This window comes from Xenopus laevis, chromosome 2S (genome assembly GCF_017654675.1).
Source record: "Xenopus laevis strain J_2021 chromosome 2S, Xenopus_laevis_v10.1, whole genome shotgun sequence".
NCBI classification, from domain to species: Eukaryota; Metazoa; Chordata; class Amphibia; order Anura; family Pipidae; genus Xenopus; species Xenopus laevis.
In genome coordinates this window covers 67,393,708-67,461,697 of record NC_054374.1, presented here as the reverse complement: position 1 = coordinate 67,461,697, position 67,990 = coordinate 67,393,708, and the positions used below count along the sequence as shown (strand labels likewise).

Sequence of the window (67,990 nt, the reverse complement as noted above, 5' to 3'; positions counted from 1 at the left end):
CAAGGTATCTTAGAAGGATATATGGTTGCTTCCAGGGTGGTACAGCTTTTGTCATCTAAATAAGGAGTGAGAAGGACAAAATAGACAGTGCACTGCATAGATAAGGTGTATTAAGTTTTTTGGAAAATACAACCAAGTAAAAAGTTACTGGAACTGTTACATGCCATATTACAGCAGTCAGTGAGCATCCCTGGCAAATAGAAGAGAAAAAACGTCATGTCGGATGCGACGGAAACTAGGTAAGTAATGGCAGTGTCGGATCGTGTCGCATCAATGCTGCGTCACGATGTGACAATTCAATTACTTACCTTATTTCCGTCGCATCCGACGTGACGCCTGCGATTTTGCGCGGATCGGGGCTGAATTGGCCATGTAGTCCTGCCCTAAGTGTTTCTTTGGCTCTTCATCAGATGAAAGTAACCCACGTTTAATAGCCTTATATAGCTCAACATTAACTCCCTGTAGTGAAAGTTAGAAATTTGATAGAAAAAAGATAAAAACATTCAGAGAGCTCAATGCCTGGTTAATTACAGCATCGGTTATTTTTTACACAATATGTATATCTAGCAAGGAACAAATATTCAAAATATGGGTTAGAAATAAATATCACAACCAATTCAAAGGAAACAAGAGTCTTCCCATTAATTGTTAAATCCATTGGGATATGTGTTTTCAAGGTATAAATCCAAAATACCTTTCTTCCAGGTCATTTAAGGAAAGATTACAAATTTTGTACCAGTAGATATGAATATCATAGAGCTGTATCTGCATTGGAACACATCTGTAGGAAAAGAGTAGTCAGCACATCGATTCTCAGCTCTCTTTGGAGATGGTGCACGTTCTACAATGGCCACTTCCCATTGGCAAACTGTGTAGTAGAAGATTGAACCGCACCACCAACTCTTCAAGTAGTTAAAAAGCCTTTATTTATGCTTTTGTGGGCAGCATGCAACGTTTCAGGCCATGCGTCCTTTTATCAAGCTTACTGACCAATTCTGAGTACAACATTATATACTCTTTAACACCATCTAGTGGTCAATATTGTGTATAAATTTTTTTTACAAAAAACAAACAAGACCAACTGCAATAAATCATAATATAGTGTCAATTAACAATACATCAAACAAGTGATACTTATATATAGGTGAACAATGGCACGATGTAAATCACAAAAAACAAACAAGACCAACTGCAATAAATCATAATATAGTGTCAATTAACAATACATCAAACAAGTGATACTTATATATAGGTGAACGATGGCACGATGTAAATCACATAGTGCATCTGTAAAAGATAAAGACATGGATCATAATTAATTATGATCAATGTCTATCTTTTACAGATGCACTATGTGATTTAAATATTACATGTATCCCCTCCTCACCAACCTGACCACCACACTGAACCGTTGGACGAAGTTACCTTTATCTCTATGGGGTCGAGTCAATCTTATTAAAATGATTTATCTTCCCAAAATCCTCTATTTGCTCCATAATGCGCCCATATATCTCCCTAAACACTACTTCAAGCGCCTTAACCAGATCATAATCCCCTTCCTTTGGAATAATAAAACACCCAGAATTGCTTGGACCCGGTTATGTGCCCCGTGTGAGGAGGGTGGCCTGGCTCTCCCCAATTTCTATCTATATTATCTGGCTTCACAACTTTATTACCTACACTGGTGCTTTCACCCAGACCCGTACAACCCAAACTCGCAGTTACAGGCTCTCCTTGTAGCCTCATGGGAAGGTCTCCGACATTTTCCATACCGTTCCCTTAGGGATTACAGCCCCCTGCCAACTACTTTGACCACCCCTCACAAATCTTGACAGGTAGCCCTTAAGGTTTTGGGCCATGCTCCTCCGTTAGTGTCCCCAAACCTACCTTTGTGGGGAAACTCATGCCTTCCTCACTTCAGACACCTCCCAGATTTCATATTTTGGCCAAACAAGGACATTAAATGCCTAAAAGATCTTCTTGATCCCCAGGTGTTTCCCACGTATTGTGCTCTTCAGCGTAAGACCCACCCAACGCCACTTTTGTTATTTCAATAGCTTCAGCTTAGACATGCTTTTTACTCCCAATTTGGTACCCTTACCCCCCCAACAGTCCTCCCTTGCCATAGAAGAAACCCTCGGTGACCCTAGCCCTTCCAAATTGGTGTCCCATCCCAGCTATACCACCGGCTTCTACTATCTGGACCTAAACCCTTCCTGATTACTCAAGAATGGTGGACTAATAAAATTGCAGGTCTTACACAGGAGGACTGGGAGGAGGCGATAGATAATGTGTATGCCGGTCTTATCTCTCTTAAGGATAAATTGATACAGTATAAAATTTTACACCATGTGTATATAACCCCAGTACGTCTTAAGCAAATGGGCTGAATCCCCCTTGACACTTGTCCTAGGTGTCAGCAACCAGGCGCGGACTTCTTCCACCTTCTATGGGAATGTCGACTTATTTTAAACTTCTGGACGCGAGTGGTTAACTTTCTAGCTGATAACCTTGACTTCCCGAGGGTTATCACCCCGTCCGTTTGTCTGTTGGGGGTCTTAGAAGAACTGGTCCCGGCCAAATACCCCAGACTTGCCTTTCGTATCCTCCTTTTTTACGCAAAGAAAACCGTTGCAATGCACTGGATGGGCAACCTACCACCTTCTCTTAGAGCATGGGTGCAACTAGTTAATAATGTCTTACCCCTTTACAAACTTACCTATGAGTCCAGGGGCACGCCTACAAAATTTGACAACATATGGGGCTCATGGGCTGACATAGATCCGAACCTCCCTGACTGAACGGTAGTTGTGCAGACCGTCTGGGTCGTAATAGTGGTGGTTCCACTCATCCTGTATTGCCTGTAAGGTCACTCGGGTGTTCAGTTATCCCAGAAGTCCATTATTGTCTCATAGCGATGTTTATTTTATTGTGCTTGTAGTCGACTTGTGCGTTCAACCAATTTTTTTGTACCTATGTACAGTCTATATGAACCGGTCTGCTTGACTATCTGTTCTATGTGTATGTTTTGTGTTTAAAAAGAAATAAAACTTACCTTTTAAAAAAAAAAAATTACATGTATAATCATGGGAGTAAACTGGGCCCCAAGGTGTTGATTACCTCTGTCAACTGTACCAAATGAAGGTATTTGAATATAAATATGCTGAATCAATGCGGGACAGTGTATATGGCAGGAGGGTCATATGATCAGGCCAAGCTGGAGTGTTCATGTAAGCCCATTTATAAATCATACATAAAGAGTTGAATATACATAAAATTGGATATTTTACCTGTCCTAGAAAACATCAAAGCCATTTAGGGGAATCTACCATTCCACAGCCTCCCCATGTAGAACCATTTGCATTGCAACTTTGGTTCCTCAAGTCAAAAGGATGGCCCTTTATACTATTTTTTCTATTAATAATGACCCCCTTACAATTGCTTATTTTTCAACTAAAGCAAATCAACATTGATATTTCATTGGTCTGACTCTTTTTTACCAGCTTAGCTGCATGCTTTCCATCTTTGGATGGGCATGAAAATTGCACTGCCTTCTTTAGGTCTTACCAGGGTCCTTATAAAGGAAAATGATGCTTTCATCACCCACAAATAGCCTTTTTAATACAAAACCACACGTTAACTGATACTACCAAGCATTGCAATCCAGAGTAACCATGAAATCCTTCTCATTTAACAAGACAACACAAGTCATTTAAACATATATACTGTCCATTTAACTGCCAATTAGATGTCTGCTTTTCTGACTTAAATATGCATTGACAGGCATGGTACCCACTTGTCAGTGCCACACCGGTGGATCTGCCACCATAATGCATACTTTCACTGCAAAATTTGTACTGGGTGTGCACTGACAGTCAGAAGCAATGCTTGTCAGTACATATTAAAATTAAGGGGAAGGCAGCAGATTTGCAGTTCCATTGGCTAAAAACCCCTTGGGACAGTTGCCTAAAAATGGAAACATTTACACTGCTTTGCACAATTTATTATCATCAGCAGAGAGGCAGTTTACAATTTCAGTATCAGTTACAAGGCAGCATTTGAACATATTGAAGAGCAGTGGATTAAGGACAGAACCATAAAGTACTCCCTCATTTAATCAGGAAAGTTGTGTTGTACTGTAAGAAATGCTTTAGTAATATCTGTGCATGCCACCCCAAAGTGTAAGTTTCTCCTCAATTCCTCATAAAAGGCAACTGGCAACAGCCTTCTATACAAGACCATGCCAGAACAAACATTTTTTACCTTAATATCCCCTTTAAAAAAATTTCCCTACCATGCCAAACGAACACACCAATAGTTACAACACTGAGAATGGGATCTCTCTCTCTCTCTCTCTCTCTCTCTCTCTCTCTCTCTATCTGTTCCTCCAAAACGCCTTTAGAAACTTCCATCTTCTAAATTCAGTGCACATGTCCCATGCTGTTGTCACTTACCTGAGCTCAGGGATCAACACACAATGTACTGTATATAGAATATAAACATCACTAACCTGATCAATTGTTGTGTTTGGTAAGAATATTTGTACATGGCAAATAATTTACGAGGTGTAGTAGAGTAATAGAAAACCAACAGACCCAACTATCATGACATGCATGCTGCTGATTCTGTGTAACAATCATTAATTGAGGCTTGTTCCAAATAATAGCAGTGTTCAAAATAATAATAGCTTGTTCCAAATAATATCAGTGAGGTCATTCATTCTGTGAAAAAAACAGGTGTCAATTACGGCCCTTATTTAAGGAAGGAAGGCAGCAAATGTTGTGCGAGCTGATTGGTGCATTTCTCTGAAAATCTGAGTTAAATCGAAATCCAGTCATTGTTCAGAAGAACTTTGATTAAAATTTGATTGGAGGGGGCAGTGTCGGATTGACCCACAGGGATACCAGGAAAATTCCCGGTGGGCCCAAGTGTCTGTGAACCTCTTGCTTCTAAGCATTTGGCCTATTTCATCGTCAGTCCCTATTTCTTAATGGGAAAAAGAGGCTGAATAATGGAAGAGTATAGTAAGTTGATATGAAAGACTAGGAGAATAAAGAGGTTGAGTGACGAGAGGAATAATAGTTTGGAAAGTGGGCCCATGGTCTAAGGTTTACTGGTAGGCCCACAGCCTAAGGTTTTCTGCTGTGCCTATGATCTAAGGTTTTCTGGTTGGCCGACGGTCTAAGGTTTTCTGCTGTGATCAATAGGGGGACACAGGGACAGAGTTAAGCTCAATCCTCCAGGAGGCAGGACACTTAATACTAATTAGTGGGGCATGTTAAGCCTAACAGGCTTAACCCCGCACTCCATCGTTATACAATCAATTTGTCACAAAGAAGTGCTCAAACAGAAATAAAATTAGCAGCAACTATAATATGCAGAAGATAAACCAGGGAATTATCCCGTAGTGACCAAATGGTCAACATTTAACTTCAGGGCAGGAAGCCCCGTGTCCCCCTATTGATCACAGAGAAACAGATTTAATGGTGAGTATATAAAAAATCTTGTTTTCCTTTGTCATCATAGGGGGACACAAGAGATGCTTCGCTGAAGAAAACATATCCTGTAAAATTTTGTGAATGTATGCACGGAGGACCAGGTAGCCGCTCTGCAGATCTGGTCCATTGAGGCGGAGTTGTGCCACGTCCAGGAAGCTCCAGCTGCTTCGAGTGGGCTCGAACCCCTTCTGGTGGGGTACTTCCCTTGGATAGGTAGGCTTGACTGATTGTCTCCTTAATCCATCGTGCAATGGTAGCCTTCGACTTGGCTTGACCTTGTTGGAGGCCAGTTGGCAGCACAAGCAGTGATAGATCGTCTGAAGGACTTTGACTTTTCAAGATTCTATTGTAAAGCTCTAACTAAAAATATGTTGTATAGTCGGCGTTCTTTATCCTTCTTAGGGTCAGGACAGAGAGAAGGTACTACTCTTGGTTGATGTGAAAAGATGACAACACTTTGGTGGAGAAAGGATGAGAAAGTGCGTAGAACTGCCTTATCCTTGTGGCAGATCAGAAACTAAGGATCAGAGAGAACACTCAGTTTTGAAACCCTTCTGGTTGATGCTATTGCCACAAGAAATACCACTTTCCAGATGAGCCACGTGTCAGATCACGTAACAGATCCCAGTGGTTCAAATGGTGGGTCGAGTAGAGTTTAGAGTACTAAATTTAGATCCCAACCTGGTGTCGGAGGATGATATGGAGGCCTCACATGTGCTACTCCCTGCAGAAATGTGCGTACTGTGTCGTCAAGTGCTAGTCGGGACTGGAAGAGGAGTGACAGAGCTGATACCTGCACCTTGAGGGAGCCGAGCTTTAGTCCCAAGCAGATGCCTCGTGGGAACTCGTGGGATGTTGAGTTAAAAAAAAAAAAAAGACAGTTTGTATTCGTCACACCAACTTCGATAGGATTGCCAGACTATGTGATAGGATTTGGAGGCTTGAGCGCCTTCAGCATTGTTGGGATAACTTCTTCTGTCAGACCCTGTTTTCACCAGATGTCTGCTTCAACAGCCATCTCGTCAAGGCGAACAGACCTGGGTTGTGATGGGCAATGGGCCCCTGCAGTAGGGGGCCTGTAATAGAGACATATTGGGTATGCCACTGACATTTAATGAAGCTCGTAAAACCAGGTTCTTCAAGGCCAGTATGGGGCCACCACTATTACTTTTATGTTGGACTGTATGATCTTTTTGAAGACTCGTGGTAGCATGGGGTGTGGAGGAAATATGTAGGCCAGGTTAAACTGGCAATGCTGCATCATGGCATCCATTCTGCTGCTAACACATCCCGGTAGCAAGCGAAGAATCGAGGGACTTTTCAGTAGTACGTGGATGCCATTAGGTTGATCTGTGGCTGTCCCCATCAGTTTTCAAGTTCTGAGAATGCCTCCGGCTGAAGCTCCCATTTTCCCAGATCCAGGCGATTTCTGCTTAGGTAATCTGTCTTTGTGTTCAACACTCCCGGAATGTGGATGGTGGATAGCCTAACCCAGTTGGTTTCTGCCCAACTGAGTACCTCCTTAGCGGGTTATGTATGCTACTGCGGTGACATTGTCGCTCTGCACTCAAACTGGTTTTGTTTGTAGCAGTTCTGTCTAGGTAGCCAAGGCTAACTTTATTGCTCTCAGCTCTAGAATATTGCACTCCCCTGGAGACCACTGACCCTGGGCGGAGAGACCACTGACCCTGACGTCCGTGGAGATTACGTTCCAATTCGGTGTTGCTCAGGATTGACCACTGGCCAGATTGGTTGGACGAAGCCACCACTGGAGAGATGCCCTTGTAGACTGGGAAAGCTTGAGATTCCAAGTCAGGGCTCCCCCTTTCCATGATGCTAGAATATTCGCTTGCAGAGGTCGCAAGTGAATCTGTGCAAACGGGTTGGCTTCTATGGACAATACCATCAGCCCCAGTACTTGCATTCCCAAATATACTGTTGGTCTTCGGTCGCAAAGCAGCAGACGGATCTTGGTTTGCTTGTCTATGGGGAAGTGCACCATTTGAGTGATGGTGTTGAATTCGAGACCAAGAAAGGTCATCTGGTGACTGGAGTGCAGATTGGACTTCGACCAGTTTATGGTACAACCGAAGCTCTGAAGAAGAGAGATTGCCTGGTCTCAAACCTCCTTGGCCCTCTCCTCCTATTACACAGGGTTTTTTATTTGGCCTGTTAGGCTTCCAATGCATGCAATTCTTGTAATTTGTCTTTGGCTCGAAAGTGCGAGCACTGTGGTGAGTAGTTTCTTCGTGTTTAACACCCACTTGCGCCACGAAAAAATCTTCCCCGTCTGAAGGATGTGGTAGCTCTACTCTCGGCCTCGGGGAGAAACATGCTTTTTCCTCCTGTGGCCTGAGAAATCATCTTTTCAAGCTCTGCTCCGAATAGACGTTGTCCTTTGAAGGGAAGTGATGTTAAGGACTTTTTGGAGCTAAGGTCTGCTGACCAATTCTTAAAGGAGAAACAAACCATTAACCCTCATAGACCCCGTCACTCCCAGCCTAGTTGCTAACTGGGCAAATGCCCCTAAGTCTTTACTTACCCCTCTGTGCAGATTCTGTTAAGCAGAGTTTATGGGCGCCATCTTCAGACGATTTGGTAATCTTTGGAATAAGACCAACGCTTCGGCAATTTTCTCAAGTTTCGGCACGTGTGCAGTTGTTGCAAAACAGAAAATTGCTCCAACAGCGCATGCACCATTATGCCGGTCTCATTCCAAAGATAACTGAAGAAAAGAAGATGGCTGCGGTGAACTCCGCTGGACAGAATCTGCACGGCGGGGTAAGTAAAGACTTTTGCCTGGGGTAGCAGCTAGGCTGGGGGGGGAGGGAGGGGGTCTATGTAGGATAGGGGGTTTTTTAACTTCAGGGTTCTCCTTTAAGCCACAGAGTTCTGCATGCCGTAATGGAAAGTGCTGGAGTACGAACAGTGTTCTGTGATGTGTCTAATGTGGCATCGCCCTCTTGGATGTCCTTGATAAGGGACTCGGACCAAGCTTGGACCACTCTGGTCAAGTAAGACGTAGGTGTGCATTCCACCTGTGGCGCGTTGAAAAAGGTTGCTTCTGTCCGCTCGCCCTCCTCTCGCAAGTGCTAGTCGCCAATACACTTAGCGCCGAATGTGCCGACATCTAAGCCTCCTTCAGCGTGTAATGCGGCCAGGCAAGTAGGGCGGGTCAGTGGCACTTGTTAGAAGAGAGGAGTGTGTTCTGGGCGCCTGATAGTAATGAGGAGGAGGGCTGCCAAGCCAAAGATGTGAGGTGAGTAGAGTAAGCTTGGAGAGCCATTACTCACCTCATTCCCATACCGGCCAGACCATCTGCTCTATGACTGGGCAATGCAGGAAGGTGTCTGGGTGGTCATTATAGCTGTGAGGCTTGGAGGTGAACCGGTAGGCTGCTTCTAGTCGGGGGTTAACTAGTGGTAACAGTTATCTGTGCTCCTAGTAAAAACCCCAGTTGTCAGCCCTGGACTGACCAAAGAAACCGTTGTTGCGCTGGAAGTCCATCCTCCTGGTAGCAGGACACTTAAAAACTGATTGTATAAGGGTAGAGTACAGGGGTTAAGCCTGTTAGGCATACACCACTAATTAGTATTAAAGGGGGCCAGTCACCCAAAAAAATTATTCACACTCCTATTTTATCAGTCAAGCAAAATTAACTTTAATTGCACTATATCAATTATTTGAATCTTGTATCCTCCAGTCTGGGAATTCATAATTACAGCAAGCAGGTACCATTTTGTTGGCACTGTTATTAAGGCAAGCCTTACATCAGCTTAGAATCTTGTTTGTGCACCAAAATGGGGGACCAGACTTACATCCCCATGCTTACACAATTATACAGTGAAGAGAACGGGGGAATGTGGGGAGTGCAGCAATTTCTAGGAAGTGCTGAATGGAAAGTGAAAGTAATTGTCTGCCCAGTCTCTATGGCCAGGGTATGGAGGAGTGGCAGACAATAACAGGATTTTTGATACTCACCGTTAAATCTGTTTCTCTGTAGTCGATAGGGGGACACAGGGACTATGGGGTTAAGCTCCACCCTCCAGGAGGCAGGACACTTATTCAAATGAAAAAAGGGGGCGTGCCAGTACTGTGGCTTAACCCCAGGCTAGAGCCAATGTAATCAGTTGGTACCAAAGACCTGCTAAGAAAAACATACTTAGTGCTTATAGAAAAATAGTAACTGCAGAACTGATAACTCAGGAAGACATTCCTCATAGACCAACATGGTCAAAACTCGCATAGGGCGGGAAGCCCTGTGTCCCCCTATCGACCACAGAGAAACAGATTTAACGGTGAGTATCAAAAATCCTGTTTTCTCTGTTGTCTCAAGGGGGACACAGGGATTATGGGGTCTTAAAGCAGCCCCAGAACAGCAGGGTGGAAGCGAGAAACAAGGACACTTTATTGCACCACAGAGTGCAACACCTTGGGGCCAAAAGAGGCCTCCGCAGAGGAAAACGTGTCAATTTTGCAAAATTTCGTGAAAGTGTGAACTGAGGACAAGGTAGCCGCTCTGCAGATCTGGTCCAGGGAAGCTGAGTTGCGCCATGCCCAGGAGGCTCCCACCGACCACGTGGAATGGGCTCGGATGGCCTCTGGCGGAGATTTACCCTTGGCTAGGTAGGCCTGTCGAATGGTCTCTCTTAACCATCATGCAATGGAGGTCTTGGAGGCTGCCATGCCTCGTAGGGCCCCAGAAGGTATTACGAAAAGATTTTGAGAATGCCGAAAATCCTTGGATCTCTGGATATACCAACGGAGAGCCCTGACAACGTCCAGACCATAAAGTCTTCGTTCTTTGGCATTCTTGGTTTCTGGACATAGTGACGGAAGCACAATCTCTTGATTTATGTGAAAGGACGAAACCACCTTAGGTAGAAAGGACGGTAATGTGTGAAGCACCGCTTTGTCTTTGTGGAAGATAAGAAATGCGGGATCGCAAGATAAGGCACTGATTTCTGATACTCTCCTAGCTGAGGATATTGCCACGAGGAACACTACTTTCCAGATAAGCCATTGCTCGGAAATCGTTCCCAGGGGCTCGAAGGGGGGATCCAGTATAGCGTCTAGAACGGTATTGAGATCCCAGCCAGGGATAGGTGGACTGAATGGAGGACTGATGTGTGCTACACCTTGTAGAAAGGTGCGGACGGAATCTAGAGCCAAACGATGTTGAAACAATACTGATAGAGCTGACACTTGAACCTTCAGAGAGCTGAGTTTAAGACCTAACTGTAAACCCTGTTGGAGAAAGGATAGTACTCTAGGGATGTTACAGTCCGTCAAGAAAAAGGGTTTGCGTGATTTCAACATGGTAGTAATGACATCCTCCGCTATTCCTTGTTGTTTCCAGATGGCCGTCTCAATAGCCATCCCATCAAAGCGAAGAGCCCGGGTTGTGGTGTGATAGGGGGCCCTGGCGGAGTAAGTCGTTCCTGAGAGCTAATCGAATGGGCGTTACAATGGACATCTCTTGGAGATCCGAGAACCACGTTCTTCTGGGCCAGAATGGAGCTATCACGATGACTGTGATGAGGGACTGCCTGATCTTCAGAACTCGTGGTAACATGGGAAGAGGTGGGAAGATGTAGGCCAGATCGAACTGCCAACACTGTGTCATGGCGTCCACTCCTGCAGCGAGAGGATCCCGCGAGTGGGCGAAGAAAGCGTTCACTTTGCGGTTGGTCCTGGATACCATCAGATCGATTTAAGGAAGTCCCCAATGATGGACGAGCTCGCCAAAGGTTTCCGGGTGAAGTTCCCATTACCCTGGATCCAGTAGATTGTGGCTGAGGAAGTCCACTCTGGTGTTGTTTACACCTGGGATGTGAATGGCTGACAGTCTTACTGCTTTGGACTCTGCCCAGTTTAAAATCTGTTCCGCTAGTGCTGCTCTGCTGCGGGTTCCTCCTTGTCGGTTTATGTATGCGACTGTGGTGGAATTGTTGCTTTGGACTCGTATTGCTCTTGCCTGGAGATGATTGGACCAGTGAAGGAGGGCTAACTTTACTGCTCGGAGTTATAAAATGTTTATGGGCAGTTTGGACTCCGCAGGAGATCATAAACCTTGTGCGAATAGGGTGTTGCGCCCCACCCCTGAAGGCTGGCGTCTGTCGTTAGAACTGTCCAATCCGGCGTCGCCCAGGATTGACCTGTGGAAAGATTGCTCGGCTTGAGCCACCACTGGAGAGACAGCTTGGTTGAGGGCAGGAGAGACATCTTCTGTAATAAGGATCCGCCCTTCCAGGTAGTCAGAATGTCGGACTGAAGGGGGCGTAGGTGTAGTTGAGCAAAGGGTACCGCCTCAATGGTAGATCCCAGTAGTTTCATGGCCAGATGAATCGTGGGTCTCTGAGATTGCAGTAGAAAATTGGTCTGAGCTTATATCTTCTCCTGTTTGTCGAGTGGGAGCAGTACACGTATCAGAGTATTGAACTCGAGACCTAGGAAGGTCATCTGGTGACCAGGTTGGATTTCTTCCAGTTGATGGTCCAACCGAATTCTTGTAGAAGGATAATCGCCTGTTGTAGATCCCCTTTGCTCCTCTCTTCTGTTCTGGCCTTGAGGAGCAGATCGTCCAGGTAAGGGTTCACCGAAATCCCCTGAATCCTTAGTGCTGCTGCCGTCACCACCATGAGTTTGGTGAACACCCTGGGAGCTGATGATAGACCGAAGGGGAGCGCCACAAACTGGTAGTGGCGATTCTTGAAGGCGAACCTCAGAAACCGATGATGGAGGCCAAATTGGGACGTGAAGGTAAGCATCCTTGATGTCCAGTGACATCAGAAATTCTCCCTACTCCATCCCTCGAATGATTGATCGCAGTGTTTCCATTTTGAAGCGAACCGATCGGATGTACTTGTTGAGAAATTTCAGGTCTAGCACTGGCCTGAAGGACCTGTCCTTCTTGGGGACTAGGAATAGGTTGGAGTAAAAGCCAGAGAAAGTCTCTGATGGGGGTACTGGTATGATCACCCCACTTTGTTCCATCTTGTTGATGCAGTCTAGAAAGGCTTGGGCCTTGGTAGGGCTGGTTGGGAGTCTGGACATGAGGAATTTTCTGGGGGGGGGGGGAGGAAGAAAAATCGAGATGATAGCCCTCTGTAACTCTCATTGACCCAGGCGTCTGATGAATGTTGACTCCACACCTCCCGGAATTGCAGAAGTCTGCCCCCTATGGACTGCTGCGGTTCCGGAGGGGATGGCCTGTCAGCCTGATACGGGCTTGTCTGAGGAAGATTTGTTCTGGAATTTGTTGTTCTTCCATGCTGGGTGTCCCTTGTTGGATGGTTTGGAACGAAAATTGGAGCACCGAGGCGGACTGTATTTTCTTGAAGATCGACCAGATTGGCCTCGAAAAAATTTCCTTTGACGAAAAGAAGAGGTAGATCTAGACTTAGCTTGTGGGAGGAATGTGCTCTTTCCCCCAGTGGCTTGGGAAATAATTTTCTCCAGTTCCTCACCAAACAATCTTTGTTCCTTAAATGTTATAGAAGTTAGGGACTTCTTAGAACTGAGGTCAGCAGACCAATTCTTTAACCAGAGAGTTTGCCGAGCAGCTACGGATAGGGCGTGCAGTGATCTGTGCTGTGTCTAGTGAGGTTTCAGATAGGTAGGCCGAGGCCTCAGCTATGGATTGAACTGATGAAATAAGATCTGCTCTAGGAACACCCTCTTGGATATATGTAAGGAGGGAGTCGGCCCAAGCTTGAATTGCTCTGGCTACCCAAGCCGAAGCTAGGACTGGACGAAGGGTAGAACCGGCTGATGAGTAAACAGCTTTCAGAAACAGGGGCATAAACTGTAGGGGGCATAGACCATTTGTCCACCAATTCTTTGGAAAAAGGAAAGGACAGAGAATTTTCGAGTGGTTTGAAATTTTCATTCCGGAAAATTCCATTCTTCTTGTATGATGGCTAAAAGCTGATCATGAGATGGGAAACAGACTGAGGATTTGTGTTGTCTCTTAAACAAGCTGGAGGTTTGAGCCTGTTCCTTTGACTGAGAAACTTTACACCTTTGATGATATGCTCAATGTCGTGTTGGACATCGTGGCCCTTAGCCTCATCCTCAAGGTTTTCTTCATCCTCTGAAGACACCTCGAAGGGAGAAGTTCGCCCTCTGAGTGAGAGGAATCCCCTCCCGCTGTTGAACCACCAGAGGGAGTGTGGACCCGTGTGTGGTTTGGAAGTCTCTGGTCTCTTGCGTTTCCCACTGGATCTTTGACCCAGTATGGTCAAGGCTTTTCCCAAATTATCTGCAATGGCAGGTAGATTTTGAAGGGAGGCCAGTGACTGTGACAGTTGGAGAGCCCATAGGGGAGCAGGGGGTTCTGAAGAGGGCCCGGCTGTGCTGTCAAGTGGTGTGTCATCCCCTGACGGAGAGCCGGGTGGTTCTGTGTGAGGGATAGTGGAACCTCCTGAAACAGGGACAACAGGAGCTCCCTTGGAGCAAGATCTGCAAAGGGGCTCGCCCTGTCCCCCTGGAATTTTGGAGTGGCAATTCTTGCAGGCAAAATAGGGGATTTGTCCTGCTGTTGCTCTGCGCCCCCCCCCCCGGGGAATAGTCCCCTTGACTTACCTTCTGCCATGAGCAGTGTCTGTGGTACCTGCTGAATAACTGGCTGTGTGCACTGAGATTATGGCACTGCTACATAAGGAGGTCCGCTCAAGAAGGGCCTCTGGTAGTGGCACTGTGCTGGGTAAGTGACCGACCCCCTGGAAAGGAAGCTAGGGCTAAGGGGAATAAGGCGCGTCCTCAGGAAGGCACTGAAAGCGGTAAGATGGCCGCCGTAGTGAGAAAGGCGTGAGAGAGGCTTGGAACCCGGTTCTGCCCCCTCCGCTCAGTATGCGTTCCAAGAGAAGTGCGCTGAGCAGCTGCACCGCTAAAAGGCGCCAAAAACGGAGTACAGGTCCCCTGGATTACCCCCTGAGGAAGTGTGGGTAGTAAGGTAGGGAAGGGGATTGCACAGGCCCTGGAAGAGAGGGAGAAAAGAGAGACCGGCACCTCTTGAAAGAGAAAAAACGTCCCCTCTTGCAGCATATTAAAATACAAGCCAGCAGCAGCAGGTGTGTGGGGGGGGGGGAGCAACCACAGAGTGAAGTAAAAATAATCTTTCTACTCACAATCAGCCGCACTGTAAGGCTCTCTGCTCTTCCTCAAGGATTGCAGGCATGCCTATCAGAGTCTGTATAGCCTGACAGGCCAGGGAATGACTCCAGTGGGCATCCCTCGGAGGGGGTGTACTCAACATATACAGGTAGCCCTGATTGTGGTTGCACCCCTGTCTACTTGAAGCTTAAAACTTGGAGCTTGCAGGTTGTCCATCCTCCTAGGAAGCAGGACACTTAAAAACTGATTACATTGGCTCTAGCCTGGGGTTAAGCCACAGTACTGGCACACCCCCTTTTTTCATTTGAATAAGTGCCTGGAGGGTGGAGCTTAACCCCATAGTCCCTGTGTCCCCCTTGAGACAACAGAGAAATTTAATTGACAGCCGAGATGTTTAAATGAGCTTACAACAGCTATGAATGCTTTAATAAAAAATAGGAATTGGATTTCATGTTTAATTTGAAAAGGACTTTTATTATACAGCTTTGTGTGTCTGGGTGACGGGTCCACTTTAAGTGTCCTGCCTCCTGGAGGGTGGAGCTTAAGCCTGTCACCCCGCAACGATGACGGAGAAATGGGGATGTTTCTCATACTATGGTGTTGGGCCTATTTATCTGATGGATCAGTTTCTATCCATCAAAATATGAGAAGAGGTCACATTGCCTTATGCCGAAGAGAAAATGCCCTTGAAATGAGGGGTTTCAACAAGACAATGACCCCAAACACACCAGTAATTGAGCAACACCTTTGTTCCAGACCAACAATATTAACGTTATAGAGTGGCCAGCCCAATTCCCGGACCTTAATCCAATAGAAAATTTATGGGTGACATACAAAAAAAAAATGCTGTTTCTGAGGCAAAACCAAGAAATGCAGAAGAATTTTGGAATGTAACAGGTGCCAGAAGCTGGTCAATTCCATGTAACACAGATGTGCAGCAGTTCTCAGAAACACCGATTATACAACTAAATATTAGTTCAGGGATTCAAAGGAAAGCAAAATCTGGAAACATTTTCCAGACATTTTTCCTTCCTTCCTTCCTTCAATAAGGGCTGTAATTGACACCTTTTTTTTTCACAGAATGAATGACCTCACTAATTGAGGTGAAAATTGTTGGCACCAGTCACCACATATTGCAGACTGTTGCCCCATCCTATCAAGGGACCAGTTCTGCATACACCGATTTAATAAAAGGTTTGTGATTGGAGTAATAATCTCAAGTTTCCCACATGTAGGGTAAAAGTGCCCATGGTGCCCATACTTTTGTTAATTAAACAAAGCTTTCTTTTCTAACTGCAACGTACACAAGAACACTGCAACACAACTACTTTTGATAGTCAAGGTTTTTCGTCACAAAATGGCAATGGTGCAATATTTCGGAATATTAGCTTTCAAGGAACAGTAACACCAAAAAATAAGTGTTTTAAATGAATGACAGTATAATAGGGTTGTGCTGCACTGGTAAAACGGGTGTGTTTGCTTCAGAATCTCTTACTTTAGTTTATATAAACAAGCTGCTGTGTAGCCATGGGGGCAGCCATTCAAGCACAGAATATACAGTAGATAAATTCTGAAAAATCCCATTGTATACTACAGAGCTTATCTGTTATCTATGTATCCTGTGCTTGAATGGCTGCCCCGTGCCTATACAGCAGGTTGTTTATATAAACTATAGCAACATGTTTTTTTCCCACATGTAGGTTTGTAAAGAGCCTTGAATGACTTGGGGCTGTCTATTATGATGCATCAAAACCACTGTATGGAAAATAGCTTATCTGGGGCATAGACTCCCTGCATGCCAGCCCCCCAATTCTACAAAACACACATATATATATATATATATATATATATATATATATATATATATATACATACACACATATATATACACACACACACACACACTGGTGTGAAAAACTATTTGCCCCCTACCTGATTTCTTATTCTTTTGCATGTTTGTCACACTTAAATGTTTCTGCTCATCAAAAACCGTTAACTATTAGTAAAAGATAACATAATTGAACACAAAATGCAGTTTTTAAATGAAGGTTTACGTTAAGGGAGAAAAAAAACTCCAAATCTACATGGGCCTGTGTGAAAAAGTGATTGCCCCCCTTGTTAAAAAATAACTTAACTGTGGTTTATCACACCTGAGTTCAATTTCAAAGGTTATAAAGCCATTTCTAAAGCTTTGGGACTCCAGCGAACCACAGTGAGAGCCATTATCCACAAATGGCAAAAACATGGAACAGTGGTGAACCTTCCCAGGAGTGGCTGGCCGACCAAAATTACCCCAAGAGCACAGAGACAACTCATCCGAGAGGCCACAAAAGACCCCAGGACAACATCTAAAGAACTGCAGGCCTCACTTGCCTCAATTAAGGTCAGTGTTCACGACTCCACCATAAGAAAGAAACTGGGCAAAAACAGCCTGCATGGCAGATTTCCAAGGCGCAAACCACTTTTAAGCAAAAAGAACATTAAGGCTCGTCTCAATTTTGCTAAAAAACATCTCAATGATTGCCAAGACTTTTGGGAAAATACCTTGTGGACCGACGAGACAAAAGTTGAACTTTTTGGAAGGTGCGCGTCCCGTTACATCTGGCGTAAAAGTAACACAGCATTTCAGAAAAAGAACATCATACCAACAGTAAAATATGGTTGTGGTAGTGTGATGGTCTGGGGTTGTTTTGCGGCTTCAGGACCTGGAAGACTTGCTGTGATAGATGGAACCATGAATTCTACTGTCTACCAAAAAATCCTGAAGGAGAATGTCCGGCCATCTGTTCGTCAACTCAAGCTGAAGCGATCTTGGGTGCTGCAGCAGGACAATGACCCAAAACACACCAGCAAATCCACCTCTGAATGGCTGAAGAAAAACAAAATGAAGACTTTGGAGTGGCCTAGTCAAAGTCCTGACCTGAATCCTATTGAGATGTTGTGGCATGACCTTAAAAAGGCGGTTCATGCTAGAAAACCCTCAAATAAAGCTGAATTACAACAATTCTGCAAAGATGAGTGGGCCAAAATTCCTCCAGAGCGCTGTAAAAGACTCGTTGCAAGTTATCGCAAACGCTTGATTGCAGTTATTGCTGCTAAGGGTAGCCCAACCAGTTATTAGGTTCAGGGGGCAATTACTTTTTCACACAGGTTTGGATTTCTTTTCTCCCTAAATAATAAAAACCCTCATTTAAAAACTGCATTTTGTGTTTACTTGTGTTATCTTTGACTAATAGTTAAATGTGTTTGATGATCAGAAACATTTTGTGTGACAAACATGCAAAAGAATAAGAAATCAGGAAGGGGGCAAATAGTTTTTCACACCACTGTATATATAGTTTTAGCTCTTTTGAACCAAATACACAATACAAGCCTATCTGCGACAGCTTTTGGAAACAGTTCATTTAAAATATTTATGAATGCCTTCACCGCAATGATTCCTGTTGAGATCGGTCATCACTGCCCGTGTAGTTTGGGGAAAAAATGTGCTCTTTTGAGATAAAGGTGAAATCCATTTCAGAGTTTTGACCATTTCAAAAAAAAATGCACAAAATTTTTTATCCAAGATTTCTGCTTGCAGAAACCTGTAATCTATTATGCTCCCCTAAAGCAAATAACCAAAGCAAAATCATGAAAAATACTGCAAGTGAAATACATCCTTATATTTAAAATCATCCACCCCCCACCCAACTCTGAACTCCATCTGGGGCACACAATGTGATCATGACCTAACGGAACTTGAGAGCATATCTTGTTATACAACACACAATTTCCTGCAAGCCTCTGGAGATGTTTTGGTGTTTTGCGATGATACCACCCACTTAAATAATGCTCCTTACAACTCTGTTAACAAGATTTAATGTACATTTATTCTTAATACGGGAACATAGAGTATAAAGATTTCATACTGAATAAATGATATATTCATTAAGCAAAAATAAAAACAAAAGGAATAGGCTGAAATTTACATTTTTTGGAGCTACAAATATGCAGAAATCGCTGGAAAAAATTCTCAAATTGTCTGGGGAACTGAAACAAAAAAACAACTCACACCTTGATTGGTAATGGGAAAAAAAACCTTCTAAAAGTTGATAGGATTGCTGGATATACAAAGGGTGAGGAAGTGGAGTGTGTTCAGGGAACTCCTGCTCTGTAGGCAAACAGTACACACAGGTCCCACCCTCCATATACCTGGAGAAAGGGAGTTAACCGTATCCCCCATTTTATACAGATGAATGGGGAAGAATGAGTGTTTGGGAAGGAAGTGGGTTGAGGTTGGATACAAGAGGTGTGTCTTTAATGTACATCATCATATATATATATACAGACATCGCAGCTTGCAACCTACAAGCTAAAGGTTAAAACCAGTTATAAGAGGCGATCTCCGATTATTACAATCTAAGTTTAAGAGGTAAGGGTGTTGCTTCACATGAAACTTTGGGGGAAAAGCGACTTTGTGTCTCTCTCTGTCCTCCGGAAAACTAAAAGCGCTCCATGTCGCTCTCTGTTTAAAAACCTACATCATAAGTCTCTGAGGTTGTGGGGTTTTTCCAGCTCCGGTTGGATTCTGCAGGGTTTCTCAGCACAGTTAAAAAGGTAAAGTCTTAAGGTTTTTTTTGTATTTTTTTTTTTCAAAGTTTTCTTCTCTGTAAAGGTTAAGGGCACACAATTTCTAGTCTAAAGATTGCAAGTGAGGAAGGAAATCCTGCAAATTATTTTATGGTGACTTGGGACCGATGGGGGGGGGGGGGAATTCTCTCTATTTGATGGTTCAGAAGTCTTAACCCCCCCCTTGGCTGAAGGCTTAGGAGAAGTAAATTAAAGTGGAGCCACTTACAACCCCCAGTAAAATAAAATTTTATATATATATATATATATATATATATATATATATATATATATATATATATATATATATATATATATATATATATATATATATATATATATATATATATATATATATATATATATATATATATATATATATATATATATATATATAATAACAACTCACTGAAATACAGTAGCTTTGGTTAACACCAAAACACACAGAGAGAGGAGGAAGTAGGGCAGGGAAAGGTCCACAATGGTGGCCAATTCTCCTCTCTGGGGCAGACAGTGGATTGAGACGTAGTTTTTTGCATAAATAAAAAGGTGGGGAGAAGAGATAGGGTGGTGTCAACAGGATTCCGTTCTACGGTGGTGGGAGACAGTTTTCTGGGAAGGTGTCTCCCTGCGGCCGTCATGACTGGCCAATCAAGAAGAGAACATCACAGATTACCTGTGACACGGAGCAGTTCATGAGTGGAGAGACAGAGATGTCCAGCAAGCGTGCCTCATACAGGGTGAATTCTGGGTGGTTCTCCTCAACTTTTGCCAATGCCAGCAGGGCACGGGATGCCCGTCGCATCATGTCTGTGCTGGTCGGCTCAAACGGTGCAGAGGAACCATGCAGGTGGGCAGCCTGACTCTGCTGAAACTGGGTGGCAGCCAGACTGTCCTCTAAAAAGCCCAGAAGGTTTCCAATAGTGCCTTTCTGGAGGGCAATAACCCTTGCTGCCAACATGTCACCTTGAGCTAGATTGGCTAAAAGCACAACTGCCATTTCCCTGCACACATGGTTTTTTCTGTCACTTAAGAACCTTACCAAGGTCCCATACAACTTCTCCAAGCGACTGAAGGGCGGTGTGGCCAGAATGAGGTCCACATTGCTGTCCTGGATACTTAACTTGCTAAGGGCTTCAAGAACCAGTCTCTGGGGGGACAGCACCGCATTGGGGCCCAGTGTCACAAAGGGGTCCTGTGCCTCAGCTGAAGGACACACCACCCAGTGTAAGAGGCCATCCAGAATAGGCAGACATATGCTCTCAGGGTAGGAAGAAAGATCCAGCTGCCCAGAGATATTTGCAAGCGTAACCAAGGCATTCTCACGCAACATCTCTAGGCAGTCCCACCACCACTCTGCCTTGTTACAGCTTACTCCCTGATCCCTCTCTTCTTCTTTCTCATAAGTGAGTGGTGCTTGCTTGCGTTCTGGATGCTTATGGTGCAGAAGCACCAACTTTCCCAGTAGCAGCAACAGCCCAGGATGTTTGGACATTTCCAAGTCATTGCCTGGCACAAAGGACAAGCTACGCAAGATGTTGGAAATGCACACACAACGCCTGGACAGAGCATCTTGCCAGTCCTCCAATGTGCACAACGGGGTTTCATCTTTGCTGTGAGGCTCATCCTCTAATATTTTCATACCATGCCTGTTTCGCGGTGGAGGGCTCCCACCCAATGAAAATTTAATATCTTCTCCAGTGGCTTCACCAATCTCCGGTGATAATGAGCTTGGCTGGGCACACAGCAAATCATCAATGGTAGGAGTGGTGTCCTCTGCTGCTGGAATCTGCTGCTCCCGGGAACGGCGTTTTACTGTGAGCCGCCTGCGTGAAGGGGGTTCTGGACGTCTTTCAAAATGTGTCTGGATGTGTTCAGTTGTGTCCCCCCCTCCAATTCGCCAGTGCAAGAGGCCACTTTCAAATTCTTGTAAGCGGCCCAACTGATGAGAGCAGTCTAACACAAAGGGATCTTCCTTTGGAACCACTTTTATTGGGAGCCGGTCAAACTTGCTGCTTTGTTGTTGAATATCCTCATTACCAGAAAAGGGAGTATTATAGGCCTCTCTCTCCTCAAAGCCCTCTTCATCCTCACTTTGGGGGTCACCATCTGTCATAGACCGACGATCATCCTCATCCCCTAATTCTGCATCACCTGAGACAAGGCTTGAAGAATCAGATGGAAAAGGTTGAAGCAATGTCTTTTGAGCATGTTCTCCAACTTCATACTCTCGGAGGATCCCAAAGATTTCAATCAGGCACCGTCTGAAATATTCCACTAACAGCTCTAATAATCCAGGGAGCTATTAAAGAGAAGAAAAAAAACATTAAGTGTGACAAAAAGCAAAATTCAAAAATTAAAATGTCTGGAACATAAAAATGTAACCTATTATTAATCCTATTAGACACAGATTTACCAATGAAGAAAAATGTAGATTCAGGCAGTGGGTATAAAAGTCTGCATACTTGTTCTAAAGTAGGATTGTGAATTGTACAAAAGGCAACCTTTTTCCTTTTACCCCACCTACAGTAACACGTAGTAAAACCCTTGCAAGCTACCAGCATATATAAGCAATCGGCTGACAATTGGCTGTGGGGCTGCAGTTAGACATTGCTTGCTTAAAGGAACGGTAAAGTCAAAAAATACAATTGTGTTAAAAGTAATAAAAATATAATGCAGTGTTGCCTTGCACTGGTAAAACTGGTGCGTTTGCTTCAAAACACTACTATTGCTTATATAAATGAACTGCTGTGTAGCAATGGGGGCAGCCATTCAAAGGAGAAAAGGCTCAGGTTACACAGCAGATCGATAAGCTCTGTAGAACATAATGGTGTTATCCGTTATCCCCTATTTAACCTGTGCCATATAGTCTTTTTTCAATTTCCACCATTGCTACACAGCAGCTTATTTATATGAACTATAGTAGTGTTTCTGAAGCAAACACATCAGTTTTACCAGTGCAGGGCAACACTACATTATAGTTGCATTACTTTAAAACACTTTTATTCTTTGGTGCTACTGTTCCTTTAAAGACTACAAAAAAAGGGGGGGAAAAACCCACAAAGATAAAAGGACAATGGCAATATCAACAAAACTGCACTTTTTTGGTGCAATTGTGTTACTTGAAGTTTAGGACTGCTTTTTATCGTCCATTGTGTTTCGATTATTCTCTTTTATAGACAAGTCAATAAATTCATCTAAATAGCCATTTTAAATTAATTATATGTCCTTTCCAGAAACGCAGAACAGGGGTAATATAGGAACACGGGCAAGTTTTCCAGCATACAATATACAGAAGTCACTGGTTGTAACGAAAAACAAGAAATCTATGCTTACTTGACTGAGGTTGAAGGTCATGATGCTGTTGTCATCATACAGCAGAATGTTAATTGTGTCTAGAGCCCAGGTACTTTCAGCCAGGAGACCAGACTTTAATGACATCATTACACGCCAAGCCTCAGGTGTCCCTAAAATCAAGGAGAGAAAATCATGAAGGAACTTCATCATCAATTTTATGGTACACATTCTGTAAATGTAAAGCATCCGTATATAGCATTATATTTAACTTACATTGTCCTAAACACCACATGTGCTAAGACCCTTTTACACCTTATGTTAACATGCTTCATGGGTTCAAAACAGGTCATACATCAAAAACGTTATTTTTACCTATATCCTTGGCTGCAAGCCTTCGCCTTGGCTTGAGAATAGGCTGTGTGGCTTCTACCGACCCTGGAGGAAAAGTAATGTCCCTGCGGATAAGTGGTGGAGTCGGTGTGGGCACAATGTGAGAGGCAGGCACAGGTGGTCCAGCCTTCTGCATCTTCAAGAACGGAGACTTACTGGGTGAAGTGTGGGCTTCCAGGGGACGAGGAGTTGCTGGACTAGGTACCTGAGGCAGATGGTTGGGCATGCTGGGAGAGGCTTGATACCCAGACTGTGGGGGAGCCCGTGTCATGGGAGGTCCAGGAGCAGGCACATAAGGTGGCTGCTGCCTGTTAACATGAGGCGGCCACTGACCTTCATGACCGAGACGCTGGTCTGAGTGCAGCATGTCTTCCCCACGTGGGGGGACTGAATGGTAGCCTTGCCCCTGGATATTAGCTGCAGGAGGTCCAGGCCTGCCTTGGTAGTTATAGCTCATATCATTTCTGCTTTGCCAAATAGCGCCTTGTTGGTTTCCCTCTCCTGAGTTGCTCATTATACTGGATGGTAAAGGGGGTTGGGAGTTACTCCCAGGAGCAGCAGACACTCTTTCACGTCCAAATTGGAAAGGAAATTGGTTCTGCCCACTGGCAACCGGTCGGCGTTCAGTTCCCTGGGGATAGCTGCCTCCATACTGCACATAAGGGTCCTGCGGCTGAGTATTCGTAACTGCAGGAGGCTGTCCAGGGGTTGGGGGTGGTGCTCCAGACCCTGGGGGCTGCTGTTGAGGTGGTGGCTGGGGCTGCTGTTGGTTCTGCCCAGCTTGCCCTGCACTGTATGGGCCACCATACATTTCACCTTCATGACGTTTTGAAGAAGGGCCATAACTACCATCCATGGGCCTTTTGTAGTTCTATGGAAAGGATGAAAAGTTGCAGAAGTGCAAACAATTAGCTTTAATATTCTGTGTCAACCAGAAAAGGAGCAATGGATGCAAAACATTAAAAAAGCAGGCTAAAAGATAAAGGAAAATACCACTGGATCAAACTGTTTAGGACTATAGTATGCAGCATGACTGAGCTCCTGTGATTACTGCAAATTACTGTTAAATACAATCTTAAAATATGAAAACAGAAGAATGAAGACTTCATCCCATCTTTGAGCAGAGCAAAAAGGCATCAAGACACACCAAATGTATATGCAGGAAGGCAGAGAAAGTGGATGACGTAGTATAGGTTAAACCACACTGATAACTGAACAAAATGTGCAATTACTGAACAATCAGGTTTTTTTCTCATTAAAGGGCCAGTAACACCTTTTAGAGAACCCAGTCCCAATCAATGTACTTACATTGCTAACATCCAATATGCAGCTGCATCATGCTTCCTAGTAAGGATAGTCAAAAAAATGGAAACCGCAGTTTTCCAAGGGGCCCCGCCATCTTGCAGCAGTAGAAAAGCTTATTTTTCCCTGCCTGCGCGCCACTGTGAATCTCTTCCTGTTCTTTGGGTTGCGAGTTCCTGGTTTGTGACGTCACTTCCGGAAGTGACGTCACCTAGCAACCACTAGTTACCCCTAAGCGTCTTCCACGCTGTCAGTGTGGTCTTATCTGTTCTCCTCAACCGATCATTTGATGCAGCCATTTCATTTGTGCCTCTCCCCCCAGCCCTTACATGATTTTTAGCAGCAGCCCGTTCCGTATGTCTGCCTCTCCCCCTCCCGTTCCGTAAGTCTGCCTCTCCCCCTGCCCTTCCGTTTGTCTGCCTCTCCCTCCTGCCCTTCCGTGATTTTCTGCAGCAGCCTTTAGTTTGTTCGCCTCTCCCCCTGCCCTTCCGTTTGTCTGCCTCTCCCCCCTGCCCTTCCGTGATCTTCTGCAGCAGCCTTTAGTTTGTTTGCCTCTCCCCCTGCCCTTCCGTTTGTCTGCCTCTCCCCCTGCCCTTCCGTTTGTCTACCTCTCCCCCTGCCCTTCCGTTTGTCTACCTCTCCCCCTGCCCTTCCGTTTGTCTACCTCTCCCCCTGCCCTTCCGTTTGTCTACCTCTCCCCCTGCCCTTCCGTTTGTCTACCTCTCCCCCTGCCCTTCCGTTTGTCTACCTCTCCCCCTGCCCTTCCGTTTGTCTGCCTCTCCCCTCCTGCGATGATCTGCAGCAGCCTTTCAGTGTGTGCCTCTACCAGCACATAAGAGGAGAATATCAGCATCCGAATCCTCCGCTGTCTGCCTTGAAAATGAAGCTGCTTCCGGGTTCAGTCCTGAGCCGGAAGTCATGCGAGTAGGAAAGCTGTCGGGGACGCGCACATAGGACAGAGCTGCAGTTGCTGATCGCCGTTTCGCCTGTTTTCAAAATGTATTGAACAACATGGAGGCGATTTTTATTGGTGAATTTTTAAGCTAAACCCAAGGTAAATATGGAACATGTAATAGGATATGGGTATTATTTGGAGGGTATAGTTTTGATTTTTTAAATAAAAAAAATTGGTGTTACTGGTCCTTTAAGCAGATAGAAGCCAATTAAAATTGCAGTATCTAGTTGACACTCATTCTAGTGACTTTAAATACAGAGTCTGTCAGGGGTACTATCACTTCTCAACAGTTATGGCTAGATATTTTGCCACGTAGGGATGAACAATACTAGGCCATATGTCATGCATACAAGACCTTACAGATTAATATTTTTAAACAAAACTAGCTGGAAGAACACAACTTGCATTTTTTTTAAGCATCAGAGTGGAAAGAAAAAAAAATGGGAGCACTCATTAATCTGCTCCCATACTAGAGTAAATGGTCAACAAAAGATGGAGAATTATAGCATATCTATCCAGAGATTGTGGTCATTACTCACCTGTTGCTGGTACAGAGGGTTCTGTTGGCTAGAATACGGGCTGCCAGCAGCTGTGCCCTGCGTGGGATACTGGTTCCCATAGGAGTCATGCCTGCAAAGAACATTCAGGTAACTCAAAAAAGCATATGGCTTCAATTTCCAGAGAACATCTCCCACCACTAAAAGCAAAGCATTTTGCTTTCCTTTCTCACCTCTGCTGTGGATATCGTCCAGGAGAATACATGCCACTGTCTGCATTGGAAGGCATCATATTTTGCGGATTACCTCCAGTTCCCATTGCACCTTCAGGGCCTAGACCAGGCTCACCCCTGAAATGTAATGAAGATGAAAAACTTTTTCACAAAAAGGGGCTGTGCAGACCACTTCACTATGTTATAGAACATTACTACAATCATATTGCCTTACAATATGTTGGAACTCACCTCACTCTGTCATAACCACCGTAAGGGTAGTGCTGACGTTGTCCCAAGTTGGGCATAGCAGGACCTGTACCGCGGCTATAAGGGTCCCCCATTGTCCCACTTGGACCTTGTCCTGAGGGCATGAAAGGGTCTGCTCCTTAAGGAAAGGAAGAACATCACACTTAAATCTACTGCATCAGTATAAGCGGAAGAACACATAAGATCCAAATAACAGACTGTAGAATTATGCTGGCTACACTAGCACACACCAACCTTTTCTCATGTTCCCATAAGGATCCTTGCCCGTCTCATAAGGCATTCTGCCCATCATGTCTGTCTGGTACCCAGGATTTGGGGTAATGGAATTTCTTTTCTGGTAGGAAGGATCTGAACCATCATATGCCTCCTGAAGACCTACGGAATTATTTCTGCAGAAAGGTGCAAGAAGTTTACGTAATGTGTAGACTGAATGACAAAGCCAGTGTATTTACATATAGCCAGGGTATTTACCTATTCTAACATGAGCTTTTCTCAAGAAGACTGGTGGCAGCTGCCACATTTACCTACCTCATACCAGGCATAGGTGGCATATGGCTATGAGGAGTTGATGCTGGCGTTGGGGGTTTAAGGTCTCCTCCTTCAGCCATTGAACTGCTTGTAGATTGAGGGGTCTGTGGCCCCTGCATAGAGCCAGAGCCAGCTGCAGAAATAAAAAAAAAAAAAAAAAAAAAGTTTAACAGGCTTAGATTACCTCACCTACAAATTCTTTACAAAGATCATAGCTTTGTCACTGCCTTCTTTTCAATCGGTGATTGAAAGCACAGAACAGAATAAATATAGGGGAAGAAAAGTGCAAGTCAATAAAAAATTGAATAGGTAGATTATCTTTTTGTTCAACTGGTTGTGGCAGCACAATTGTTAGAACACACTGGTAATGGCACCTTTCCCAGCAGAAAAAAATATATAAAAAAGTAAAAGCTGAAGTAGTTGATAAATGCAGTTTTATTATTGAGAGATGTTTGAAATCTAAATCTTTTCATTGAAAGGGCACATACCATGCAAATATTGTCATCCACACTACAGTAGGTGAAACAAAAGTATTCTGTCAATTCCTCTCTAGAGTGCTATGACACCTACATCAGGAGGGAGCTCCTGGTGTGTGTTGCCAAATTGGGGGACACATAATGAGGCAGTGCTCCATTTTGCTCATGTACAGGATCAGCTGACACATCCCCAATCCTGTATCACATGCATGTGTTCAGGGGCACATGCTCATTACAAGCATGTCAAATTATGGCCATGCTCTGGGAGCTTCTCTGGTGCAGGTGGATTTGCACTCATTATTAATACTTTATTTTGCATAGCAAAATATTTATTGTGTGCCAGAAATGCTACTCTTACCAAAAGCAGTTATATGCAGCAATAAACTACTGCATGCCTACCTGGTGAAGGGGGCTGAATCTTGGCTTGTTTCTTGGATTCAGCAGAGGTAAAGATATCTGGCGGTGGATCTTCTCCTCTCTCAATTTTGCATTCAAAGGCATACAGACACTGTATGTACTGTTTTTTTAGTGAGCTTGCAGCACTGCTTGAAGTGCCCACATTCAGGTTTGTTGCCAGCTCTCGCCACTTCTTGTTTTTGTTTACCTGGTTGGGGGGGGGTATTATCCAATATATAAATTAGAACAGTAAAGTTGGGTCAAGACAGAAGAACCTCACACAAAACGCCAACATAATTACCTGGGTTAGCCCTCCAATTTCCTTGACAGACACATATAGGCGGTACAAATCAAGTGGCTTCCTGCCCACTGCTGGTAGGTTGGTCATGCCCATGGCCTTTTCTTCTATGAACGACAGGTAACGATCTACCCACATCTTCCTGTCAGGCTCTGCTCCCAGCTCATACAGCTTTGTAATTTTTTCATTTGTAGTAGTGGAGGAACTGGACTTCTGTATTTCAAAAACATAAAAGCTTAAATTAAAGACATGCCGGCAAAATGAATGCAAAGTTCAACTACAGTAACATTAACTTCTGCAAATGATGGGTTAAATGGGTTATTCACCTTCAAACAACTAGTTGTTTTCAGATAGATTTCCAGAAATTATGACTTTTTCCAATTACTTTCTATGTGTCGCCGTTTTTCAAATATTTTAGTGTAAAGTGTCTTTTTTTGCCTTATAAAGCAGCTCTGGTAAGGGGGGTTGCAGACTCCGTGAACTGTTCTAAATTGATACATTTAGTTTATACATTTCCTATCTTTGTCTCTGCTGAGCAGAATCTATGGGCAGTTGTTGGAATTGATACAATAGTTGCTAATAATCCAGAGATGCTGGTGAGAAAAGTATCAACTAAACATTGCAAAATTTTAACAGTTTAGAGTCTGCACCTGGATCACTGAGCTGCCAGACTGAAACACCACAGGCAAAATTAAAAACTTTAAATTTTGGAAAAATAGTCAAAACATAAATAATGGAAAGTAATTGAAAAAAGTATTTCTGGGGAACAATCTGAAATTAACAACTGAAAAAAGTGTTTGGGAGGTGAACAACCCCTTTAATTCTAGTTGAGTGGTACAAACAAGGATATCACACTTAATTACTACAATTAATTGGAGATTTTTAAACAAAACAGCTTTTTGTACAATAAAACATGGCTATTGTAAGAACCATAACCTCATACAATGCAAACTTTGTATTAAACATTTGGTAATTTGTCTCAATAGAATGTGGATAGGTTCAAGTAAGTAAACAAAGCATTTTAACACTATTTGCTTTTGCAAGTTTAAGCGTTTCACTGAATGCTATGGAAGGGGTGCTTTATAATTTTACATCTTGAACAGTAACTGGAAAGTCAAATATATGTATTAAAAATCTCTTCTTTTCTTACTCCTTCCCTTTTTTCTTTAACTTCTCCTCCTGCCCATAGCCTTTCCTTACCACCGATCTTTAACCCACTCCCCTTCCTACCGCAAACAAATCCCACATCTAGCTAGATCACCTGAATATGAGGAACCCTGGTTAACCGATGCACTGTTTTAGAAATGCCTTGGCTGCATCTGCAACTGAACATTTTGACTGAAGATTATTCCTTCAATTCACGTGCCTGTTTATTGTTGTATGAGAGATGTTCAGCAAAAATATAAATATGAAAAAACTCCTTGTACCTTAGATTTGGTCTCTGATTTTGGTGTCCCATCTGCTTTGTTGTTCATTTTAGGGGTTGGAGTCAACTTGACATCAGGAAGACCCATGAGATCTGGACTGCCAGCCATGCCTGAAACAGATGAACAGATTAAACATGACATGATCAGTTTTGTCCAACACTGAATCAACTTTTTTTTTTGGCAACAAAGAATTGTTTCAGTAGGTCTGAAAACAGTGCTCTGTCAATGGACTAGCAACAACATTTTGGAGTTGGGAGCACACACTCTGTATAAACGTAGCTTTACCTTCTGGTGATGAGACTCATGCATACTCATCCACAAAAATTGTCAGCCATTCTACTATATCTTTCCCATACCTGAGTTGTTAACCATGTTGCCACTCATGTAGGGATTTCCCTGTGGGTTCATTATAGCCGCCATACTATTCATGCCTTGACCATAAGGTGTGCCAGATCCCATCATTCCACCCTGGTTCATGTTTGGATATCCTGGAGACCTGTGGGGGGTAAATAACAATTAAGCAAATTTCTGCACACAAAGGATAGCTCTGGAAAGTAAAGTACCTATAAAAAAAAAAAAAAGTATTTTCTCACAGATGTAGCCCGCTATTTCTTTATAGCAAAACAGCAAATTAAATACCAAAAAGTTAAAATGGGCCAAGATGTAGCCCTGCCTTGCTCACCTGCTCTGTAACGAGTTGGGGGTGGCATGCATGCCAGCAGCCTCTTGTGCTTTGCGGTTCATGCCTGCAGGAGGTGGGCACATCCCAGAGCCCACCTGTGGCGGCATACTGCCCATGTTAGGCCCATATGGACGGTTGCCCATACCAGAGTGGCCCATGCGTCCGGTGTACTGAGGCATTCCTCCCTGCCCATGCATCTGCCCACCTGCAACAAGCGGGACCATTCCTCCTGCAGAGTATCCAGCGTTGGGTATGGTATTATAGTTAGGCTGACGTGGATACCCACCTACACAAAATACACAAAACATTTTATTAAAGCTACATTTTTAAAGACAAGTCCTTAAAATACTTGAGAAATGTGATGATCTCATAGTTTGTTAAATCCTGTGCATATAAAGATTTTAAAATAATCCTACGCCCTAAACTTACATTTATCTGCTTTGAATCTCTTAAAATACAACCAGTCTGTTTCAGATACAACCCACAGTGATATAACCGCAAATTTCCAGGATCAAGCAAAAGTTCCCGAATCACTGCTTGTGGCCCAATACGAAATAAAACACATATCCAATGTTATATAAGAGGGGAAGATTACTGAATTGAATAAGTACTTACCCAAGGAAGAGAGAAGCCTCGACTCATACAATTAAACTACAGAAACCCCTGTCCTTTAACTACTTGGTTTTGGCCAATGGCTCCTTACTTTGTACTCTGCAGTAACCAGCAAATAGATATTTAAAGAATCATTGATAAGGTCTGACAACACATTTTGGAAACATAACCACATGGCGATATGTATCAAGGATAAATGAGCATAACGCAGATGTACTTATCTCATTCCCTACTGCTATATACCATAAATCTGGCAATATGTAAACTTTGTCATTGAAGGCAGGCATTTCCAGATGACATGGATATGGGCCCTCCCACATCAAATATACAACAAAAATGCAAGTAAAACTTTAAATACCAATTCCTGTAAAAAAAAATTTAACAAACTGAACACCTAAGGAGAGGTTGTAACATACATTTGAATAGGTCCACGGTTGATATTTGAGAACCTAGATGTAAAATGAGTGGCTCCAGTAATGACAGTTACAACCAAAATTGTGCAATGCAAATTTTACATTTGCGTAGTTTGTACATCCTTAAATTCTAGATATCAACGTTTAGCCTTTTTTTTTATTCACAAAGCTATTCCTTCCCATTCATACTAATGCTATCATGGCCATGACCAGTACACAATATTATGAGCATGGCACTTTTTCGTAGCAATGTATTTTCACAACTGCAGAAATCTGAAAGTCTGATGCCTTGACAGATTACAATTTTTCAATATCTTTTGTTGTATTACTTATTCTGTGTGAGCTTTAGATTATCATTCCTATGCTACAAATTTAGGGAAAAATGTAAATTAAAGGAACAGTAAAAAAATTTTTGTATTAAAAAATCCATTTCCCCCAGTAATAAATAGGTCTACCCTGCATAACGTTTATTAAAATGAATGCTTTATTAAAAAAAATACTGTTTGAAATCACTACTTCCTGTGTACTGCAAAACGGCGATAGGGCGACTCACTCTGCAGCTCTGCATCTTCCCCCTAACCAGACTTCTGCCAAACCGGAAGCTAAGCTCTACAACTGTGACAGCAGCCCATTCTATTACACAGCATACAAGCCAGATTTTGTGGGAAGTGGAAGAGATCCCCTTTTATCCCCCCAGCTTACCTCGTAGTGGCAGGACTGTGGAACACTGAGCACTGCCCGAGCGCTCACTCCCATGCTAGCAGGCGATGACAAGCCTGTGGTACCTGAGGCAAATAAGAAGTCTGCACCTCGGCCCCGCACCCGAGCCCACAGCAACTCCTACCGCAGCTCCAACAAGAGCCCTCAAAGTCCCTGGCAGCAGAGACGAAGACCCCGGCGAACCTAGAGTCATAGAGGAACAGAAGACCCGGGATTGCTGGCAACAATCGCCTGCTCTTTACAGTTAGAATCACAAAAAGACAACAGAGTCTTAGGCATCAGAAGAAAAAAGCAGAACCAGAGCAGGCCATTGCCGCACAAGCTGCAGAGCCACTGTTCGTGACACTTCAACATCCTCAGCTACCCAACATGCTGGAGCAAAGTCGCTCACCAGGCAGTACAACGGAGGCAGACTGCACATGGTGGCTGGATCGTGACTGTTAGTAGATGCATTCTCTCTGGAGGAAGTTGAAGTGTCGTGTCTGCGCTGGCTTTGCAAGGTTGTTGGTTCTGCTTTTTTCTTCTGATGCGCGAGGCTCCGTTGTCTTTTTGTGTCTCTAACTGTAAAGAGCAGGCGATTGCTGCCAGCAATCCTGGGTCTTCTGTTCCTCCATGACTTTAGGTTCGCCGGGGTCTTCGTCTCTGCTGCCAGGGGCTTTGTGGGCTCGTCAGAGCTGGTGTAGGAGTTGCTGTGGACTCGGGGCCGTGGTGCAGACTTATTTTCCTCAGGTACCACAGGCTTGTCATCACCTGCCTACTGTAATGGAATCTACCTCAGGTCGTCAAGATGGCGTCCAAGATGGCGACCACCTGCCTCACCACATGGCTCCTGCTGGGCACAGCTCTATGCCCTCACCTTCTTCCCACTCCCGGATTGGTCGTCGGCGACGGAACGGACGACGGCGTCAGAATCGGGCGCCGGCGTCAAGACGTCAGCGTGAGGACGCTGGCGTCTGCGTCTGACGCAAGCGCGTCAAAATTTGGCGCCAACCCAGAGACTATTTAAACCTACTTCCCCTTCCAGTCCTTGCCCAACTATAGGTTCCTGCTACAGAGTTCCTGGGTGTGATTATCTATATTTGATTCTTGTGTACCGATTCCTGCCTGTTCTTCGATTCTGCTTGTCTTCTGCCTGGTCTGACCTATTTGCCTGTATTTTGACGATTCTTTGGATAAACCCTCTTGTACCTCGAACCTGGTCTGGTCTCCTCTTTGGTCTACACTATTACTGTGCCTTCGGGCCCGTTACAGTATAGTTGGGCCATGGACCCTTCGGAGGAGACTCCAGCTCCACCTGATGTCGGTGGCGCTATCCGCGGTCTGGCTTCCCACATGCAGTCATACGAAGCCCAGCAGTCACACTTCGCTCAGGCTCTTGAAGCTATCCTGGACAAACTGTCGGCATTGTCACCTGTGGCCCCGGTCCCTGTGGCCGTTCCTGCAAGCCCACTTCAGCCTTCGGAACCTCGCATTCCTGCGCCTCCCCTCTTCAGCGGCGATCCTGATGCATGCAGAGGTTTCATCAACCAGTGCGAGATCCAGTTCGCCCTGCTGCCAGGTCAGTTTGTATCCGAACGAGCTAAAGTGGGGCACATGATTACTCGCCTGCAGGGGAAGGCTTTGGAGTGGGCATCACCTCTGTGGGAGAAGGGGACCCTTTGATTGACAACGCCAGTGCCTTCATCCGTGAACTTCGGGTCGTCTTTGATGCCCCTGGTCGAGCTATGGCATCCTCTGCTCGTCTGTTCCAGATCCAGCAAGGCACTCGCTCTGTTCCAGAGTACGCTATTGAGTTCTGCACCCTAGTTGCGGAGACCACCTGGAACAATGATGGGTACCATGCCGCCTTCTACAACGGCCTAGCCATGCGGATCAAAAACGACTTGGTCTCCCGGGAAATTCCTTCTCGGTGGGAGGATCTGGTGGCGTTGGCTATAAAGGTTGACACCCGGCAGAGGGAATTTCAACTCGAGCTCGACAGAGAGCGTTCGAAGAAGTATCCCCGGTTCCAATCCACCCTGGCTCCTCGCTTCCAGAGGCCCCTACTCTTCAATCCGGCTTCTGCTTTTTCCTCTCCTACTCCTGCGGTTTCTGCTTCCTCTGCTCCATCTACTGAGGAACCCATGCAGATCGGACGGGCTCGTCTTTCCGAACAGGAGAAGCTACGGAGAAGGGCTGCCGGCCTATGCCTGTATTGTGGGGGCAAATCGCACTTTGCCCATGAGTGTCCTGTGAAGCCGGGAAACGCCAGCACCTAGGTAGGTTTGGGGAGACCTATCTGGGTGGTGTTTGTCATTCTCCCCAACCCTCTACTCAACGCTTCCTTCTTCCAGCACAGATCCAATTCGGTTCCCAGAAGATCCCAGTGCAAGCTTTCCTGGACTCTGGTGCTGCCGGAAATTTCATGGACAGAGTTTTTGCTGCTCGTCATGCGGTTCCCCTACAACCCTTGGCCTCTCCTCTGCGGGTGTTGGATATTGATGACCGCCCTCTGTCTTCGGCCATTATCTCTCAAACCACCGCTGAACTTTCTCTTAGAGTGGGCACCATGCATCTGGAGAGATTGGCCTTCCTACTCATCGATTGCCCTTCAACTCCACTCGTTTTGGGACTTCCCTTGTTGTGCACCCATAATCCAGTCATTGAATGGTCCTCCTCTCAAGTCTCCCGCTGGAGCCCCTATTGCCAACGGAACTGTTTGCCTGCTGTACCCCTTATCAAGGTTTCTTCTGTTTCTTCCAAGTTGTCCCTTCCATTCGTCTATCAAGATTTTGCTGATGTCTTCAATAAGGGCTCTGCAGAGACCCTTCCTCCTCATCGACCCTATGACTGTCCGGTCGAACTTCTTCCTGGTTCCATGCCTCCCAGGGGTTGCACCTATCCTCTTTCCCCCTCTGAAACGGCTGCCATGAAGACCTACATTCAGGAAAATCTCCAAAGAGGCTTCATCCGCCCTTCTTCCTCCCCTGCTGGTGCTGGATTTTTCTTTGTCGAAAAGAAGGACGGAGGTCTGCGACCATGCATCAACTATAGGGGGTTAAACAAAATCACCATTAAAAACCGTTACCCTCTCCCCCTAATATCCGAACTCTTCGATCAGTTAAGAGGGGCCAAGATCTTCACTAAGCTGGATCTTCGGGGTGCCTATAACCTCAGAGTTCGTGAAGGGGACGAATGGAAGACCGCCTTCAATACCCGAGACGGGCATTATGAATATCTAGTCATGCCGTTTGGACTATGTAATGCCCCCGCGGTCTTCCAGGAGTTTGTAAATGATATATTCAGAGACCTGTTGGGGCAAAGTGTCGTCGTCTATCTGGATGACATTCTTATCTTTTCCAAAAATCTCCTCGAGCATCGCTCCCAAGTGAAGGAAGTTCTTCTTTGCCTAAGAAAGAATAATCTCTTCGCTAAATTGGAAAAGTGTTCGTTTGAAGTGTCTTCCATCCCTTTTCTTGGGTACATCATCTCCCAGCAGGGTTTCAAGATGGACCCAGCCAAGGTTTCAGCAATTCTTGATTGGCCCCTCCCCACAAGTGTCAAGGCTATCCAAAGGTTTATTGGCTTTGCCAACTATTACAGACAATTTATTAAAGGTTTCTCTTCCAAGATCTCTCCTATCCTGGCCCTTATCCGCAAAGGGGGTAAACCACAGCACTGGCCTCCTCTAGCCTTGGAAGCCTTTGAAGCCTTGAAAACTGCCTTTTCTTCTGCACCTATTCTCAGACACCCCGAACTTCTTCTTCCCTTCTTCCTCGAAGTCGACGCCTCAGATGTGGGAGTTGGAGCTGTCTTGTCACAGAGATCATCCTTGGATGGGAAGCTACATCCCTGTGCATTCTTTTCTAAGAAATTTTCCTCCTCCGAGCAGAACTACGATGTGGGGAATCGTGAGTTATTGGCAGTGAAACTCGCCCTGGAGGAGTGGAGACATTTATTGGAGGGATCCTCCATTCCCGTGACCATCTTTACAGACCATAAGAACCTTGAATTTATCCAGTCCCTCAAACGTTTGAATCCTCGACAAGCCAGATGGTCACTGTTCTTCTCCCGTTTTAACTTCGTCATCACCTTTCGTCCTGGCTCTAGAAATAGAAAGGCTGATGCTTTGTCAAGAAGTTTTGTTCCTGAAGTTCCCTGCTCCGAAGATCCTGAACCCATTGTGCCTTCCTCCAAGATCGTCGCTGCCCTATTTCCCTCCTTGGCTTCGCAAATCCTTTCCGCTCAAGCTTCTGCTCCTGACAATATACCTCTAGGGGTTACCTTTGTCCCTCCTGATTGTCGCCAGTCTATCCTATCCCAGGCTCACAGTTCCAAACAGGCCGGTCATCCCGGAGTGGAGAAGACCACCGAACTCCTTTCTCGCCTGGTGTGGTGGCCATCCATGAGAAAGGATGTTAAAGATTTTGTTTCTTCTTGTACCATCTGTGCCATTTCCAAGTCTGGACATTCTCCTCCCAAAGGACTCCTTCTTCCATTACCCATTCTATCTCGTCCTTGGACTCACCTTGCCATGGATTTTATTGTGGATCTGCCTGTCTCCTCCGGTCACACTGTCATCTGGGTTGTCGTTGACAGGTTCAGCAAAATGGCTCATTTCATTCCCCTCCACAAACTTCCCTCTGCTCCTGAACTTTCCAAACTTTTCATCCAACATATTTTTCGTCTCCATGGGTTTCCTGCCGAGATCGTCTCTGACCGTGGCTCACAATTCGTGTCTAGATTCTGGAGATCCTTGTGCAAAGCTCTCAACATTTCTTTGCAATTTTCTTCTGCCTATCACCCACAGTCCAATGGAGCTGCTGAGAGAGTAAACCAGGCTTTGGAACAGTTTCTTCGCTGCCATGTTTCCCTGTGCCAAGACGACTGGTCGGACCTCCTTCCCTGGGCTGAGTTCGCCCATAACAATGCTTTGCATTCTTCCTCGCATCAGTCGCCTTTCTTCTGTGTCTACGGTCAGAATCCTTTGGCGTTCCCTCAGGATCTTCTCCTCACTAATGTTCCTGCTGCCAACGATCAGGCTGCCCACATGATGGCTATTTGGGCTGCTGTTGCCTCTAATCTGCAGAAGAGCTCCCTGGTCCAGAAGAGGTTTGCCGACAAGAAGAGGGTTTCCGCTCCACCCTATGCTCCTGGTGACAAAGTTTGGCTTTCCACCCGTAACATCCGCCTGAAGATTCCTACCCCAAAGCTTGGTCCCAGATTCATCGGTCCCTTTCCTGTCATTGAAATCATCAATCCGGTGGCGGTTCGTCTTCAACTCCCTCCAGAGATGCGGATCCCGAATGCCTTCCATGTCTCTCTCCTTAAGCCTGCTGTGTCCTTTTCTTCTTCTTCTTCTTCCCCAGCTCCAGTCCTGGTCGACGATCATCAGGAATTCGAGGTGAAGAGGATCTTGGACTCTCGTTTTTCCAGGGGCACTCTTCAATATCTCATCGAGTGGAAGGGATTCGGTCCCGAGGAGTGCTCCTGGGTCAGGAGCTCAGATGTCCATGCGCCCATCTTGGTTCGTAGATTCCATAAACTATTCCCTCTCTCCCCTAGACTCGGTGGTCCTGAGGCCCCCCCTAAGGAGGGGGGTACTGTAATGGAATCTACCTCAGGTCGTCAAGATGGCGTCCAAGATGGCGACCACCTGCCTCACCACATGGCTCCTGCTGGGCACAGCTCTATGACCTCACCTTCTTCCCACTCCCGGATTGGTCGTCGGCGACGGAACGGACGCCAGCGTCAGAATCGGGCGCCGGCGTCAGAATCGGGCGCCGGCGTCAAGACGTCAGCGTGAGGACGCTGGCGTCTGCGTCTGACGCAAGCGCGTCAAAATTTGGCGCCAACCCAGAGACTATTTAAACCTACTTCCCCTTCCAGTCCTTGCCCAACTATAGGTTCCTGCTACAGAGTTCCTGGGTGTGATTATCTATATTTGATTCTTGTGTACCGATTCCTGCCTGTTCTTCGATTCTGCTTGTCTTCTGCCTGGTCTGACCTATTTGCCTGTATTTTGACGATTCTTTGGATAAACCCTCTTGTACCTCGAACCTGGTCTGGTCTCCTCTTTGGTCTACACTATTACTGTGCCTTCGGGCCCGTTACACCTGCTAGCATGGGAAAGAGCACTGTGGCAACAGTCTGTGTTCCACAGTCCTGCTACTACGAGGTAAGCTGGTGGAAAAAATGAGATCGCTGCCACTTCCCACCAAATCCAGCTTGTATGCTGTGTAATAGAATGGGCTGCTGTCACAGTTGTAGAGCTTCCGGTTTGGCAGAAGTCGGGTTAGGGGGAAGATGAAGAGCGAGTTGCCCTATCGCCGTTTTGCAGTACACAGGAAGTATTGTTTTCAAACAGTATTTTTTTTAATAAAGCATTGATTTTAATAAACTTTATGCAGGGTAGACCTATCATTAGTGGGGGGATATGGACTTTTTAATACCAAAATTTTTTGTGTTACTGTTCCTTTAACAAAAAGAGGGGAGAAAGATGACTACACAAGTGGAGATCAAATAAAATTAAGACATTAACTTGAAACTGCCCGGAAACTGAAGTGGAAAAAATTACTATGTGGATTTAAAATGTGCATTTCTGTCCTATATTTGTGGGATCTAAGGTCATGTAGACTTGAGTCAGCTCTACATACACTAGTAGGAGCTACTGAGTCACAAAAGCAAAACACTAACCTTGAGGTCCATACTGTCCTCCCTGAGGACCATAGCTACCCATGGAATTTTGTTGATAGGACCCCATCCCAGAATGCATTTGTGCCGCAGTAGACTGGCGAGGGGAAAGTGCTGGGCCAGGCTGAGGGGATCCATATTGAGGTATCGGTGCATTCCTCTGCATGTACCCTGTTACAAAAGAAAAAAAATGGTTATGAACGCAGTGTTACCCAGCTCAGTCCTCTGTTTCTTTCATGAACCTTCACAAACCTCGCTCCTGCCCAAGGCTAGCCTGGTTCATTGTAGGGTGGATCAGACCATCTGACTGCACACTAGGGGGCCGTGGGGGCATCTGAGTTCCTGAAGAGACAAAATTAATTTAATAGTAAAGTTCTATGCAAAACTCCATAATGACAAGCATCATGACATTTACTAATTTATAACCAGACTGTTAAATTAATATTAATTGTGCTCCCTGTTTAAACCTTGGACATTTTTTAACTCACCAGGGACAGCAGTTGGAGACAAGGGTCCAGAGCGAGATGGTGCCACACTTGCCGGGGAACCAACAGGAGAAGGGGAAGGACCCCTAATGCCAGGGAGGTGTGGGGAAGTGTGAGGTGAGAAAGGAGATTGGGCAGGATTGCTCTGCTCGCCTTGGCTGCTGGAGATCCCGGATGTGCTGACGCCTGGACTCAGTGCTCCTTCTGCACCCATTGGGAGATCATCAATAGAACCAGAAAGATCCTGGGAAAAAAGTGTTAAAAAAATCCACAAGTTATAGAGTTAAATTTAAAAATGTGCCATTTCTGCCTTTCAGAAAACAGATGCCACACAAATTACCTTAAATTCTTGAGTGGCTCAATTAGGGATAAAAGGATAACTCATGGAGAGATAAGAAATAGTGTGCACAGTCTAAAGCAAAATACATTTCATGTCTAAAACAGTCCTGAAGCAGATTTTAAAATTATTAGTTCTGCTGCTCTGAAATATATTAATAAATATTAAGTCAATGTTCATGGAAGTTGGTAACAGGAATGAAATTCACATAAGGACTTACAGGTAGACTAGAAGGCCGTGGTTGCATTCCCATACTCAAGTCATCCTGCCCTTTGCTGGAGCCCAGAGAAGGTGTGGATGATGCTTGTGATGTGAAGGAATCCTGAGAGAGCTCCTGCGAATAACATTAAATGTAACTGAAGTAAAAAATGTCTGGAGGACAAATAAGATGTTGAAGGCAGTGCTCACCCACAAGAAATGTTAATGCTGTTCAACAGCTAGGCTTCTTTTACCTGTGGTGGAGGAAACCGCTGCTGAGTGTATGTTCCCGATTGTTGTGCTCCTGTCGAGGGATAAGTTGAAACCTGCTGCTGTGTAGAGGAGTACTGGGCAGTTTGTTGGGTATACGGTGACTGGCTCTGTGAGCTGGTGGGGGCACCCTGCTGCTGTGTGTATGAAGATGGGGATGGGGACTGCTGTTGGGTAAATGTGGGCTGTCCAGATTGAGTAGGGGGAGGCTGAGAGGATGGAGCTTGTTGCTGCGAATAAGACTGAGGACCTGATTGCTGCTGAGAATACTGGTTCTGTGGGGGAGTTGTTTGTGGTTGCTGTGTAGGGTGGAGGCTCTGCTGGTTGTAGTAAGGAGACTGGCTCTGTTGAGTGTAGGACCCGGGACTCTGCTGAGTATATGGAGACATCTGTGGAGCAAATAGGAGCAGACAATGGTAGCTTAACCAGAATAATAGCATGCTATGTCATTAAAGGGTTTGAAAATTGGGGACAAGATTATATTTCACATTTTATATTACAACTCCTTTAATTCACACTTTTACGGTAATGGTATGTGGGTCGATTTTTTGGAAGACTGCCCAATTGTCAAGCTTGTACATCTGCTTAAGGCGACTGGCAACAGAAGCAGTTTAGAGTGACTTGGCAGCGTCATTTGAACCATGTCAAAATAGCCAGGGCTAGTATTTTCAGTAATTTCCATTAGTCTGGGAGGCATCAGTGGCAGTTTTGAATGCTTCTCAAGCAGCTGAAACAAGGTATTTGAGAAACATGCCTTAAATGGGTAGTTCTCCTTCAAATTAACTTTGTGTGTTACAGAATAGCCAATTTTAATGTTTTTTTTCATTGTTTCAGTTTCCAAAATATTTTCCTTCCTCTTCTACCTCTTTTCAGCTTTCAGCTGGGAGACATTGACCCACAGCAGCCAAAAAACGATTGCTATTTGAGACTACAATTTTATTGGTACGGTAACTTATTACTTTTCTGTTTGGGACACCTATTAATATTCCAGTATCACATTCAAACCTCTATCTGGTTGCTAAGATAAGCGACTCCTAGCAACCAGATAGCTGCTAAAATGACAAACTGAAGAACAGAGTAAAAAAATTAAAGGATTCAAAAACTACAAAAATTAAAACGACCAATTAAAAACTGTTAAAATCTCACTAAAATTTAGTCTTGAAGGGGCAATTCAATTTTTAACAGTCTCTATAAAGACTTCACGGTACCTGTTGCCCATACTGCATGCTCATGCCACCTTGTGGTCTTCCTTGCATGGACATAGGATATCTCTGCGGACTCTGGGAAGAGTAAGGCTGCACTGGGTACCCAGTGTGTCCCTGTTGAGCTCCCTGCTGCTGGCTGTATGGATTACTTGCCCCATATGGCTGGGGTCGCATTTTTCCCATCTGATCCATGGGGGTAGCCGGCTGTGGGGAGAGAAAAGAATGATAAAATTGATTGAAATATCAAGAAAGTCATCTTGTTTTACTGTGAAGTGGTTGTCGTTTCAAAAACATTTAAACGCTCACATTGCTTCCTTCAAATAGTGTGCAGTATAAAGCACAGTCTGAGTTAAACGTTTCCTCATTGTATAAAAACAAATGGTAGCTATCTGGTGCTTGCCTTGACATAAAAACAAACAAGCCTAACAGCACAATTATGGAATCTGGGCATATTCTCCAACAGTAAAGGTATTTTTGTCTCCTCAGCAAAATCCACAATGGCACACATCCTCAAAGCCATTTACAGTAAAATAGCAAAAATGTCCTTTGAATTTATCCCCAGCACCATTTTACTGAAGAAAAGTATGCTCAATAGCTAGCAAGGGTTTGTAAAAATAGTCATTCAAAGTAAAGGGTTTAAGAGGACACTGGAGGTGACAACACACAGCTCCAGCTTCCCAATACCACACAGCACACAAATGACACTTATATTGCAGTGTCAAGCACTTAATATTCTACTATTTGTGTCTAACTTACCCTTCCACTTAGATTGTAAACTGCAGAGCAGAGCATGGAACACTTTCCTACTGTCTGACATTTATCTGTATTTATTATCGTAATGATCCCTGTTTGTGCAATTAATGTATTGTTCTGCTGTATAATACATATGCCATACTCTTCAGAAAAAAGCATCTGCTTAAAGGAAAACTGTACCGAAAAAATGAATACTTGAGCAACAGAAAGTCTATATCAAATTAAGTGGCATATTAAAGAACCTTATGAAACTGAAAATATACATTTAAGTAAATATTGTCCTTTTACATTTCTTGCCTTGAACTGTGAGAGATGGTCTGTGTGCTGCCTCAGAGATCACCTGACCAGAAATACTACAACTCTAACAGGAAGAAGTGAGAAAGCAAAAGACAGATCTCTGTCTGTTAATTGGCTCATGTGACCTAACATGTATAGTTTGTTTGGTATGTTTGTGGGCACCGTGAATCGTACGATCCCAGGGGGCTGTCTTTTTTTTTTTTTTTTAAATGGCAATTTTCTATTTATGATTATGGCACATACTATTAAAAAAGTATATTCTGAAAATGGAGTCCCTTAACAAGGTAGGAGGTTATGGTCAAGGTGTTGGAATGATGACTAATCAGACATTACCTGTTCCCACAGTAATTAACCTGCTTGTTACCTCTGGAATTAGGCTCATGAAGGCAGTCAGTGAGAGCTATTTATATCTGGAAAGGCAAGCAGCCGAAGTGTAACAGGTCCCAGCTGTACACCCATCTGAAGCGCAGCCAAAAGTCGGCTGTCTGGTGTGAAGTGCTGGCAGGCAATGAATGACAGGATCTGTGCTCTGGGGACATTATGGGGGGGGGGAAGGAGGAAAAGTAACAGCCTTTCTCGATTTCCCTTCCTGAGTTGGCCACACCTAACCAACCCACCCTCAGTCACTGCAGATAAAACAGGAGGGGCAGCGGACTCTGGCCTTGAGAATTGGCCACATGGCTAATTTGCATGACTGCAAAGCTGGCAAGAGGGTGGAGATTAATCCCAGAATACTTGTGTGAGAAACATTACGGAGGACAGAAGAGGAGATCTGTGTCCAAAAGCACATCATGCCAGTATTACACTTTACTACTAACACAGTTTAAAAATGTGTTCACCGCTATACACTTTTTTTTTTAGTTCATTTGGTTTCAGATTGTTCACCATAAAGACTTTTCCCAATTACTTTTGGTTTTTTATTTGTGACCGTTTTTCTAATATTGAAGTGAAAACTTTTATATTTACCTTCTAAAGCAACCTGGGGGGGGGTCACTGACTCTTAAATAGATACATTTAGTTGATACATTTGTCATCTTTGTCCCTGCTGAGCAGAATCCCTGAGTTTCATTAAAGGCAGCTGTAAAAGTGGCCACACACTAGTAGATCCGCTCGTTTGGAGAGGCCGCAAAATGAGCGGATCTTAACCCGATATGCCCACAAACGGCTGGGTGAATTTGAACGTTCGGCCCTGGGAGCAGACAGGTCGCAGGACCGCATCAATTAGCCGATACGGTCCTGGATCACAGAAAAAAAAAAATCAAACTTCATCGATCTATATCTGCCCTATTTTTGGCCTCATAACGGGTCGGGAGGGCCCACACACCGGCAGATAAGCTGCCGATTCGGTCTAAATGACCAATATTGGCAGCTTTAATCTGCCCGTGTATGCCCACCTTTAGGATTGATACAATAGTTGCTAATATTCCACAGATACTACTGAGAAATGTATCAACTAAGGGTCAAGTCACACGAGCAGATTCGGGGAGATTAGTCACTCCTTTTTTGTGGCGACAATCTTCCCGAACAGTCTTCCCCCTTCCCTCAGCCGGCTAAAATGGAAATCACCTGCGGCAATGTACACGCGGCGCTTCGTTTTGCGAAGTCACCTGAAATTGCCTCACGAGGAAACTTCGGAAAACGAAGCACCGGACATGCATTGCCGCAGGTGATTTTCATTTTAGCCGGCAGAGGGAAAGGCAGTTCTGGGAGATTGTTGCCCCAAAGAAGAGGAGATTTGTCGCTGAGGGCGACTAATCTCCCCGAATCTGTTTGTGTGGCCTGACCCTAAATGTAGCAAATTGTAACAGTTCAGAATTCTCCTGGATCATTGAGTGGTCAGCCTGAAACCAGGTGCCTGCTAAACGACACAGTTTTACCACAAAATACGAAAAAAAAAAATATTTATCAGGGAGCAGTCAGCATGCACCATTCCCCCTGACAGTCACCCACATTCAAAGTGAACGAGATTCACCTGTAGACACCCAACATGTATATACACAGTAAAACCATTTTTACGTTTCCAAGGAGGGGGTGGGAAACCGGAATTTGTCAGGGAAGGGAGATAAAATAAATAAATAAATTTTTAAAAAAAAACACTACCAGTCTGTATGGGGGAAAAAAATTCCATCTATTCTGGGTATGTAAAAATCAGGGTTCTACGGACTCTTGAAAAATGGAGCAAACAATGGGAATATAGGTAAAGCATAGCACCCTACTTTTCAGAAAAGAGAAGCACCAGCCTGGGGACCAAGGCCAGTGAGCAGATTCAATGCAGAGGAAGTCTTAACTTCAGTAACATGGGACTACTTTATCAGATAAATCATGCTAACAAAGACCAGAATCCATAAATATGAGGTTAAAAGGCCTTTGTCCTATTCCCAGATGTTACTACAAAATGTATAGAGTGCACTAGGTGGAGTGATTAAATACACATCAAGATACTCACAAGCATAAGGGCTAGTCCACACGAGGAGATTCGGGGAGATTGTCGCCTGGCGACTAATCACCTCGTCTTATGAGCGACTACCTCCCCGAACTGCCTCAGCGTTTTTCCCTATAGGCTACAATGACAAAATCCGAATCGCCTTGTGTGGCCTTACCCTAAAGGTGCAGTTACAGAGTGTAGACATCTTTGATACAAAAGGTTTTTAATGCTGTACTTAGAGGTCAGAGTGCCGGACAGACATTGTACGATTTGTCCATCAACAAAGCGACTATAACAAGCGATATAGCCTACTCTAGTTGAAAATAGGAAAACTGTGGGTAGCTGCCTGCTTGGCCCAGTAAAGAAATGGACAATGGATAGATTTTACTGTGAACGACAAATCTTCTAACCTGACGATTTTCTGACCAATTTCTGACGAAAAAATCATTTGATGCATAATTGTTGGGTGCCCACTAACCTCACGATTATTTGACGGATTTGCCCCACTTTCTTTTATGTTTTAATTTATTCTGTTAATCTGCCAAGTCAACAGCAGCTACACTTTTTTTACTTGCCATTTTACTCTTCATATTGCTTATAATTGAAATGCTGTCCACAATTATATGGTGCCCCACCAATCTCACTTTGTGATATCTTACCTTATCCCAATCTGATGTCATTTGCTTTTCTTTTAATTTTTTTTTTTTTTTATGTAAAAGGAAAAACTATACCACCCACCGAACAATTTAGGTCTCTATAAAAATATATTAAACTTAAAACTCTGCGTTATGTAAATAAACAATTTCAATAATAATTTACTTTTAGCATTATGTGTCATTGGGTAATCATAAATAGAAAATTGCCATTTTAAAAAAAATAAGGGCCACCCACTGGGATTGTAGAATTCACGGTGCACACAAACATAACAAAAAAGGTAGGTCACATGAGCCAATTAACAGACAGAATTCTCTCTTTGGCTTCCACAATTCTTCCAGCTACAGTTAGAGTTGTAGTATTTCTGGTCAGGTGATCTGAGGCAGCACAGAGACCATCATAAAATGGTGGTTCAAGACAAGAGATGTAAAAGGGCAATATTTACTGTACTTAAATACATTTCAGTTTGGTGAGATTCTTTAATATGCCACTTAATTTGATATAAACGATCTGTTGCTTTAGTATTTATTTTGGAGGTATAGTTTTTCTTTAAAATAACTGCTTTTTTCCCTTTTCTCAATTTTCTATTGCAGGGTATTTTCTGGCGTTTTTTTACCGCCGCAAATGACAGGCAACAAACAGCACCATGTGTCACTGGCCTTATAGTTTGTGCACATTAATATTATCAGTAGAGGAAAGCAAAGAAACCATTTAGGGATTGCTGACATTCATTAGATGTTGGTATTAACCACCACAGATAAAATCCCCTAGCATTAAAGGAGAAAACTGTTGGGGGGGGCAGCTACCTAGGGTAGTCGGTAGGGTTTTTGTTCTTATTGGGGTTTTCCTTGAAGGTGTTCCCCACTATCTAGTGAGTTTTGTTTTGTGGTAAATGTGCAGACATATGGCCACTTAAAGGAGAACTAAACCCCCCTCATCTTATAGCACCCGATTCACCTCCCCGCTTTCTCCCTGCATAGTCCACTATTTATAAAAAGTGTTGCAGAAAGTTGCAAAGACCACCCCATGCAGAGTAGCACAGTGTAGCTCATGGGTGCCATCTTCGTTATGTCACAACACATTTGCTAAAGGACCGCCATTTTCACGCATGCGCAGTTGGAGCTCCTTGCTATACGCGTCTACTGCACATGTGCAGGAACAATTAGTAAATAGCCGAAGGGAATTAGAGCACCTGAAGATGGCGCCCGTGAGCGATTAATGTGAACACAAATTAAATAGATATGTTCTGAAGAATCCCATTGTATTCTACACAGCTTATCTGTTTTCTGCTCTGTATCCTCTGCCTTTTTCTCCTTTTTCAGCTTTGAACGACTGTGCCTATGGCTACACAGAACACAAGTAATTTTGGTTCAAATACATAATATGAAAACAATTACAAATGGTCTTAGAATATAGGAGGCACAGTGGGATCACACCACTGTAATGCTGGGGTCCCAAGTTTAACGTTAGCCAGGGCACTAACTGCAAAAGTTTGTATGTTCTCCCTGTGTATTCGCAAGTTTCCGCCAGGTAGTTTCTTTTCACACTCCCAAAAACATACAAGCCAAATAAACATTGTTGAATGTGTTAAGAACCTTAAATTGTAAGCTCCTCTGGGGCAGAGACTGATGTTAAATCTCGTAAAGCACTGCAGAAGAGCATCAGCACTAACACGCTGAACAGGAAAATTAATAAATGCCAGCTGCTAGGTGAAACAGTCCTACTAGAATTTCATGAAGCTGGAAAAAAAAAAAAAAAAAACTTTTGGCACCTTTCAATGAGGTTTAACATACATATCCTTCGTATGCGATCCTTATCAATATCGAATTTTCAGCAGCTTGAAATAGGCTGAAGAAAATGTACAGGATCCATTATCCAGAAACTTGTTATCCAAAAAGCTACGAGTTACGGAAAGGTAGTCTCCCATAAACGATCAAATAATACAGATTTTTTTTTATATATTTTTTTTTAAATTGATTTCAGTTTTCTGTTGTAATAATAAAACAGGCGCTTGTACCAAGATATAATTAATCCTTATTGGAGGCAAAACAAGCCTATTTGGTTTATTTAATGTTTACACAATTTTCTAGTAGATTTAGGGTAAGGCCACACTGGGCGTTTTGGGAAAATTTGGTCACCTGGCGACTAATCGCCTCGTCTTTGCGGCGACCAAATCTCCTCAAACGCCTTCCCTCACTATGCGCCGGCTAAAATGAAAAATCACAAGTGGCAATTCGTTTTCCGAATTCGCCTGAAGTTTCCTTGTGAGGCAACTTTGGAAACCAAACCGCCGCGTGTGATTAGCGCCAGCAATTTTTAATTTTAGTCAGCACAGAGTGAGGGAAGGTGTTTTTGGGGAGATTGGTTGCCGCAAAGACGAGGCGATTAGTCGCCAGGCGTCCAAATCTCCCCAAAACGCCCAGTGTGGCCTTACCCTTAAGGTATGAAGATCCAAAGTATGGAAAGATCTGTTATCCAGTAAACCCCTGGTCCGATACCTGTACTTCATTTCACCGAACAGTCATTGTGGCACCAAGAATAGCTTGGAAAATCTTGGACTTTTTTTTTTCCCAGCTGTTCTCTGCAATATTTTGGGCTTCTGTGCCAGCCTAAGGCAACCACAGCCCTTTAGCCGTAAAGATCTGTGTCTCCAAAGATGCCCCAGTAGCTCCCCATCATCTTTTCTGCTGATTCACTGCCCATGTTCTGTGCTGCTGTCCCTTACTGAGCTTAGGGACCCACTCACACACACACTATACAGTACACAGAATATAAATGTCACAATATAAGGCTGATTAGTAATTAATATGATAATCACTACATGGCAGCACAGAAGCCAGTGCAACTAGCATCAGAATTTAATAATCAGCCCTGCAGCATCAACTTATATTACAGACAAACCATTTTCTGCAGGATAATTTGTGACGACCTCTAAGCTTAGCTTCTCAACAGCTGCTCAGAGCCCACTGAGCATGTAAGTGTCGCAGACACTTTCCAAGATGGTGACCCCATGTGACAAGTTTGAAGTCCTGGATCATTGCTGCTATTGAGAAGCTGAAACATTAGGGACTAGGGCATTATCCATATTAATTTTTAAGGTTTAGTTCTCCTTTAACACCCATACCAAGACAGACAACACTAAATATTTTGCTTCACAGGGTCTTCAGACAGGGGTCATGAAAACAGAGGTTTAATGCCAGCAAGTGTGTAGAACAAAGCATTTGGCTACACTGCAGAGTTATTGCAATGATTCTATGTAAAAGTACAGCCCTAGCCAGAATCCATACCCTACAAGGTAATGGTACTATGCATTCTCTACAGCAGATAATAATTCAGGATGGGGCAAATATAGGGCAGAAAATGCACACTTAAAATTCACCCACTCCAGTGACAATGGATATACAATATGTGGAAGTGCTTTAGTTTCAGGTGTACCCATCTAGCTTAACTCTCCTTGTTATGGAACAGCAACATCAAAGAAATTAAATTGTATTAAAGTAATAAAAATATAATGCAGTGTTCTCTTGCACTGGTAAAACTGCTGTTTGCGCTTCAGAAAACATTACTATTGTTTATATAAATAAGCTGCTATGTAGCCACGGGGGCAGCTATTCTATGGAGAAAAGTCTCAAACAACACAGCAGATAGCAGATAAGCTCTGTAGAACATAATGTTATCGGTTATCCACTATTTATCCTGTACCATATAGCCTTTTTTCAATTTCTGTCATTGCTAAACAGCAGCTTGTTTACCATACATAAACTATATCTTAGTTTGGATCAAGTACAAGTTACGGTTTTAGAGAAAAAGCAAATTTTTTTTTTTTTTTTTAATGTGGATAAAATGGAGTCTATGGGAGATGGCCTTTCTATAATTCTGAACTTTCTGGATAACTGTTTTCCGCATGATGGATCCCTTATTTGTATAATAAATATAATTTACTGTTGCTATGCATTGGTAAAAGTTTGCTTTAGAAGGACTAATATAGTTCATGTAATAGGCTACTGCGTAGCCATGGGGGCAGTCATTGTAGTTTAAAGGCCACCTGTTGGGCAAAAATATTATCCCCAACTAAAGGTGTGGACTAATAGAGCTGGCACTCTGGTTGGTGGGGGGTGGTAAGTTTATTTTTTATTTTAAATTGCCCCTCGCACCGGGAGGGAGATCCCAGTGCAAGCGGCCATATCCGTCAAGAGTGCTTGCAAAAACACTGGGGGTCATTTATCAACACTGGGCAAATTTGCCCATGGGCAGTAACCCATGGTAACCAATCAAATTGCTGCATTCATTGTTCTGCTTGCAGCTGGTTTCAAAAAGCTAATCACTGATTGGTTGCTATAGGTAACTGCCCATGGACAAATTTGCCCAGTGTTGATAAATGAGCCCCACTGACTTCACAAACATGGGCATAATGCACAAGTTGCGACACTAGCTTATTATGTGCATGTGTGTGCCCCAACATGGCCGCTCATGCCGGGAGCTCCCTCCAGGTTTAGGTAGCCTAGCTCTTGCCAATAGCCGGCAAGATGGCATGCCTCATGGGGAAACTTTGGACAACTTCAGAAATCCTTAGCGTTTTTTATGCCATCCTGTCGGCGATTTGTATTGTTGCCAGTGGCATGGCAAGTTGAGCAGATTTGTCGATGAGCAACTAATTTCCCTGTCTGCCACCATCCTTAATGGTCAGGGCAAATCGGCGACAAATCGCCTCTTCATGGCGACCAATATCCCCAAACTGCCTATCGCCATCTTCCTTCCCATGTTTTGATGCCGAAATCCACTACATGTGCCTGCACCTGGGCCAACATAATAGTCCAGATGCAGGCAAGGGAGAAAAATCAGCGGTGCAGGGGCAGATTCTCAGCCTGCATTTTTCCACAGGCCAAATAAGCCTCTGTCCACCAGTAGCATAAGTCTGGGAGTCGTTATCCATACATTTCCATACAGTTGAGTACTACAGAGACACAAACATGAAGAAAAAACCTAAAACCCTCATTTGCAGATCTCTCGATTACTTCTGTCTCCCAAAATAAATTCTCTCTCAAAACTTTGAGCACTAAAAAGCCTGACATTCCAACCACATGCACCCACAGAATATCAGATTGCAATTGCCTCCAATGTTGAAACCTTCAAACCCCAATTTGTTACCTGAAAAGAAAATTTAAAACCAAAAATGCAAACACTTCCATTTCATGTACTTTTTGGTGGGCTAACAAATCTTAACCTACCACCACCATATTTGAGTTGAAGAAAATGTCAAGAGGCATAATTTACTGGGATCTGTTTTTGGTCTATAAACCTATATAGCAACAAGAGATGTCTCAGTAGGATAGGGAATCATTGCATTAAAGATACTGACACCAGAAATTAAACTTTTTTTTACATCTATCATAATATTGTCTTTGCATGCTATTTATAATTTTGCCATAAAAGTATTTATAGATACTTTTACATTACTCATCTGATCCCCCATGTTCCTTTCTGAGGGGGCTGCAATATTTGAGCTTCAGCGGTCCTTTACGCATTAGAAACTCTGACAGGTTGAGAAGGGACAGGCAAAACAATCAGGTTTAGGAACTTCAAGTAACAATTACTTACAAAAGCAGCCCTATCAGTGAACATGAGCTACAGGCAACTTTTGCTGTATATTAATATTTTGAATACTAATTTTTTAGTGTCAGTATCACTTTAAGTATGTAATCGTTTATAGCAATCACACCAACTGTAATGCAGAGATCCAACACAAGCTAAAAACCCCTTTACCCATACATAAATCATGGCTATATTCTTCCAAAGTGCATTTAAAGCAACAGTAACAAAAAATTAAAGCAATAAAAATATTTATGCAGTATTGCCCTGCACTGGTAAACCTGGTGTGTTTGCTTCAGAAACACTACTATTGTTTATATAAATAAGCTGCTGTGTAGCAATGGCGGCAGCCATTCAAAAGAGAAAAGGCAATGGTTACACAGCATATAGCAGATAAGCTCTGTAGAACATAATAGTATTATCTGTTATCCACTATTTCACCTGTGCCATATAGCCTTTTTTCAATTTCCACCATTGCTACACAGCAGCTTGTTTATATAAACTATAGTAGTGTTTCTGAAGCAAACAGAGCATTTTTAAGTAATTACAATATGATGTTCTGGTGCCCTGCACTGGTAAAATTGATGTGCTTGCTTCTGAAATACTGCTAAAATTTATTATAGCAGAGCTTATCTGTTATCCGTTATGTAAACCTGCACCTTTTATTCTTTTACAGCTTTGAATGGCTGCACAGGAGCTTGTTTATATAAACTATAGTATTCTACCTGAAGTAAACACACAGCGCTTACCAATGCAGAGCAGCAATACATTATATTTTAATTACTTCAAAAAGACTAATTTTTGGTGTTGCTGTTCGTTTAAACACCATCCCCATAAGTATTCACAAGCCCAAGATGGTCCCCTATGTACTACCTCACAAGAAACCTAAAGTGCCTTGGCTAAAAGTGGTCACTCACACTGATACAGACCTTTAGCAAAACACTATCCTCACATCCTTCAAAAGCCCCGATTACCATAGAACAAAAATTAATTCAAACAACAGCGGACAAGCTTCTCCCCACATATACTAAAATGCACAAAGTTTGATCCAGAGCAGTAACCCATAGCAACCAATAAGACGTTTGCTTTAACACAGTTGACTAGGAAATACCTAACTGGTTGCTAAAGGTAAAAACAGCAAACCTTGCACCTTACCATTACACAAGCCCCTTATGTGTGATAGTAAGAGGCGCAATCATGAAAAGGAAATTGACAATTAAATGCCAAATTGCCACCCCTTGCATCCTCCCCTGAAACGTCATCCCTTTTTAAACCAGTATACTATCATAGCACTGCATTCACTTAAAGTTCACCCTGCTCATGAAAGTTAAACGATGAATGTGCATAGGTACATGTAATACAACCTATATGAGCAAAGTGCATCATAAAATACATACTCCTGTTTGCAAAATTGTAATTGCAATAAAATTCTAGAAATAAATTAGTAAAGACTAGTGATGTGCGGGCCGGCCCAATACCCGATAGTTTGGCCGACCTCGCACCCCCCTTTCTGGGTTGTGGGCTCTTCTGCCTGCTCTCCCCACCCGCGACCTTACAATGCATGCTTCCGACTTCAATTTTTATAGAAGCGCGCCTGCTCACCCTGCCCCTTTTGTGATGTCATCAGCAGGGCGGGTCGGCGCTGGTCCAAGATAGGCTCGGGTGGAGAGAGGGCAGATATCGGGCGTGTTGGGAAAAAACCGACACGCATATCACTAGTACGGAAATCAATTTTCCATTAAAAAAAAAAAAAAATGTGTCATTGCTGGGAGAAAATCTATAGAAAAGACTATAGAAAAGGTGGCCGTAGACATAACATTGCGAACTTTCCAAGAAAGATCGTTCTTTCAGTAGAGCTGAATTGCCAGTTATACAGGTAGAAACAATAGAATTCTACCTGTATCTGACAATTCAGCACTAACAATGGCCGATGTTTGGGTGCCTCCAAAGGCACCCAATCAAAACTTTCTGTGCTGACCGATATCAAAGTCTTCTGCTGATATCGGTCGGCTCTTTTCCCACCATACATGCGTCGAATATTGTACAAAAATTTGTTTTGTACGATATTATCTGTGCATCTATGGCCACCTTAAGTATGCACAGTAGCCAATCCCAGACATGGATGCTTCACAGCCTGTATTCAAATGCAGGCCAAGAAATTGATGATCCAAGCAACATTTATACATGCAGACAAATGGAGGAATTACAATACAAAAGCTTGAGTAAATTGTGAGAAATGGGTTTAAAAAAATGGTATAAAATCCAATGGAAATGTATAATGTAAGTGGTATAATGATGCATATGGGCCACAACCCCAGAAGCACGGTGTCAAATATGGCCATTGAGGCCCAACACTTGCCCACAATAACAAAACAAAAATAAATGCTTCCATTTCCAAGCATCAGGTCTGTAAACGTATATTACTGATGAGTGTGCACAAACAAGGAACAAAAAGTAAAGGGTAAAAAATATGCTATTTTGGAGAACAAATTAAATACCAGGAATGAAACAGCAAATATATATGTCCCTCCACCACTACACTTAAATTGGTGGCTCATCTTTAAGTTAACTTTTAGTATGTTATAAAATGCCTAATTCTATGCATCTTTTCAATTGGTCTTAATTATTTATAGTTTTTCAAATTGCCTTCTGACTCTTTTCAGCTTTCAAAAAGGGGGGTCTCTGGCCTGCATCTACAAAACAAATGCTGTGTAAGGCTACTAATGTATTGTTACTTTTTATTACTCATCTTTAAATTCACACCTCTCCTGTTCATATTCCAGTCTATTATTCAAATAAATGCATGGTTGCTTGGGTAATTTGGACCCTAGAAACTGGATTGCTGAAACTACAAACTGGAGAGCTGCTGTATAAAAAGCTAAATAACAAAAACCACAAATAAAAGCCAATTTCAAATTGTCTCAAAATATCACTCTACAGCATACTAAAAGTTAATTTCAAATGTAAACATAAATCAGGGTTTATATAAAGGCATACCTGTCACCCATGTTGGTTATGTAGGCTCTGTGAAGATGGTGGCTTTGACCAAGTTGAAAGTAAGAAAAACAGTGGCAAAGCAAGTAATGGGCGCTCTATTTGTAAAAATAAACCTAGCTATCTAGTAGATCAAGGGGTAAATAATATGCCAACTTCTTGAAGAAATGGTTTTCCTTGTCCTTTAATTTAATGTGAGTTAGAGGAAAAGTACATCCACTTAAGCGTTACCTACCCATTTTCAGCAACTGGCAACCTTTTAGGATTATTTCTCATGTGTACACTTGAAAATATAAGTCACATATTTGAATGCCAACCAGAGCAGATGTGTACAGGTATTGGACCTGGGGTTTTCTGGATAACTGATCTTTCCGTAGGTTGGACCGTCATACCTTACGCAAGGCATGTCCAAACTGCAGCCCGGGGGACAATTGCGGCCCATTTTCAAATTTTCAGCGGCCCTCAGCCTCCATCATAAAATTAATAATAATGAGGCCCCCCAGCACAGTACGATCAGGAATCCTATAGCAAAAATATTTGGGCACATTAGTGAATTGATCTGCCACTTGGTCTATAGAGACGCGCCGCTCTCACATTCTTCTTTAGGGCTCAAGGTGTCAATAGACGTACGGACATGCCAGTACAGTAAACTAAAGAAGTATGGCGTCACTACGTTCCAGTGTCTATTGCTAACACCTTCAGCACACAGACAGCAGTATAGACCAGGTTGCAGATCATTTTACCAATGTGCCCCAATATTGCTACGATTACTTGATTCCTGTAATTTAATGATAATGGTTCAAAGAATGTCGGGCTGGTCGGCCCCCACACATTTTCACCTCACCAAATCTGGCCCTCACTGCAAAAAGTTTGGGCACCCCTGCCTTAAGTCTAGAAAATCGTGTAAACATATAATAAACGCAATAGGCTGGTTTTGCTTCCAATAAGGAATAATTATCTTAGTTGGATCAAGTACAAGGTACCGTTTTATTATTACAGAGAAAAAGGAAATCATTTTTAAAAATGTGGGTTGACTATTATGGAGACACTAATTCAGAAGTTTCATAATTCAGAGCATTCTGGAGAATGGGTTTTAGGATAATGGATCCCATACCTGTTCCTGAATTGTGCATAGGGGAAAAACTTGTTTGCACAACCATATGTGAAGCAATTGTTCCAATTTTAAAGTTTTAAGAGCAGGACAAAAGGAGTATTCATGATGGATATACATCTCCAACAGACTCCAAACAAAGTAAATCACTCTCTACCACCCTGCATAAGGCTATGGACGAGCCACATTTTGGAACGGGTTCAAAGATAAAATTAGTAATAATAATTTTAAAAAAAGATTTATGTCATGTACAACTAGTCACATACTACTTATAAAAAATCAGAACTGTTGCATTCTGAATGGGATATGGACAAATGCAAATAATTTGTAATGGCTGCAAACACAGAATATCTTGATGCAATATAAATGAGAATAAAAAATTTATATAATTACTTATATACTCATTTAGCACATGTTCTTCAGTAAAAGCGAACCCAATTTAGTCAGATTATTATCCTAACTACAGACATAAATCCCATAGCTGCGGCATTGTTCTACTGGAATTAAATACTGCTCTACCACACTACCCCTAGTACCTTTTTCTAGGTGCCAGTCCCAATCTTTAATCTTAAAGCATTTCCAAAAACTTAAATTAGAACCACCTATATAATGAACAGACATTAAGGCAGTGGTCCCCAACCAGTGACTAGGGATCAATGTTCCCTCTAACTCTTTCTTGGATGTGTGTGGAAAAAGATTGTGTTCACATTTTAAAAACACTGTTCTCAGGTCAGAATAAATAAAAACTTTTGGGCTTCCACGCAAAATTCTTTGTGCACACCACAATGTGTTGCTTGTTCTGGCCTCAAAATGTGTGTGCACGCACTAGTGCATACCTTTAAGGGAAGATGCTTGGTAGCAACATGTTGCTCACCAACACCTTTCCCAACAATAAGCAGATGCCTTTTTTTGAATTTATGGTTTGGAGGAAAGTTTTGGTTGCCATTTTTTGCCACCACTAGGAACATTTTTCATGCCCATGTTGCTCCCCAACTCTTAAGATTTGAATGTGGCTCATGGGTAATAAATTTTAGGAATAATTGTATAAGTTATCACCTAAACAAACAAATACAGCCATTTTGGATACATGCTAAAAGCCATGATGGCAGCTTATTGGTCAATTTGTGCAACATGTTAAAATACATTGCGCGCATTTGCAATATAGTGCGCATGCGTGAAGTTCGCGCGCAGAAGCGCATAAAGCGTGAAGAAACGGGCAGAAAGGGGAACCGGACTTGGGGTAAGCGACAGAGGAGTTACGTGCCTGGCGCCCTTCCAGCTTTGCGCCCTAGGCACGTGCCTGCTCTGTCTACCCCTAGTTCCGGCCCTGGAGGTGGTTATTTGACAACACTCGATGTTTAATGCAAATTTTTGGCATGGTCTGTTTTGTATTAGCCACAGACAATGTTTGTATTATGCACTCACTCCACCAATTTTACAACTAATATACGTTAAAAACTTTTTAACGCCCCTTAATTTATTCTCTGTTTTTACAAACTTCTGCATTACAGGATTTCATGCGATTCTTGTTTCTAAATTACTTGTCTGTTATTATGACCATAACAGAGGAAAGTCATCTATCGGGCATGCTGTAAGCTCTTTTGGGCAGCGCCCACTTCACCTTTTATATTGGTTACAGGTTGCTATGTATGTAATGCTTTAAGTTCTTTGTATACAGCGCTGCAGAATATGGTTCTAAAAAAAACAAAACAAAACAGAATAATAAACATCACCTACTAATAAATACAATTCTAAAACTGCAATAGAAATGAATAGAAATTGAGCACGTTTTTAAAATGTGTTGAGCTGGAATTTCAGACTTTGATAAAAACACCCCTAAAACAAGCAATAATCATGCAGAAAATTAAAAAACATGTGCCTTTTGCTGAGCTGGCAGTCAGTTCTTCAGTCAGTTCCTGGATGCAAAATAAAAAAGGCAAACATACAACGGTATCTGGACAACTGTCCACGTGCGCATGGACAATAAAAGTCTTGACTACTTAATGTAAAAAACAATTGGGCCAGCACATTTAAAGAACTAAACAGTGAAGTTAAAAAAAACCCTACCCTACATAGACCCCCCTGCCTCCTCCGCCCCTAGCCTAGCTGCTACCCTGGGCAAATGCAACCAAGTCTTTACTTACACCTCCATGCAGATTCTGTCCAGTGGAGAACGGGACCAGTGTATCGGCGCATGCGCAGTTGGAGAAATTTCCTTTTTAGCGACAACTGTGCATGCGCCGAAACTCACGAAAATTGCAGAAGCACCGGTCTAATTCTGAAGTTACCGAAGCAGCTGAAGATGGCGCCCTGAACTCCGCTGGACAGAATCTGCACAGAGGGGTAAGTAAAGACTTTGGGGCATTTGGCCGGGGTAGCAGCTAGGCTGGGGGGGGGGTCTATGTAGGGTAGGGTTTTTTTTAACTTTAGGGTTTAGTTCTCCTTTAAGGGTTTTACCACCAAATGTGAATTCTATATAATGAAAAACTTGCTATGGAAATGTTACAACTCATGGGGGTATATTTATCAAAGAGTGAAGTTCGAGATAACCACAGTCCGCTAAAATAGCACCTCTCCATTAATTTCTATGGGATTTTTAAAGGCATATATATCAAAGGGTGAAAATTCACCCATTGATAAATACGCCTTTCAAAATCCCATAGAAATTAATAGAGAGAGGAGATATTTCACTCTAGAGGACTGTAGTGATCTCCAACTTCACTTTTTGATAAATATACCCAATGGTGTGTATGGGTATGGCGGATGGAAGTTGTAGCTTCAGGTCTGCAACTGAAAGTGAGCACAAACAATTGCACAGATCATGTGAAAACATTACTGTATATGTCCATACCACTGTACAAACATGAACCAGGCATGCAATAAATCATTCAATTTGTATATGTGGACAAATGCATATTATGTTCAGTTATTTTAGCCCTTATTGTCCATTTACAAATCAGATTGGAAGATATGGCATTTAACCAAATATTAAATCCTAATTTAAATACGAGATTGAGAAAAATAATTGCACCATGTGTGAATAAAACAAGAAATCTGTCAGGTGACTGTTCTACCGTGGACTATTTTTTCTACAAAAACACACTTGTGTACATAGATCTAGGAATGAAAATAATGCACTGCCAATCTTTCAGTTATATAGAGGTTAAAAGAGACATCTTTCTAGAGATTTCTTAATCTTGAAACAAGTTTAGTTTTTAAAGATTAGATCAGATTAGGCACCCTGCAACAAATCTACATAGACCGCCTGCCTGGCCTTCCCGCCGGCTAAAATGTAAATCGTCGGCGGGACTGCACTCCTCGTGAAGCAATTTCGGGATACTTTCGGGAGACTTCGGAAAACGAATTGCTCAGAGTGCCATCCTTTACATTTTAGCAGGCGGGAAGGCAGTTTGGGGAGATTAGTCGCCCCAAAAAAGGAGATGTGTCGCCGGGTGACTAACCTCCACGAATCTGCCTGTGAATCCACGAATCTGACAAATCTCCACGAATCTGACCCTAAAGCAGCTTTGGGAGTGGAGGTCATTGACCCTCTAAACTGTTCTAAGTTGATACATTTCTTATCTTATTTCCTGCTGAGCTGAATGCCTGGGTTTCATTACAGGCAGCTGTTAGAATTGATACAATAGTTGCCAATACTCCACAGATACTGCTGGGAAATGTATCAACGAAGTAACAAATTGTAACAGTTCAGAATCTGCACCTGAATTACTGAAATGGCAGACTCAAACAGCAGAGACATTAAACTTTAATCTTAAATTTTGGAAAAAAACAGTAAAAAATAAAATTAATGAGTCTTTATTTCTGGCGAACAATTGGAAAAACGTGTTTGGAAGGGGAACGACCCCTTCAAGTACATTTTAACCTGAAGTTATAAAGTACTAGATACCTGGGTCAAGGAACACTTGCATGCATGGGCTTTAGATATAGCCCAGGATCCTATCTAATAACTCCGCTTAAGGGTAAGGACACATGGGCAGATTCGGGGAGATTAGTTGCCCTGGCGACAAATCGCTTCTTCTGGGCGACAATCTCCCCAAACTGCCTTCCCGCTGGATATAATGAAAAATTGCCAGGGGAAGGCAATTGCAGTGCTTCTTTATCTGAAGTTGCATCATGAGGAAACTTCGGAAAACAAAGTGCCGTGAGTGCCATCCCGCTGGCGATTTTTCGTTATAGCCGGCAGGAAGGCAGTTCGGGAAGAGTGTCGCCCCGAAGAAGAGGCGATTTGACACCCGGCAAATAGTCTCCCTGAATCTGCCCATCTGTCTTTACCCTAAAATTTTCTTTTAAAATCAGATGTTTAGTTATGCAAAAGCTTGACATAAAGATGATGCTTTGTGTGAGAATATCTGTAGAAATAAGTCAAATCGACTGGACTTGCTGTATTTTTCTGGACAATAAAAACACAGCAAGTCCAGTTGTTTCAACTTATTTCTACAGATATACCATGACCTGAAGGAAAGAGAATCTTCACAAACACTGTGTGAGAAGTCAGCATAAACCTCAGTGACAAAGTACAAGCCATCATGGAAGATTATGGATTGGTTGTCTCCAAAAGTGCACAGAGGAAGACACTATTCCTAAAATGTGCCTAATGTACATACTGAGACCTACTTCACCCAATGCCTTCAAGGAACATCTCAAGACAATTACCAAAATAACAGCAATGTTTCTTTATGTATATTTACACGTCACTCACATAAAATTCCCCTCATTTAAGTATGAGAGTCCACCAATAAGTGTCAGTCATCAAGTCCCTCGGCCCAAGTCTTAGCACAAAGATACCAGCTAGTCTGTAACAAAGCTTTCACCTCAGCACCATTTGTAAGCAAGTATATTGGTGTATTTATGAGAGGAGGTACAACGAGCTCACACAATGGCACAGCCCCAGTTTCAGGAGCAGAGATGGGCAGTGTGGAGAAGTTACAGCCAGGGCACATTTGCCTCCACACAATCGGTCAACCCCCGTAGGTCCCCAGCACGCGCGCATGTATTCACATCACTGTCCCCAAGCAAGTCTAACATTGTTACCGCTTGTCGCTGCCCTTACAATAAAAATACCAGATATAAACTTTTTTTTATGGAAACATGACAATATCTATTATGCGGCCCTCATGCTGTTGTACAACTAGCAGACCCTCGCCAGGGAATTTGGGAGTTAGTTTACAAAGAGTTGGACAGCCGTAGGATGGATACCAATTTCGGGCCTAAGATGTTCCCGTCCGCCTTCTTTTACGACACTTATCAATGCCCTACTTTGCTACTTGTGCCAGTTTTTGTCCTATTCTTAACACCCGGCCAATACCCCAATGTGCTTGTGCCCTCGACAGAATTTTACCTGCGGTGTCCTGGGCAGTCCTTGAACGCTGCTTCCCGGACTGCCCGGGGGATGCACTCCCCTTTGGCCCGCGGCCCAGCCGGCTGTATAACCTTCGGCTCCTTTGTGTTGATCCGTGTAGTCTCCCCCCGGGTAGACCGGATATCCCCGCCCGGGGCTGGGCGCTGTCAGCAACTGGTTGAGTGTAGGGGTCGCAGCTGCTGGTTGCGGTGGTCCGAATCGAGGTGGAGGGGGAGCGTAGGCCGGAGCCGGCGGCTTGCCTGTGGAGACTGGCGGGCGAGGCGGGGGGTAGCCCGGTGGGTAGGCCCGGTTAGGGTAGGCCGGGTACGAGTTATAGGCATCGGTAGGAGGAGGATAGTCCAAGCCAGGGCCGGGCTGAAAAACGCCTCTCGGGTACGGAGAGAAGCCGAACCCGCCAGGCGAGTGGGATGAGGCGGAGGAGGCCGCAGGCGGATCCCCAGGCTCCTGGTGTGAAGAGGCCGGCACTGCTCGTGTCCCATTGGACGCTTCCGTTGAGTCCGTTTCGTTTGAAGCAGTGACCGGAGCCTCTTGCTGCGACTCGTTCGGTGGAGGAGGGGGATCCCCGGGACTCTTTTTTAGGTCGGAGCCGGCAGCGGGCGGGGTTCCCCCCAAACTAGGGCCGGAGGCCGGGGCCACCTGGGCGGCCATGGAGGACAGAGAAAAGGACGGGGATAGAGGAGGCCTCCCCTCCCGGGGTGTCGGGTTTGGTTCAGACAGGAGGGGAGGGGGGATCCGCTTAGTCGGACACGAGGCGGTAGAGAGTAGGAGGAGAGGCCATTTTACCGAGAGAGGAGGAGGAGGAGGGACAGGCCGCAAAGCGCGGAGCTGGAGTCTGGGACTGGGGGTGGTACAGGCCGCAAGACCCGGGCACTGGAGCACACGTTAGGAACCGGGATAGCTGCTTCCTACACTGGGTCGAGGCACAGAAAAAAAAATCGTGGACTGGGCCAGATAACATGGACCGGGGGTAAAGCCTGGGTACTGGATCACTCACACCGTGATACAAGCTGCAAACCCCCCCGGAACTGGAATACAGACAGGAACTGGAGCTGGATCACATTGACCGGGCACAAGGGGAGATAAAGCTAGGGGACTGGAGTACAACCCGGAGCTGGGTGGCTGTCACTCAAATCAAATATAGTACAATCAAAAACCCGGGACTGGATCAAAAGGATATGCTAGGTCAGAGATAGATCCCAGGCATCAGGACAAGTGGAGCAAAGCCCGGAGTTAAATCATTCACACAGGGAGGGGGTTGCAAGACCAGGAGATTGGATTTTTTTTCTCACAGAGCTGAACGCCGAAGGAAGTAAAATCAGGAGCTGGAAGTCGTGTATATGGGTTGGGTGAGATAATAAAACCCGAAGTGAATTATGGACTGGAAGATCAGTTCCATGAGTATAGTAAAGCCCGGAATGTGGAATCAATTAACTGAACGCATAGAAAACCAAGGGCCAGACTAGACCCTTTATCTCCCATAGGCTTACAAAGAACGAGAGGACAGTCAGAATAAGACCCGGATCTGGGAGAATGACCCGGAGCTCATTTGTTTTCCATAGGCTTGCAAGGAGAGGTCAGGCAGTAAGACCCAGGGCGGAGCGCGGGATGCTGAATGCTAAACGTCACGTGATGTCAAAAGGCCTGCCCGCAGCGCTTCTACGTCACGAGGCGTGTGCGTCCGGTACTGAGCTCATTGTGCTGAGATGCAACGTGCTGGTCACGTGTGTGTGCGCACGCATGTAACATAGTCACACACTAGCATACATGTAAACATGGCTGGCATTGGTGCCGCACTTGGCATGTCATAGCGCTTTACAATGCTAATTGTATTCTAAGCCGTTTTGCGATAGGCCATATGTAGCATTTCTACTTTCTCTCATTATAATTTGATTTTAGCTAGGTTAGATCGCAGAACACACGATCATGAATTCGACTGTCGAACTAATATTCTGGTAACAAAACGTACTGGCTGCCTATATTTTTTATGTTTCCACACACTTAACTGCACATCAATCAAAAGTAATGCGTATCCCTAAAATTGTGCATTACATATACGCATATGAGTCCCACGCTATAGTGCTCTGGCCTCCCTCTCTCTACAAGTATGCAAGCTCATCAACCCGCTCAGTCAGCGAGCAGCACAAAGGATAGGCTGGAGCGCTGGTATGGGGGAGGGGGGCTTTTTATCAGCTTGTTTTCTAGCCTCAGTCCGGATCCAAGCTCCAGACTCAGGATCCTGTTGTGACCATGGTAGCCCATAATGCTTTGCGGTTGGGAGGGAGGGGGCGCGCGCAATGGATGACGGGCCAAGTAAAATGGTGGGGGTGGTGGTATGAGGCTGGAGACAAAGGAGGGAGGAAACCAGACCAAGTTATATACAAGCAACACAGTTTTGCACGTTGTAAATAGATAATTTGTTCAGCTATGAACATACGTGACATAGGTACTAGAACAGTAACTTTATATTCATATATACATACACACACACAAGTGTGTTGATTAAACATTTACCCTTTGTGTCCCCATACACGTGCACTTTGTGTGTGTTTACATATACCCAGCAGCAGCAGAATGTGGGTAGCACTACTAACATGTCACATAAGCAGTGGACACAGCACCACCTAGAGATTATCACAAACAAGTTACCTTCATGTTGAGATTTTCAGCAAGGCATTTGCATAAAGAAGTACATTTGCCGCTTATTTTGTTTTTTTGGTAACGCAGACAATACATCACCAGCCCCCCAAAGATTACAATACTTAGAATATTGTCCTTTATTTTTTAGTGTATCCATGGTGTTTACATCAATATTAAAAAAATCATTTTAGGACAAATCAAGTTTCGAGAGTAAAATGTATCTTTTTTTTTTCAGCCATAATATTACTAGGATTACCAATTGGCCGGTATTTTACAGGCCTGGCCGGTAGAAAGGATGGCTGATTCCAAATGTTATTGATAGGGAAAAACGATAAATGTACAGTATAGGAAGGCGGGTATTTTTTTCCGGAAAAGGTGGCAACCCTAAATAATACATGATGTGTCTCGTTTTACATCTTAAGATATTTTATGGGTAGGGTTGCCACACATTTTCTGGGAAAATATACCGGCCTTCCTATATATTTATCTTTTTTCCCTATTAATAACATTGGGATCAGCCATCATTTTTACCGGCCAGGCCGGTAAAATACCGGCTAGGTGGCAACCCTATTCATGGGGCATACCTATTATAAAAACAACATGCCCACTTTTATATCACAGACTCGCCTCATGCGGCAGCGCCCCCCTGGTAACTAAGAGACGAATTTCTGGTTTTAAACCCGGAAATTCGGCTCTTCTAGTGCAGAGAGCGCCATTGCTATTACTAGCAATTACTAGTGACGTGGACCCCCCACCAACCCTCGTCTGGTGCTGAAGGTGAGTTGCGTGGGGAGGCGGGGGGCGGCAAAAATTAAGGCCGCCTCAGGCGGCAAATTGGGTAGGATCGCCCCTGATCACAGTAATGCAGACAGGCTGTTATCAGTTCACCATCCGAAATTCCACACACACACAGAGACTAGCTTCTCAGTCTCCTCCCACTATTCTCAAGGCTGCAACATTCTGACATCCTTCAAAAATTAACTTTATTAAACTCAACACAGCTTATGCAAATACAGAACACCCACCATGTTTAAGACAGTGTGTAAGAATTTTATTTCCAAAATTGTAAAGAATTTAAGAATAGAAGGGGATTTATAAATCCTGAAAAGTGCTCAATTTATCCCCCTTGCTATTATAAAAGGCTATTATTTGTATAGTTTTTAATTCTCTTATATAACAGTATATAAAGTAAAACTTTTATTTTTCTCATTTTAAGCTAGGACCACCCAGGGGCTGAAATCAGCCAGTTGATATACGCTGGCTGATTTCAGCCCTACTGCTAGGGTTGCCACCTGGCTGGTATTTTACTGACCTGGCCAGTAAAAATTATGGTTGATTCCAATGTTAGAGAAGTAGAAAATCACCGGCACAACAGGATATTTCTAGCAGGGAAACCCATGCTCGTTTATTTGCGGATGCAACGTTTCGGGGCGTACCCCTTTGTCAAGCTTGATGCCCCGATACGTTGCATCCGCAAATAAACGAGCATGGGTTTCCCTGCTAGAAATTTCCCATTGTGCCGGTGATTTTCTACTTCTCTGTCTGTTGTGGAGGCTGCCATTACCTCCTTCATCGAGCACCAGGTTTCGCAAAATTCGGACGGCCAGGGTGTGCGAGGTGACTCTTCTTGTTTTCCCAGGTGATTCCAATGTTATTAATAGGAAAAAAAGATAAATATATAGGAAGGCTGGTATTTTTTCCAGAAAAGGTGGCAACCCTACATACCGCAGACAGTAGCCTCCGATTTTTCCTGCATTAAATTGCCTCAGCGTGAACAGACTTTGGCTGATTTCAGTTTAAAATGCAGAGACTCGCGGTTCTTCTCAGAAACCCACAGAATCTGTTCGCTCCGAGCAAAATTCATTTTCAAATTCTTTTTCAATGTGGAAAAGATTGGCTATTTCCTGCAGATTACAACCAGCAGTTTAATAATCAATTCCATTGTTACTTATGCATAACATTTCAGGGTTAATATACATTATTATCAGTTGTGAGCGTTCAATAAAGCTGTGGCCTGTCCACATCCAACAAGTTGAAATATTTGGTATTTTGATCCTATTGTGGTACGGTTGTGTGAAGAATGAATGGTAAGAAGGGATAGGCCAGAGTGCACCATGGGTTGATCATGTACTTGCTATAAATGTGCAGAGTTGAACAGTGGAGTTAACATGTGCCACCTCACACAGCTTCAGATCCTCTTCTGTCACATTCATACACTACACATATTCTAGCTGGGGAGCTCTCACAGAATAAAATCAGAAATCTTCACCACTCCCAGTATGTGCATCAGCTAAAATTGTGTCCACATAGCCTCTTCTGGATTAACAGCCCAGTAACTATACTGATCTTAGCAGCTTTGAACAGGAGTAACTTGTGCTGTATGTATTTTTTTCAATTACACTTTACTACAAAGGTTTCATCCATAAGAAAAACGTGTATTGTGTGAAAGCAGAACATACACAACTGGAGTGTGTGGCTCATATGGTAGCCATTGAGTTTTATTCATATGACCATTTTTTCTGTTCACTAATCACACTGCAGGGGACCAATGAACAAAGCTTTAGGGTTCTTACAGACAAGCGTTTGAAGCTGCACTCCCCTACGTTCCATTTTTATGCGTTCAGTTGCAGGGGAGCGCAGGAGTAGTCACATTCAGTTTTTTTCAATTGGGGCTGCAGACGCATGTAGGCGCCGAACGCAGGAAAAATGCAGCATGTTGCGTCTCAAGGCAGTGTCCTTGAGTCAGTTCCTAACTACGTGAAAAAAGAGAGAATATTTTCTTTATTTGGCATGACTTTGATTTTAACCCACATTGGGGCCCTAATCCTCAATTAAGGCTCCAATGTGGGCTGAAATGTTGCATACACAGTGATGAATAAATAAAAGTTGAAATATGCTCTGTTTTTCTTGATTCATCTTCATATTTTTATTGCAGTTAGGGCCAGAATCAATTTGATGAGAAATAATGTTTTGTCATGGTATCTCATGTTTGTTTTTCCTTTTCCCATCCATTATGCACAACTGGCTGGTCTTAATCTCCTTTGTCCTAAAGGCTCAATCTTCTCTCCCTTTCTGTATGTTAAACCACCTCTTAATTAGTTAAAGGGGCCATACTTCCTGCAACCTTGCTAGGTATTCAAATGCTGTGTGCTGACAAACGGATACCATATGTGGGGACATACAGTGTATGACTGGCTCTCTGTTCTTCCATTTGTTTCAGCCAGCAGCCTGAACAAATGGAACAACAGGAAGCTGCGGCTCCTTTCCACTTCCTACTTAGCCAATGCACCATACATTGGCACATTTGGTCCAACATTATAATGCATGAGTCAAAAATTCTTTGACCTACCGTAACCCTCCCTAACCAACCCAAGCAAGGCCCATTTTTCTGATTTATATACCCACCATGCCCATCTCTGACATCAGCAGAGGCGGGTGAGGTGACCAAGAGTATATAAATAACAGCAGCAATGTATCCACGGTCAGAGGTTGGATTGGGACAGGGCAGGGAACAGTTAGGCTGGCAGTGAATTTGGCACTTCACCTGTCCTCCTCCAACCATTTCAGGGGACAAATGTTTGGCCTGAACCTGCCTAACAGGTTTCCTGGATCACTAGCCATCAGGGCAGCCATCAGAAATTGCAGGGCCCCATACGAAAACATTTCCTGGGCCCCCTGGGCTGCGCCCACCACAAGCCCCACCTACAGGTCCGCCCTCCCCACCACACGCTAAAAAAAAAAAAACACATTGGTGGCTATGGTTCCCACATGTTAATAAAAAAATATTGGTGGTCAGGGCCCCCCATTGAAAAAAACATTTGTGGTTAGGGCCCCCCCATTAAAAAAAACATTTGTGTTCAGGGCCCCCAATTAAAAAATATTGGTGGCTAGGACCCCACATGGGGAAAAAAATGGTGGCCAGCCCCCCCCCCACATTTTAAGAAAATTTGTGGCCAGGGCCCCCCTTAAACGTCCATGTAAAAAAACTTGCACCCCCAGAAGTTTAAAAAAAATTGGTGCCCAGGGCCCCACCACACAACAGGGACCACAAAGGGTTACCTTTAGGGGGGCCCTGCCATGTTACACTTACTTCATTAGTGTGGCCCACCTGCTGTCAATGAGCTGCCAACTACAGAAGGGAGGAGGGGAGCACAGGTGGCTGCATCTTCTTCCTGTGACAAAATTTTCTTCCCTTATTGGTCACAGAATTTCAAGTCCTGGTAAAGCTGCATGGTGCTTGGATGAGCTGGAGGAGAAGTTCAAACCTCAGCTATCCAATCCCTGAGCTGCTCAACCGGGACTCAAACTCAGTGACCAATAAGGGGAAATAATGGACAGAAGATACCATCCCTTGTGCTCCCGCCCTACTTTCCCGAAGTCAGCAGCTCTCAGAAAGCAGAGGGGCTTTCCTAATCAAGAAAGTGTGAAGTGGCAGGGCCCCCCTTACCCTGGGGCCCCCTACAACTCTCCCCCCTGTCCCCCCCTGATGGCTGCCCTGTGAGGGATCAATTGAAATTTTCAATATCTTTGTGGCTAATTGAAATACTTGTATCCAAAAGTTCTTGACAATAGGGCATAGCCACCATGTATGTAAATAAGTGCCTATCGCACTACATCCTCTGAAGCGCAAAGGGGAGTTTGAAGGGACCATGGCGTGTTTCCTTTGAGGAGTAATATACTGTATTATCTATATAAATCTTTGTAGGCTGTTTCTTTAACACTGACATTTGGAGACACTTTGTGGGTTATTTATTAATTATTTATTATTTATTTATTTTTTTAAATATCAAATCCGAATTTTTAGTGGAAATTTTTTATGATTTATTATACCTCGAGGATGAAAGTCAGAATCGGAAAACCAGCATCTCAGACCTGTCAAGGTTGCATATAAGTCAATGGGAGACGTCCCAAAGACATCCTGATCTGCACTGGATTTTGGACAGAAAATCTGAAAAATTTGTATGATTCGAATTTTCATAATGTTTTCGAGTTTCACAATGTTTCTATTTTTTTCCCACACTGGAATTTTTCAGGAAAATGTATTGATAAATAAGGGTAAATAACCTGTGCAGATTTGGTCGGAGTATATTTCAGAAGATAATGAGATAAATTTGGATTTTGATAAATAACCTCCTAAATAGTTGAAATTTACTTACCGTAATTTCCCTTTCCTTTTAGTCCAAACAGCAGCACACACTGAGATTTCCTCCCTCCCCTAATTAGGACAGTAGGACCAATAGCCAAGCTTTAGAAGCCATAAGAACTCTCCCCTTCCCCCCTTCCAT

At 43.7% G+C, this 67,990-nt stretch overlaps 1 protein-coding gene across 2 annotated transcripts; it reads right to left on the bottom strand.

The window, feature by feature from the left end:
- Nucleotides 1–18,461: 18,461 nt before the first annotated feature.
- On the bottom strand, nt 18,462–61,780 carry LOC108708921 (AT-rich interactive domain-containing protein 1A). Of its 2 annotated transcripts, none has more exons than XM_041583911.1 (20): nt 60,048–61,780; nt 40,869–41,069; nt 39,645–40,049; nt 39,413–39,526; nt 38,859–39,099; nt 38,623–38,712; nt 38,374–38,541; nt 29,954–30,239; nt 29,628–29,767; nt 29,272–29,381; nt 27,848–28,057; nt 27,550–27,754; nt 26,675–26,807; nt 26,381–26,535; nt 26,129–26,261; nt 25,898–26,014; nt 25,707–25,797; nt 22,893–23,781; nt 22,560–22,690; nt 18,462–21,525 (listed from the first exon to the last, which is right to left on the bottom strand). In XM_041583911.1, the coding sequence occupies exons 1-20, from the start codon at nt 60,714–60,716 to the stop codon at nt 19,861–19,863; spliced, it is 6,153 nt and encodes a 2,050-aa protein (XP_041439845.1). In that variant the 5' UTR covers nt 60,717–61,780; the 3' UTR covers nt 18,462–19,860. The 2 variants fall into 2 exon arrangements, with proteins under 2 accessions (XP_041439845.1, XP_018104067.2); XM_018248578.2 differs by having other exon boundaries at nt 26,129–26,264; nt 60,048–61,778.
- Nucleotides 61,781–67,990: the final 6,210 nt, after the last annotated feature.

Bases quoted from the DNA above. Each gene is read 5' to 3' on its own strand.
- LOC108708921 (XM_018248578.2), bottom strand. From the start codon at position 60,716: ATGGCCGCCCAGGTGGCCCCGGCCTCCGGCCCTAGTTTGGGGGGAACC. The intron at 30,240-38,373 runs GTTAGTGTTTTG...TATTTTGTGTAG, and splicing joins AGGACAGTATGGACCTCAAG to GTGGGTATCCACGTCAGCCT. The intron at 27,755-27,847 runs GTAATTATGTTG...CCCCCCAACCAG, and splicing joins AAATTGGAGGGCTAACCCAG to GTAAACAAAAACAAGAAGTG.